Source organism: Brassica napus, chromosome A8, assembly GCF_020379485.1.
Source record: "Brassica napus cultivar Da-Ae chromosome A8, Da-Ae, whole genome shotgun sequence".
Taxonomy (NCBI): domain Eukaryota; kingdom Viridiplantae; phylum Streptophyta; class Magnoliopsida; order Brassicales; family Brassicaceae; genus Brassica; species Brassica napus.
The window spans coordinates 2,076,104-2,144,775 of NC_063441.1; the positions used below are offsets into that span (position 1 = coordinate 2,076,104).

Consider the following 68,672-nt stretch of genomic DNA (forward strand, 5'->3'; position numbering starts at 1 on the left):
GAACCTAATTGAGAGATACACGATGTTTCATATTTTACATTGGCCTGTTTTTTATCTACTGACAAAAGAGGAGCCACGTTGAGAGGTATGTTAAGTTTCATATTCTACATTGGCCTTTTTTTTCTTGTAAGAAACCATTGGCATGTGGTGTCATTTGAGTTTGTTTGCTGACTTGTAGCTTCCTGACTTCATTTTCTTCCTAAGAAGTACATTCTCACATTCAATGGCATTAGTTCTCTTGCTTTTGTCAAACCCCTTTAAATATACATTTTCTACAATTCTTTTTAAATCATTTTTTTTCAGACTGGAGGGAGAACTGATATATGTGACCTCATTTTTACAAGTCCTCTATATATTTATATCTTTCTATAGTCATAAAGAGAGAAAAAAAAATATGCATGACGTAAACTACACTTTGAGCTTTTAACTTAAATAAAAGGAAAGGAAGATGTTACTATAGCGTAAGTATTACCTCTTGAGAAGCATTGTTCATTGTATCCAATGATAAACCTGAAAACAATAGCTTATGTAATTTGAATATCTTCTTCTTGTGTGCAAAATAGTATTAGCATCCAATCATGGTGACAATCATATACCTTTGAATATTGTTGGTATAGTTGTTCCAAAATACACAGATCTTCTAACTAGTACAAATTGAATCACTTAAAACATTAATTGGGTTTAAGCTAGAATCATGATCGGCAAACACCTATATTTATTAAATACATTAGAAATTGCAATACATAACTAGATAAAATAATGAACATTGAGTTAAAGGGTAACCTCGTTTATTTGGAAATATGTCATGTTGAGTGGGAAGCTGCCTCTCATTGCTGTAATTACAACCAAATAAGTTGAACGCAATTGATTACCAAGATTGTCCCTCTTAAAATTTGTGAATGTGTATTTTTTATGTTGTTGCGTGAAAAATAAGTTGCATCATCACACTGTTTGCCATTGTCTTGCCTAATGCATTTGCCTAGAGTTGATTAGATGGATGTCTTTCATCATAGAGACATACTCTTCTTCCACGTCCTCTTCCACGACCATGATAGAGCTTTCTACCGCGTCCATGTCCTCCCCAATTATTGTAACTGGAAGATGACACATTCACTTCAGAAAATGGAACAGATCGAGTAGAACGAGCATGATGGTTTAACGTCACGAGTTGATTATTCTGCTCCTCTCCGCTACAAAGTGGACTTGAATCCACTACGGTAACGGGTATATCCATTCGCCCGGTATTGTTGCTGCATGACTACGTTTCCAGGATGGAATGTGGAGAGTGTTTTCTCAATCATATCATAATCACTTATTTTCTCTCCACATAACATCATCCTTAATGTAGTTCCAAACATTTTGAAATTATATTCACTAACGATTTTGTAGTCTTGGAACCGGAGATGAATCCACTCATGTTTTATTTTCGGTAATATCATATATTTCTCGTGATCGAACCTCTCTTTTAATGATTGCCAAAGATCCGTAGGATCCTATATCGTAATATATTCATCTTTTAAACCATCATGTATGTGGTGTCATAAAAATATCATGCCTTTTTTCTTTTTCTCATATGACACCATTTTTGAATTATCATGGTTTCTAAAAGCACATTTGCTCTCATGTGCATCTTTGCACCTATCCCATGTCATATAATTATTTCCTGTAATATCAAGGGCAGTAATTTTGAACTTTCTCAAATTCGACATGATAAATGTATTCATATACCTAAATACATAAATTAAATGCATACATTTAAAGACATAAAATCATAAATTAAATGTAGAAATTTAAAAAAATAATAATAAAATCGGAGGCATAGCCTACCTCGTGACCTGAGGAGACATAGTCTACCATATTGATCATTTTTTTATATTCATGGAGGAAAAGCTTTCAATACGGTTCGATAAGATATAATCTACTATTTTGACCATTTTTTAATTCATGGAAGCCAATGCTACCATGTAATCATCTGATCGTGAAGACATAGCCTACCATAACGACCAGTCGGTGAAGACAATGCCTATCATCCCGATAAAATAAATAGTGAAGGCAGAGCCTATCAATCCAGAACAATAATAAAACTAAAATAAATTAAAAATATTGAAAGACATAAATTAAACCTCACATTTCTGGTATAAAATCACTCGTGCTGATAACGTGTTGTGTTTTACTAGATGAAAAGTATATATATATATATATATATATATATATATATATGTATAATAATATTTATATATATATGTGTGTTATATTTATATTTTGTATTTTCTGTATATATGAAAAGATGATAACAATTAGTGAGGGAGAAAGTTAATCAACTTTTTCTTCTTCTTACTTTCATCTCATATAAATAAAGATATGCTCTTATTTATAGTAACATAGAGTCGGTCATCAAACCGACTTAGTACAAGAAGACAAAATATATAAACCATTATTTTCTTATATATAAGAATATTTCTAAAATATATCTTCATTCTATAGTCTTTTTTTTGTTTTAAAATTTTTTATTGTGTTTTTCCTGTTTTTTAGGATAATGTGTGTGGCATACAATCTCTCTCATTCTTCTTTACATTCGTTATTGTTTGGTTGTTGTTATCCCTCATCATCACATGTTTACCACCCAAAAAATGATGAAGGGATCTTCATCATACTTATATAATACTCGGTTAACATATTAAGGAAAAAAAACAATATCCAGAAGATATTTTGGAGCATCCTATATTATGCTATCGAACTTCAGATTTTTAGTCCTCATTTGAGTTGCCTTTCTTATTATATCGTCATTAAGACTTTGCATATTAGCGTGACAGCATCTTGTTGGTCCCTGAAATAAAGTTCAAATTGGCCATTATTCATTCCAACCTCAAGCATGAAGTTCAAATTTCATTCAGCTAGTGAACCCACTAAAAAGAACACCATTAAAAAGATGACAAACGTGAGACCTTTTACGTATGAGCGTACAAAAATATTTTATAGACCAAGTTTACTCACAAAAAAGAAGCAATTAAATACAAAAACCATCAAAACTATATCATAAATGTGAGAGATTCCAGAATGTCTCCTAAAGAGAAGATTCCATACAATAAAATAGTTGTTTTAATGCATCCTATTGCATAAAGATATCTGAAATTTTAGAATATCATGCATAAATCTTTTAGCATAATAAGATTTGTTTAGACTGATCTTTCTAAATAATTGGGATTTATTTTGTTTAGGATTTCTGCATATAATTTGAATCTTAATTTATTTCTTTGTTGCCCAAATTTTTTTTATTATCTCTTTGCTCTCACGAAGCTTCCACCATTGTGAAATCTATCAAAAGTGAAATCTATGGTGTCGCGTTGTGACTGATGATGACGATGATGGATTTAGCATTAATTATTCTATATGAAAGATAACAGTTTTGATATTAGCCTATAGAGTGAACGTAAAAGAGAGAAAAGAAGGAGGAGGCCCTGAAGGAGCAAGAGCAAAGAAACGGTGCTATAGATGGGCGGGTGATGCAAGTTGTGGATGGATGTTTCATAGTCATAGAAATCGTTGATGGACGGTTAGTGGACAATCGAGTCATGGATGGATGGTTTGTGGATAGATGGAGAAAAATGAACATATAGGATATGGGTAGAGAAACTGAAAATTGCTTTAATATTATTCATATGGTTAGAACTCATATAATAGATTATTATTAAATTTAATTGTGATTATATTTTATTTAATCAACAGTATCACAAACTCTAATTTATTATAATATATCTACAATACTACATCCACACTTAGACTACAAACATAGTTGCATCCATAAAATTATATTCATGATTCATATATCTACGTTTAAACAACAACATCTATATTATATAATCCATAATATATTTGTCCACACAATTTAAATTTTATAATTTTAAAATATCAAAACATATATAATATGGATCTCAAAATATAGAAGAAAAATAATTATTTTTTAGTTTACACATTATATTGATATTTTTAAATTATAATATGAAATAGTAACAAATAACATATGTTGGGAATAAATTTCAGTTTTTCAAAAGTCATCTTGGAGAGACAATTAAAAGTAAAATAAAATGTTATTATGTCTATTGTAGGATGTAAATTCACTTTAAAGATCTTATGGTATAGGATTGTGCTCAATTATTCCAAAAACCGTACCCAAATGACCAAATTTCAGGTAACCAGAAATATTTAGTTACTTGTAAGTAATCATAGAGAATCAAGTTGTAGGGCGTGAGGGCAAAACGGTCCAAAAAACATCAACTGACCAAAAAATGTATGTCTAACGCAAATGTCTCTACAAATAAAAAGTAAACATAAAAGTGTTTTATACGGTAAACAACTCATAAAGAAGCATAAACTTTTAGAGTCTTTTTGCGAATACTCACTCACACAGAGGCCGGAATCATGTCCACAACTTTCATCATGAACACAAACGTAAACGCCTCTTCCACCAGAAGCTTCTCAAATTAGACGAAGGCCATGCCTTGTTTATACATTATATTTGGGCCAAAAAAGGCTGTAAAATAATGTTGAGGCCTTCTAAGATTAAATTGGGCAATATATGCATCCTCGTTGACCGTTGTTAAATAAGTATATCGGTTTGGTTCGGTTATCATGGACACGGTTTACCTCAACCTTTTTTAGTCACCCTAAACCCTATTTCCGGCGTAACACGTTCATCCTCTTCTTCATCTTCTAACCGTTCTAAACCTCCAAAGTTCTGAGACTTGTCTTGATTCCGACACAGAGAGAATCACCAATGGCAGCAGCGAAAGGAAACAGCGACTGGAGAAGTGTAGGAGGAGCTTTGGATGACGAGAATCTTGTCTTCGAAACGACCAAAGGGATCAAACCCATAGCGAGTTTCGACGAGATGGGGATGAATGATAAAGTCCTTCGCGGAGTGTACGACTACGGTTTCAAGAAACCTTCTGAGATTCAGCAGAGAGCTGTGATGCCTATTCTCAAAGGACGTGACGTCATCGCTCAGGCTCAGTCCGGTACGGGCAAAACCTCCATGATTGCCATCTCCGTCTGCCAAATCGTCAACACTTCCTCCAGAAAGTACGTCTCTTTATCCTTTATTTTTCAAAATTTTCGAATTCTACATTGGTTCTTAAATGATTTTGCTTTGTAATTAAGACAAGAAAATAAGTCAAAAAAAAAAATATTAAGACAAGGAACACTTACTTAAGGTTGCAATGTCTGTTTCTGCAATTCACTAAGCCACTTGGTTATTACATGGTTACTGATTTTTCTTTGTGATTAAGACGAGGAACACTTACTTAAGGTTGCAATGTCTGTTTCTGCAATTCACTAATCCACTTGGTTATTACATGGTTAATGATTTTTCTTTTCTGTGATTAAGATGATTAAACTTGCTATAAGCTGCATGATCTGTTTACTAACCTACTTGGTATGTAAAAAATCTTGATTTGCAATTAAGACAAAGAATTCGTTTTGTTTACTAATCAAATATCCAATTGGTACTAGTACATGGTTAATGATTTTGTTTTGTAATTAAGGTGAGGAACACTTACTAAAAGGCTGCAATATATGTGTGTCACGCTTGTATTACATGTGTTGCGTGATCTCTGTTTTTCTTATTTACTAACCAACTTGGTATTTTTTTTTTGTTCTTAAGGATTCAGGTTTTGGTCTTGTCTCCATCAAGGGAACTGGCTTCACAAACAGAGAAGACGATACAGGCCATTGGAGTACACACCAGTATACAGGCACATGCCTGCATCGGTGGTAAGAGCATTGGAGAAGACATCAAGAAGCTGGAGCGTGGTGTGCACGCTGTGTCCGGGACGCCTGGTCGAGTCTACGATATGATAAAGAGAGGGAGCTTACAAACCAAATCCGTCAAGCTTTTGATCCTTGATGAATCAGATGAAATGCTGAGCAAAGGTTTGAAAGACCAGATCTACGACGTTTACAGATCTCTTCCACACGATATTCAGGTTTGCTTGATATCTGCTACTCTTCCTCAAGAGATTCTGGAGATGACAAACAAGTTTATGACGGACCCTGTGAGGATACTTGTGAAGCGTGACGAGTTAACTCTCGAAGTAAGTGTTTCTTATATACTTAACTCTTAGTTTCAACAACCATGACACTACAACATTTTTTTGCTAGGGGATTAAACAATATTATGTTGATGTTGGGGAAGAAGAGTGGAAGTTCGATACACTTTGTGATCTTTATGGGAGGCTTGTTATCAATCAAGCAATCATCTTCTGTAACACAAGACAAAAGGTAAAACAGTTACTCATGTTCTTAAACTCTCTGGTCTCTCTATGTCTTATGTCAGATAGTGTTAAAGCTTTGATCTGAATATATATATATAAGGTGGATTGGCTAACTGAGAAGATGAGGAGTAGTAACTTTATAGTCTCGTCAATGCATGGAGACAAACGTCAAAAGGAGAGAGACGAAATCATGAACCAGTTCCGGTCTTTTAAAAGCCGTGTCTTAATCGCCTCGGATGTATGGGCACGAGGGATTGATGTTCAGACAGTATGATCTCTCTCTCTCTCTCTCTACCTCTCTTATAACTATCAGAGTTTTAACTTTATGCTGAAAGTTGGAATCTTTATCATGCGTTAGGTTTCTCATGTCATAAACTATGATGTACCAAATAACCCGGAGCTTTACATACATCGCATTGGACGAGCTGGTCGGTTTGGGAGGGAAGGTGTTGCGATTAACTTTGTGAAAAACTCTGACATGAAGACTCTTCGTGACATTGAGAGGTACTACGGTACTAAAATCCGGGAGATGCCTGCTGATCTTGCCTAAGGATCTTGCTTCCTTGAAGCTGAGGAGGTTGAAGAATCTGTGTTAAGGCCAGTTAAGCACAGCTCTCTATAGACAGTGTGAATTTATATGTATACCGTCTTAAGGCTCAAAAGAAAGTTCCTATATTTAGCTAGCATTTTAGAAATTGTGATGCTAGAGTTCGGTTTAGTTCGCAGAATTGTTGGTTTGGTTTAAAGCCGGTTGAAATGATTCACGGCAACGGCTATTTCAAAGGCTTGTTTAGATACAGTCTTGAGCCGATTCAAATAATCACAGCCTAGACCTGGGAAAAAAAAAACTGAAACCAGAGATCCAAACTGAATACAAATTGTAAGACGGGAGAATCCATATCTGATTTGAGCTGGATCATGTAAAATGGCTATTTGAAAATCATACAAATTTCAAAAATCCAAAAAAAAAAAAAACCAATCTAAAGATTTGAGTTACTTTTCGAAATAAAAATGTAATTATCTTTTTTATCAAAAATAAATAGTTAGTTTCATCTTCGTTCAGATATGATGTTTAAAAATATCCAAACCAAAATATATCATCAAATGAATTTTAATTTAAATCAAAAATAGATCTAGATAAGATTGTAGAAAAAGATTAATCGAACTTCATCAAAATCCAAACGGGACTTATAATATTGAACCCAAAATCCAGAAAAAAAAATCCTCATTAAAACCGATCGCCAGTCCAACATCGTACCAAACTTCTTTTCCACAATCCGGTTTGCAATAATGTCCCAACCAAACGTATCTGTTTGGACTAGGGGTGGGCGTTCGGGTACCCGTTCGGGTTCGGATCGGGTATTTCGGATTTTCGGGTATTTCGGTATAGAGGTCTAGAACCCGTTCGGGTATTTCTGTACTTCGGGTCGGGTTCGGGTATTTTTAGTTCGGATTCGGTTATTTCGGATCGGGTTCGGATATTTAGATTTTGAAAAAAAATATTAAAATTTTCATTTCTCAAGTTTATTGTATTTAAAAATATAACTTTTAGTTAACTAATTTTTTATTTTTAATAGATTGAATGGTTAATAGATTTGGACATAACATTTTAAAACTAAAAAGACACTAATTTAGTTATTTTTTTTTTAATTTTGGATATAACTTTTTGTTAATTTTTGAAATAAAAAACTTGACATGCATTTTAAGTGAGTAGCAAATCATTTTTTCCGGAATTGTATGTATATCATATGAACTTAAATTATGTGTAGTATCAATATAAATATTTTATATAAAATGAGAGATATAAACTAGAAACATAAGGTTAATTATACATATGTTCGGGTATCTTCGGATATCCATTCGGGTTCGGGTATTATCCGTTCGGGTTCGGGTATCCAATCTCTCCTTATTCAATACCCGTTCGGGTATTTTGCTACTTCGGTTCGGATTTCGGTTCGGTTTTTCGGATCGGGTTCGGGTGCCACTTCGGATATCGGGTAAAGTGCCCACCCCTAGTTTGGACAAAAAAACATAAGCAGGAGGGAACCCTCTTGATAAAACAGAGACTTCTATTGTTATACTGTCGGAAAAAAACATTAACAAAAAAAAAAAAAAAAAAAAAAAAGATCCGTCGTCTTCGTCGTCGTTGTTGACCCCCCTTCCCCTTTCAGCCATTAAAATCCATTTCCCCTTGCATCCCAATCTCCCTTCACCAAACCCCATCCTCTTGTTTCCTTCCTACCCCTGAAAGATCCGGCCTCTCCTCAGACCTCAAAGCTTCCTCCTTTCGGGATCCGATGGACTCTCGAGACGACGTCACCAACCCAACCCCATCTCCATCGTGCAACCTCTGCGGAAGACTCATCCCTCAATCCTCCACCACCGTCCCCGACGATCTCGAAATCTTCAGCTTATGCGGAGACTGCAAGTTCCTCCTCCTCCAAGACTTCGGCACCACCCCTCCTCCTCCTCCCTTGACCCGTCGCCAAACCTCTCGGAGAAGAAGGATGAGGATGAGAAGGAGGCGAAGCAGCAGCAGCAGGCAAGGGAGCTCCTCCGAGTCCGTCGCCGATCAACCACAGCAGTTCACTCATCTGTTAAGCATCGCAAGACAGAGTGAAACCAGCTCTCACACGACTCCAAACGGTTCTGCGAGATGGAGGGTCTTGTCCGAATCCGAAAGCGAGGATCTTGATAACTTGTCCAACGCTAGCTTTAGCCTCTACAGGTTCTCTTCGCTTGGTGGTGAGTCTGATGCTGCTTCCACCGACATCGAGTTTGACACTGATATCGACCCTATGCACGCTGGTCTGAACCAATGGAACTCAGACGACGAAGACAGAGAATGGGAGGAGGAGGAAGGAGCAAGGCATAGTAGAACTCCTAGTGAGAGCAACAGCTCCGTGACTCGGTTTGATTCACTTGACTTAGAGAGAACCTTCCGTCAAAGAATCATAGAGAGGAGACAAGCGTTATCTCGCAACATCTTCACCGGTCTGGAAGATTTGGAGTTCTCTCGCTACCCTGGGAACGTCGCTGACTATCTCGACGAGAGAGGCTTTGAGGAGCTCCTAGAGCAGCTTGCTGACTCCGACAATTCCAGAAGAGGTGCGCCGCCTGCTTCTCTGTCCTGCGTCAGGAGTCTTCCGAGGGTTATCATCCGAGAGGAGGGGCTAGACTGTGCTGTCTGCAAGGAGGTTTTCTCACTCGGTAATGAGACCACGCAGCTTCCTTGTCTCCATCTGTACCATCCCCATTGTATTGTGCCTTGGCTTGGTGCTCGTAACTCATGCCCGCTGTGCCGGTACGAGCTTCCGACGGATGATAAAGACTACGAAGACCGGAAGCAGAACGTGGTTGATGTGGTGAGCGAGGATAGCTCTTCTGATGATGATGGCACAGAAGGTGGGGAAGAGGAGGATCATGACGTAGTGAGAGGTGAGGGTGAGGCTGGTGTGAGGAGTGTTAGCAGAGGAAGATGGCTGTTTCTGGCTGCTGCACCTGTTGTGAGTCTGGTTGGGGTTGTGTTGGCAATGTGGCTTAGCAACCCACAGAGGAGGAATATAGTGTTCTCTCATAGCCAACGAGGGAACAGGAGCAGAAGATGGTTGCCGTTTTTCTGACAGCAAGTTCCAGTTGTTGCTCCAGAATGTGTATCATTATTACAGACCCTAAGATGTTTTGAGTTTTTTTTTTGTTTTGTTTGTTTCTGGATATTGACTTGTGTTGTTGTTTCCACATGTTAGTTTAATGGAAAGCTTAACCAAAGTTGTGCTGTGTGTTGCAAGTATTCTTGATTGAATCAAAGTTATAGCAATGGTTAACTTGTATCGCCTCTTTTGATTATCAAGATTAACATTGTTTAATGTTCTTCAGGTGAGTTTATATGATCTTTACTAATTGTTTGTTCCTGTTACCTTTCTATGTATATGTATTTTTTTGGTTTATCTATTGCAGCTTAACACATTGCCTGGGCGGCCAGAGAATCTTGTCTCCACACCTGCTTGTTTTGCCTTACGTAGTTGTAGAGCCCAAGCTATCAGTGACTCACTTTAATTCTGGATATTGCTGAGGAGTGATGTATGTTTGTTTCCCTTGGTGTTTCGTAAGAGTGGCTTTATTGGATGATGTTTCATAGTTTTCAAATTCACTAGATAACCAAGTAACCGTTCATCAAACATCACAAGACGGTGCCAGTGCTTTCTCATGTCTGCTACACGAGGTAACGCATCTGTGTATAATAGAACTATTCCATTAAACAATGTTCCTCTGAGATTAGTCTTGAATGGTCGATTGAATTATATGTTAGTAGTGTTTAGCATGTTTGGTTTACGGTTTTAGCAGCTGTGATTCTGATTCATGATGATTTGTTGCAGTGCTCAGGATAAGCTGCTTCACATTCTTCCTTTCTTGAAGCTAGAATTGGTTCAGAACAACAAATATAAAACTCATCCAACATGATAGACATTGGTTTTGATCTGCTGCCACTTTGAACTAAAGTCTTACCATTGGTGTTTTAAGATTCTTACCCTGTCCTTGAAACCTTTTTAATGCACTGGGTCACAACCTATGATATACTTTCGATTTATTCAGAGAAAAGAAAAAACAAGAACTCAGCTCATGTTGCAGTACTAGGTGAGAGTCATAAACTCACATTTACACAAGTAGATAAAAAAAAAACTAATCTTAGGTTTGTTGAAGATGCCCCTGTATTTACAGCATAGTGTGAGATGAATGACTTTAGAAGAGAATGTTGATATACAGCACCATCCATCCAGCCATTGAGAAGATGGCGAAAATGTGAACCCAGAAGAGCACAGCAGCCGATTCTCTCCCACAGCCTCTAAGGTTTGCAACAGCACCTGAGAGCACAGAGGTAGGCATTGTGTGCTGTAATAGCAACACAAACTTGAACATCTTGTCACCAGCTGGAAGGAAACCTAGTCTGTCTGCTAATGTCACTATCCCTAGTCCTACTGGTGGCACCAACACCAACCGCCCGAATATAATCGCCGCTGTTGTCTTGAAACCAAGTCTTGAGCTTCCTGGTCCTGAAAAACATTTGCAAGCTCAAAACAAGGTTGTAATGAAATGAAAGAGATCAGATATGTTTTACCGTTGATGAGATTCCCACCAAGTGCCAGTAATATACAGGGGATCATGGCGTCCCTGATAGCCAAATGTTTCAACGGTTAATTAACTCAATTGTTTTTGGTAGAAGACACGTGAAAGAGTGTGTTTTGCTTTACCCAAGAATCATGCAGCTATCTGTGAAGAAGAAAAGTGGTGCACCGTTTGTGAAGAGCAACTTCTTGGTGAAAGGTATTGCACCAAGTATCATGGCAAGAATCTGCGAAGCAAACAAAAAACACTTCCAGTATTAGTTACTAACATGGCGAAGGCAATCGAATAGAACAGGCGAGAGATACTTACTGAAGCAATTATTGCAGGTTGGATGATTTGCTTCAGTTTCAACTTCTCATAGAGGTAAACAAAGAACTGTGTAATCTACATCATCACGGAAGCAAAGTATGCTAAACTTAGTAAGGACTATATAATTAGAAAAACCATAATTGCATTTTTGTCACCTTGCTTTTCCTTGAATCTACTACTCTTGCTCTAGGTTCTGCGGTCTGTACAGGGAGGTGAACCTGAATGGATGAAACGTCCTTAGTGTGATTTTGAGTAAGCAAGGGGACTTGCTCTGGAGCAGAGGAATCTAGTGGAAGGTTTTTCAAAGGAAGGTTGTCATGTTCGCCATCAAACCCTTCAGGAGGAGGAGCTAACATCTGGTACACATATGTGTAGAGGATGATGGCACCAACCTGACATTAAATGTTAACTCTTGGTTAAAGTTGATATTCCTATAGGTATGCTAACAGTGTCACACTGTAAAAGGAGTGAGAGAGCAAAGGGGATAAAGTTGAGAAACGTACCCATTGACCAAAAGAGATGTAAGCAGTGCCATCAATGCTACATTTTTCAGAGTCACCAAAGGGGTTGGAGGTGTCCCTACATAGAGCCGCGAGTAACACAAGAGGAACATTGCCGATATTACCTGAAAACAAACAAACAAACAAACTGAGACTACTATCCAAAGTGAGAGAGCAGACGAGACATGCAGTAAGTGTGTAATGGGGTACGAACCAACTCCGATTTGTATGATGGTGAACTTGAAATAAGGGTAAGGAGGACGAACAATGGTGGCAACAAGTAAGCCAATTAAAGACCCTGAGATTGTACCAAGAACAACGTTCACCGGAATGAACCACCTGACAGTACAGATCAAAAGAAGAAAACTTTTATGAACCCAAATAAAAAGAACCAAGAAGAGACTTATTATAGGGACAAGAAACAAAACCATTGAAGCATCTTCTGGAGAGTAACAGCTTGTCCGAGCTGGGAGAAGATCAAGCAGGGAAGCAAAAGCGAGAAGACCAACTGGGAACAGGACACAAACACACTTGTTGAGAGTCAGAGAGAGAGAGAAAATAAAGAAAGAAAGAAACTTTACCCCGTTCAAGAGTTTGCGGCCAGAGGGAGGCAAGATGTTGACGTACTTAGAAGCCATGAGAAGACCCAAGAAGCACATGGTGAACACTTTAGCTATAGGCATCACCGCGATTTTGATTGTACCTAGAACAGAGTCGCCGGCAGCAGCCACCGCCGGACTCTCCATGAAACCGGCGAGGATCCTCGCTATCATCGAAAAAAAACCCCTTGAATTCTCAGCAAAGGCAGAGACTTTTTGTTGACTGGTTGACTTTGGGCTATGAATCTGAGAGAGAGAGATCTGGAGACGGAAGACAAAAACAAAACAGAAGTGAGAATAGTTTCTGTTCTGATAAAGAGAGAGAGAGGAACCAAAAGAGTTTTCTCGATTTCGATCTCACCAGAGATTCTCGCTCTCTCTTTCTCTCTCTTCCTCTGACTGCCACGTGCCTTTACTTACTTACCCCTTTCCCTTTCTAAGCCCAAAAGGCCTGAGATTCAATTAATTGTTTATTCCCATCCTTTTTTGTTTCAAGAGTTCACTTTACTCAAGTTTCCAAGTTTTTTTTTTCTTGTAAACTGTCAAGTTTCCAAGTTAAAAGATGAAAAAAATATTTTATCTGCTAAGCTAATACGACTACAGCCAGCCTTACAAAATCAACAAGAAGACTGATCTGTCTATGATACGGGTAGGCCTGATCACTTAAACCGAAAACCAAATCCAACTGAAAAAAAAAATAGAATCAAAACGATATTAGCAAATATTCAAACAATTTCTGTTTTTCTGTATCAACAAAACTGAACCAGAAGCGAGAACTGAATTGATACACAAATTTTTAGTATACACTTTACAAACTTAAAATTTTTAGTTATAAACAATCTAAAAATTTATAATACATTAAATATCCAACAAAATCGAATATCTAAATATTTCCATCCAAAACATATAAAATTATCTGATATTTTGATTAAAATTTAAAATATAATATTTATTCGAAAACCCTTAATAATTAATTTTCTTACCCGGATTAATAAAATTTATCCGTAAAAATTCAAAAATTTCTTGGGTATTATAGTTAGTTCCTAATCTTGTTATCTAAACCTTACAGAAATAATTGAACCAAAAACAGAAACAATATATGGAATTGTTAGAGGTTCAGATTTATGAGAAATTTCTTAAAATATTCTCAGTTGGTTACCATTTTTTTTTAAATATACTCTAACATTTAGGTTTAGGGCTTGGTGATTATTGTTTAGGAGGTATGGTTAAGTTTATAAACTTTTATAAATATTTTATAAATTACTCTAAAACATTTATAATGATATAGGAGAGTTAATTTATTTTTATCACAATTTAATGTTTCTATAAAATGGTTATATTTTAAAAGTCTAACCACTAGTTTCTAACCTGCACTTTTATATTTTAAAAAAAACTAATTTAATAAAAAATAAAAAAATTGGTCTATAGATAATATTATATATTTTTATTGCTTCATATGTATATTAAATATAAAAATTATATAAAAATAATATTTTATTTTTAACCCGTACTATGAATTTTCGTAATGAACTGTTATAAATCTATGTATTTTATTTTCTTAGAGAATATGCTATATAAAAAAATAATTATATAATTTATTTAATGTCAAGTTATTGATTTTAACATCTTATTTATAAACAGTTTTAAATTTTATATGAAAATTTATTTTATTTAAATGAATGTTTTTCATAATAATTTGTTTCATATTAAGTGAAAATATTTTAGTATTTAAACCTGCAAAAATTTAGTTTGTTTAAATTATTTGAGTGTTTTAATCAATTTTTAATTTATCGACTAATTCATATTAAGATTAATAAGAAAATTATTAAAAATGTGAGATCTAATGTTTTGTATTTTTTGGACTTAAGTTTAATTATTATGTTGCTTGGAAAGAGGATTAGTAGTATAATGATATTTTACATAATTATATTTAGCAAATTTCTTGTTTTTATTGATCACCGATGATATTTATGTAATATTTAGACATGACTAAATGTTAGGTCTTATGTAATATTTTCTGTTTTAATAAGATAGATTTGAAAAGTGATATTAAAATTGGGGAAATTACCTCTAATAACTCACATTTTATGACTAATGACTAGATTAACACACAAAAAAAAGAAAGATAGAAAATGCATAAGTAAGACTGAAATGCCCCATCGGTTAAAAAATTAGTTCCCAGTAAAAATAAATTAAGGCAAAATTACTTTTAGTTGACCAAAAAAAAGTGAAACCTCTTTGAAAAAAAAAAATCCTCACGATACTTTTCTCTCCCATGACCCCAAGAACCCTAAATCCCCAAATTGTGAAATCCTCAATCTCTTGACTCTCTTTAGTTTTCATCATGATTTCTCATCGATTTCTTCATTTCCACACCCTAATCAACCACTAAAACCTTCGATTCACATAGGAAAAGTGAATCCAAAACCCAGGCGACGAAACCTAAACCCCCTTTCGAAAATTCTCAGCTGCGTCGAATCTCAAGGCTTTCATCACTTATTCTCGTTGATTTCGACACTCTTATAAGCTCCTCTCCACATCAATCAGTTTAATTCACCTATTTTGCCATCAAATGTTAGTCTCTGTCAAACTATTTTTTTAATATTGAGTATCAAATGAATTCGATTTTGTTTTGATACAGAGTAGATAGAAGTGTTTTTCGTTTGTACATTTGTTGATATCAGTTTGGGTATTTCTGGGTCGTTTGTGTTCTTCAGTCTTGGTCGTTTCTATGTTTTTGGAAAAAAATAAATTTTCTAATACTTACTACATTTTACAATTTTGCAGACGGATGACTACATCAAAAAGTGGAAAAAAATATCCAGCAAGACTTTATCCAGAGGGGAAATGTCCATTGCAAAGTGGAAGCATGAATCATAACTGTCATTTGGCTAATTTACAGATGGTGGAAGAAGTAGTTGGTTTAGATGCGTGGGAATCCATTAAAACATCATCTGTTGGAGTTATTCTGAGGCTGAAAGAGCTGAATTATACCTGGTCAGCCAAGGCGGTTCACCATTTACTTACAAACCAATTGGTGGTTAATAATATCCATGAGATATGGTCTGCTATAGAAGGTCAGCCAATTAGGTTTTCGCTATATGAGTTTGGTGATATTACGAGTTTAAATTGCGAGCCTTTCAACATAAATGACGAGGTGGAGATTGATCATAAGCCATTTTGGGAAGAGCTTGGTGTCTCTCCTTCACATAGTCCTATGCTTTCTGAGTTGCAGTCGTTGTTCACTAAAATTAGGAATTGGTCGTTTGAGAAGAGAAGAATGATTGGTTTACTATGTGTCTTGTCTATTGGAGTACTTGGCATCTCTCCAGGCAGTAGAATTCCTTTGGATCAAGCAAAGAGAGTCCTAGACATAGAAGCATTTGACAGATACCCTTGGGGGCGTGTGGGATTTTCTAGCCTGGTAAATTCAGTGAAAATTGTTTCATATGAAGGAAGGAACAAGTATACACTTCGCGGATGCGTACATGCTCTCCTCATCTGGCTGTATGAGTCGATACCTGGTATTGGGCATGAATATGGGAATCATATTGAGGGTAACCAAGTTCCTCTTCTCTCCTGGTATGGATCTCGTGGTCGTATAAACTGGGATGAGTTTTATAAAAAGGAGAAAAGTCTCCATCTGAAGGTTACGTTTCTTTTCTTCATTTTTGTTTTTTTTTAAAGTGATCACTTGAGATAGAGTGTAAGGCGATTGGCTGTGGTTTTGAAGGACTTTCTGATCAGTGCATTCCAGCAATGCGTATTAAGTTAGCTGCTGAGATCTATGATGAGGTTTTGGATCTGTAGTATTTTAAGTTTCTGATATGATATTCTATGTTTTGAACGTTATGGATATGTAGTATTTTCATTTTTCGGATGTGTAACATTTTTATGGTTTGGTTTGGTTTTGACATTAAACCTTGTAACAAATGTATCTCAAGTCAAAAGACTCAATCAGGAGAGAATTAAATAATAAGAGATTAAGAGTATATAGAGCTGAACAGCTCGTGTCTCAATCTTCAAATAACTCAATCGGACTCCGCAGCTTCCGTGAACAGGGAACGCATCAGCCATAAGAATAATATTATTATTGATGCATGTCAATACATAAGTTGTGTCGTTGTCTGGTGGTATTTGGGTGGTTTTTCGCCCCTCACTTCACGGGTTCAAACCCAGCAGAGAGAGTTTTTATTTTTTTGCATTTGCTAATTCATTAATGGCATAATGGTAAATAAGTTCATCTTCTTCAGATCAATTCTAGGGTCACGAAGATTGCAGATTTTTGTGATTTTTAGTTCAAAATCGTGAAAGCAAGGTGATAAACCAAGTCGTTTCACTTGACTTGATCTCAATTTGTCAATTTTCTATCGATTTGAGGCTGGGTGATCGAATTAGTGGTTTTCTGGGAAAAAAAATTGGACTTTCATGTAAAACATAGTAAAACAGAGAACAAATTGTCTAACCAGAATCCAATAAAATAGAAGTTAAATTGTCCAACAAAAAAACAATAGCAAATTGTCTACCAAAAAACAAATGACGTATTGTCTAACCAACAGGACATGTTTTGCAATTGTGACCAACTTGATTACAAATCGAACATTTGTGCTCTTTTCTTGGTCGTTTCTTATTTTCACCTTTCTCAAACCAAGACTTCATTCTTGAATTTTTGGGTCTCCCTGGTGGTTGGCGAACCTCGGGAGGCAAACAAATTTTTCCTGCGACATTAGCAGGGACTGGTGTATCAGCATCTCTCGGCATTACTGCCACAGAGTAAGCGTTGTACAGATAGTTTGTAAGATAGTATGGATGACACAATGAAATGGTTGATAACTTTGTCGCTTCAGCTGCTGCAATTGCGTGAACACAAGGTAGTTTTTCTAAGTCAAATCTGCGACATGAACAACTTCTCTCAGTCAAATTCACTATGTCGGTAGATGAGACACTTGACACCTGATATTGATGAATATCTATCTGTTGCACGCACAGCGTTTTAGCATAAGGTACACGGCCCTACAAAAGTATGTCTCAAATATTAGTATTGTGTTCACCAAATATTCATGTGTAATAGAAAATCAGGTTTACCTCTAAAAGCTTCTCTACTCCACGAGTTAGAGTTGTTTTCATTGAATTTGCATCAATCTTACGTGACGAAAACCAGCGCGTCATCATTTGCCTTATTGCTTCTATAAGTCTTACAACCGGCAAACTCCTTGCATCTGAAAGCACTTTGTTGATAGATTCAGCTATGTTGGTCGTAGTCAAGTTGTACCTATCACAAGGGAAATGAGCTCTCGCCCACTTGCGTACATCTGCTTTCTGTAAATAACCATGTAATGCCGGGTGCAGTGCTTTGATCTCATCGAATATGGTCTCAAAATCTGAAGGCCTGTATGAATTAGCTGCCTTTTTAACCAAGCCAAACAACTCGCGGCCTCTAAACTTTAACAAGACATTCTTATACAAGTGATAAGTGCAAACGCCCCGGCTGGCAGTTGGATATACATGGGCTATTGCTTTTCCAATTGATTTGTGCCTATCAGAAATAATAGCAAGCCTTTCGTCATCTGGAATCACACAGCTGAGTTGTCTGAAAAACCACTTCCATGATTCATCATTTTCAGTATCGACTATCGCAAATGCTACTGGAAATATTTGGAAGTTGCCATCCTGTGCTGATGCAATTAGTAGAGTCCCTTTGTACTTTCCTTGCAAGAATGTGCCATCGACCACAACAACCTTCCTCATGAATGGAAATCCCTTGATGCTAGCACCAAATGCGATGAAAAGATACTTAAATCTGTCACTAGAATCTACTACAAGGCGAGTGAATGTCCCTGGATTTGCTTCTCTAATCATATGCAAATAGACCGGTAATTCCTGGTAGCCACTCTCAGCGGATCCCCTAACCAATTCTCTTGCACATATCAGTGTCCGATGAGCTTTCCAGTAGTCCATATATCATTTAAAATAGTAAGAAACAGTTAGAAATAAATCAAATTTTGAGTAAACAAGTAAATGAAATAAACCTTTATTCCAAAGCACATGTTAAGGGACTGCTTCACATGACTTGGCAAAATGGTTGACTCCACTCCACCAATGAAATCAGTGTATAAAGATCCGAGAATATCTGGTGTTGCTTGTCTGCAACGAGCTGATCTCTCTGTAACTGAACAAGTATGATCTGAAACATAGACACGTACAGTAAAGCGAGGAGTATCACTTGTCGGTGATGCTCGTATCCTCCAACTACAGCCTTCAACCCAACATTTTACGACTAACGGATTCGGTGTTGAGTACTCGACATCGTAATCAAACTGTTGCACTATCGTCATCATCTTAAGTCGTGTTTGTAAAGCAGACTTGGACTCAAAACTTTGGCCAACAGAAATATTTAGTGAATTCAGTTGTTGCTGCCTAACATGTGGAGCCACTGCCTTAGCCTTTTTCGATTTGCTTGCTACCCCCATCTTTGGCGTACACACTTTCCTCATATCTGTATCTACTTCTGGAATTAATTCGTAGGCTATAAAGTCTTCATCATCTGATGTCGCACCATCTGAATCATCGCAATAGTCAAACCGTTCTCCGTCAGTGTCTGAGTCTTCATCATGATTACAATCATACTGGTTAATCTGTTTCATCGTCTTCATGTTGTCTTTAAAAGTGACCTCTATGCATAGACGAACTTTGTCAGATTGTAGGAGACGGAAGAAACCTTGCAACTGTCGAAAATTCCCAATTTTAACTGGGGGTGTGTCACGAGTTAGCTTCATCAAGCTTTTCCTGCCAAGCATGTAACTCAATTCGATATTAACATGTCTCTTATCTAATCCGTAGTCCTCATAAACCATGTTAATCATATCTTCAAAGCTTGTCTTGTCACTGACTGGAATTACTTTGCTTCCTCTTCTGTTATCAACGTGAAACATCCACTTATCCTTCTCGAATAACCACTGCCCACAAACGGCTATAACCCCCTCCATCAGTTTCTCTTGAGATTAACGTGAAATAGCCACTTGTCCAAAAAATGATCGTGACTTGGTGAAGAAGAAGTTTTACGGCTAAATCTAGGTTTTAATAACTGGTTGAAGGTATGGTCGAAATTTTGGTTTAATTAGAGCAAACCGGAATTTTTTTTCTTCTAATTAGTTAACCAATTAAGTTGTTAACCGATTCTGGATGAAAAAATCTGCCATCCCTTGAAAGTCTGCGGTAACTAGAATAAAGCATGCCATAAGTATGCCGTAACTAGAAGCATACTTATTCTGAAAGTTTGTTGTTTGTAAACGTAGAAAGTATAAGTCTGCTATAACATGAAAAGAAAATCTGCTAAATTATAAAAAAGTCTACGAGATAAATCTGCATGCCAGTACAAAACTTTCGACATATTACAAAACCTGTCGTCATAGGAAAAAAATCTACCACTAAAAGTCTGCCAACGTAAAATAAATCTGCGAGTATAATCAAATCTACCATCATGTGAGGTAGACTTGTTTTTGAAAGTATGTGATGGTATAAGTCTACGATACTAAGTTTTCGGTAAACAATAAATCTGCAACAGTTTATTAAAATTGCCATCAAGTATTGCAGATTTTTTATAGCAGACTTATGTTACTGTTTCGTTAAAAAAAAAAAAAATTGATGACGTCCAATAATTTTTTTTCTGTAATTTGTTTTTTTGTTAACAAAGAAAATAAGGGCATTGTAGGCATAAAAAATATTTTAGTAATTAAAAAAAGTTATAAGTTACTCTAGTAATAATAACATAATTTGAAGTTATTTTAGTAATCTTCCCAAATTGGGGCTAGATTTATCTTCTCAATCGAAATCAAGAGTAAACAAAAAGCCATACTTTTTAGTGTGTAAGCAATAAACTAATTCGTCAAGCTATTTGATGGTGGCCAGGTGTGGGTTTGTGCTTTGGACCCATCCCGACTAATACTCAAATCATGGTACCTAGAAACTAATTTAAGAAACTATTTGAAAATGGCCAGGTGTGGGTTTGTGCTTTGGACGCATCCTCCCTAATAGTCAAATCATGGTACCAAGAAATTGAAGGTGGCCGGGTGTGGGTTTGTTCTCTGGACCCATATCATATACTAATAATAATGATAGGAGAAACTATTTTAAAATTGTTGAACTAACTTATGGTAGTTGACTAGTTGTTATCCAAAAGATCACCAAGATTCACTTGAGGTGTCAGATGTTTTCTTTGATATGCACTTAGATGGTAAAAAGAAAATTCCAACCAACAACAAAAAATTTGCAAGTTTTTCATTTTGTAGAGTAGTAACACAGTTTTGTGATTAAGTTTAACAATCTAAGGCATGATTGTATGTTTGAGACTTAGTTTCCAGCACAACAGAGAACATTTGTCTCGTTATGTTATGTGTGATGCAACATGTAGTCAACATAACAAACAGATCTCCCTGGGAGTTAGTGTGTTTCTAGGTCGTTAATCTTCGCATTTGTAAGGAACGGTTGATCCCTCGAATCATAATTTTTTTTCTTGGGTAATCTCGAATGATAAAAGTAGAGTAATCTCTTTTGACTTCAGAGACGAATGAATACTTGCCAAGGATACTGCATTAACGACGTAAGTACGCTTCTTCCAGTGTTCTCCTAGATTTTGGTAAATGGGAAGACTAAAACAAATTCTCACAGTTGTATAATTTCCTCTCTCTCATTAGTAAATCTGCCATTAAGGATGACTCTGAAACTGTAACAATGATCAAGAACTCTTGGAGGGGACATCGAGTGTAGTGATTAAAATGTAAGTTTATATAGCAATAGTCAAGATGGCTACCTTCTTCTCTTTTATAACTTCGATAAAAGCTATACGTTTTGACCGTCGAAACTTGGATAGTTAAGCTTATAACGCAAGGAGCTTGTAGCGGTTTTCAAGTTCATTTGTTACCTTGAAATCAGGGATTGAGAATATATCCCAAATGTTAATAAAGATGCATTTTATATCCAAGGTAAGCTGATAAAGATATTCCTCATATATCATTTCTGTTATGTCTTCTGTTCTTCAGCTGTTAACCCGCGGACAAGCGATCTTGTTCTAGTCTCCTGTCATGTTTTCTAGTCATTAAGATTTACTCTTTTGTCCAAAGCACATGTTAAATGCCATGCAAGAACTCAAAAAAATTATTGTTGATAAGGTAAAGATTTGTTGCCAAGCTTGAGAATAAGTATTTGTTGATTTAAAATTTTTTTTTGCGTGTTTACTGTCTGTAATAGCATCCGTAAGGATGTCAAATGGACGGACTGTTCATGGGCAACCCATGTCCAAATCAATTTGGACTAATATGTACACGCCCAAATCTGTCCAGAAAATATTTTATTCAAATGGGTGACGCCCAAATATACTCATGGCCCAAATGGACAAAACCAAATGGACATGGCCGGCCAAAATATTAAAAATATCTAGGACTTTATTTATTGGGGAAAAATCATCTTTATTTTCTTGCCGTCAGATTCACGAGAGAGCTCGATTTTGAGCTTCTTGGCTTCATCTTATTCACAGTTGCTCTCACGCTCTTAAGTCAAGCTTCTCGGAATATTCTTCTTCCTTCTTCAAGGTATTATGTATCTCGGAATCTTCCTCTTCCTCTTCACTTTTTTTGAGATATGGGTTCAGACAAAGTCTCCATCTTTCTATGATTTGTAGTTTCAATTTTTTCTGCGATTTGTAGACTCACTTAGACTTTGTTTCATCTTGTTTGTGCAGGCACTCAACCAGTCCAGTGTACATCTCCAAGCTCTCTTATCCGGCGCTTTCGATTTTTCCAAATAGACCAAATAAGCCAGGGTCCATTTCTTCTAATGTGTTCTGGAAAGAGCCTATTGTTCCTTGTCTTTAAAACATAGAGGATGTTGAAATAGACAGAGGAAGAATCAAACCCATTAAGAGGATGAGGGAAGTTGTTATTTGCCCAAAGTTTGCCTTGCAATGGTGCAAGTGAAGAGGACATGATTTAAAGATTCTTCCTCCAGTCCGCATATCTGACAGCATGTATCAATCTTCATACCTCGTTCTACAAGGTTGCCTGCAACTGGCAAAGCTCCACTGATAACTTTCCATAAGAAGATTTTGATTTTTGGAGCCGTAAGATACCTCCTGCTACAAAAGCGCGTCTTTATTGGCTACCTTTTCAGCAAGCCAATATCGAGATCTTACTGTATAATCTCCTGAGCGAGAATGATTCCATATAAAATCTGGTGATGAGATAACATGGATGATCTTGAGAATAATCTCTATATCATGAGGGTAAAAGAGATCTTCTAGCAATGAGATGTTCCAATGGTGAGAATTAGGCAGTAAAATATCGCTTGCTCGAAGATTTAGTAGATCAACAAGAATATTTTTCATAAGTAAGATACGCAGTCTATCACCATCCACTAACCAAGAAGAGGACCAAACCGAGAGAAATTATATAATTTGATTTGAAAAATATACGGTTTTAATACTTATTAAGATATGAGTAAATTTTGTAAAACTAAAAACTTGATGCTTAGGCTTAAAATAACATATTACTCCTTCCGTTTTTCAATATAAATCGTTTTAGAGAAATTTTTTTGTTTCAAATTATATGTCGTTTTCGGTTTTTTATGTAACATTTATTAATAATTAATGTTCTCTGACCAATGATAATTTATCTTCTATTTTTCTATTGGTTGAATTGTGGTTAGGTAAATAATTAATGATGTTTTTATTTCGAAAATATAAGAAATTAATGATTTTCTTAATCTATGTGCATAGCTTTAAAACGACTTATATTAAAAAACGGATGGAGTATTGAATAAATATGTTCAAATTTTTTGTTTCTTGCCATTTGGAAATTTTAAGAAAAATAGCACACAACATAATATTTTACTAAATTTGAGTTATTTTGAATAACAATATTCATATACTATTTAAATAGACTTCTCTTTTTTTTTTCTCAATTCAAATAGTCTCTAAAAAGCATGATTCGAGTAAACAACCACTAGTCGTTGACCCCAAAAAAAAAAAAAAACAGCAGCTAGTCACTATGTATATTAATGGAGATATCGTAAAAAGCAAAGAAAATGATGCTATAATAAATGAATTATCATCCAATGAGACACTTGGATAGTGGCAGAATCGTAAATAAGTGGAAAAGAAGAGGAAGCAGCGGTTTCATCACGAAGAACAACAACACAGCTTTTATTTGAAAATGGCTCCACTTCACGAGGTCTCTCTCCTTCTTTCTCTCTCGCCGTAGGCTTTACTCGAGAACCAGACCCAGAGATTGGTACTTTCGTATTCATTATATTATATATACACTACGCACATTGTAGAGAAAAACACAATTTAAAATTACGAAACAAATATAAGTTCTTTGATGTTGCGTTTGAATTCTCCAAGGTTGTCTCTTTCCTTCTCTGCTTTCGAGTGATTCTCTCTCCCTCTCTCTTTCGCAACGGTAACAAAGGATTTTACTTTTCAAAATCCGACAGAGAAAGAGACAGACAAAGAAAAGACCAGAACAGGAGCTTTCATCTAGTCTACTCTTAAACTGATGTCTTTCTTCTTCTGACACTATTTACCAGAAAAAAAAGACAGAGACAAAGACAGACACTTTCGCTGTCTTTTTTAAAGTTGGCGGTGAAAAAATGGAGAGAAGAAACGAACAGACGATGATAAAGAGATCGAAGTGGCAATACCCACAAGTGGGCCTTCCTACGCCGAGGATCCTTCAGCTGCCACGTAGGCAAAGTGTGCGACGGAGTGCAGCAAAGGGGAAGACAACAACACCTTCTTCTTCTTCTTCTTCTTCTTATTCTTCCTCGACTCAGAAGGATCAGAGAGTGAAACTGGAGGTTCTGTTTCACCAAGAGAGATCCTTTGATCGAGGAGGGGGACCTGTTGTGATGGATGAGGGAAGGAGAAGAGAGAAAGTTGCAGAAGGGAGAGAGATCGGTGGGGCGTCTTCTAATGAAGTAGATGAAGCCAAGTGGAGGTTTCAGACGGAGATGTTGAGATCAGAGTGTAACTTGTTAAGGATTGAAAAAGAGATTGCGTTGAAGAAGATGGAGAGGAGGAAGAAGCGAATGGAGAAAACTCTTAGATCCGCTGTTAATACTCTCCTCTCTGTAAGTCTTATCTGATTGGTTTATTATGTATTATGAGTGTGAGTGTAGTAAGTGTTTTGAGTTTGAAGCTGTTTTTGATTTAGGGGAAACAAAGAATCTCAGAAGGGAAGAAAGAGAGCAATGTTTTGGAAGATGAGATAAGCTATTTGATTGAGAAACTAAATGAGTTAAAGTCTCCAAAGGTCAACAAGGACATGGAAGAAGCTAGAAACTTCAGACATAACTTTGACAAGAAAGCTTCTGTTTTAAAAAGAGAGCTGGAGAAGTTGGATGAAGGAGAGGTTTGTGTTCAAGGGATTCAGAAAATGGCTGAGGCTAGCTTCTTGGTCAACAGCAATAACGGCAATGTGAGTGACAACTAAAATTTACTTTAGTCTTTTTTTTTCTTTTTGCATGATCTTGACTTGTTGTTTTCTTCTGCAGATAGATACATTGAGTAGTAAAATGGAGGCGTTGTCGATTCTCTCCAAAACCATTGATCTTCAAGATGTATCTGTACAAGACAAGTATACTAAGAAAGACTGTTCTAGACATTGCAAAGCAGTTATGAGAAAGATCGCGGATCAAGTGAGAGCAGAAGCTGATCAATGGTCACAAATGCAAGAGATGTTGGTTCAAGTGAGGAATGAAATGGAGGAACTCCAATCTTGTCGTGATTTCTGGCAAAACCGCGCTCTCGAATCAGATTCTCAGATACAGAATCTACATTCCTCTGTAAGATTGAATTCATGTTGATGTAACATAACTTCATACAAGTTTTGATTAGGAGCTTCGGCCCCGAACCTCCTGGTAAAAAAAAAGTAAAAGATAAAAGAAATATATTGAAGATCCTTTCTTTTTATGGATCTGTTTTAGGTTGAAGGTTGGAGAAAAAAGGCTTTATCATCAGAAGCAAAGCTTAAGAACATACAAGCAGAGGTTTGCGGGCTACAGGAAGAGATCAAAAGATTGAGGAAGGAAGGTAATAAGTTAGAACCAGAGAAGAACAAGTTGCCAACAGAGTCAGAGAAGAGAGTATTGATTTGTAGGTTGAAAGAAAACAGACATAGCAACAATGGAGATTGGTCTAAGTACAGTGAAGGAAGAACAGCAAAACCGTCGTGCTCAAGACAGCCTTTGAGAGAGATTAAAAACGGTTCAGTGGCAGTAACAAGGCAGAGAAACACTACAATGTCATGAAAATGTAACCTTGTTTTTTTTTTCTGACAAAAAAAAACAGATTCTTTTCTGGTTATCTATGGTTAATAAATTCAAATTGAGTTCATGAAAACTTGGGTGAACCAATGTCAACTTCAAATTCACCATAAAATATGGGTTATTTTGTCAAAACCCCTTAATCCAGTGGTTTGATTGACGAAGATTTGAGTTTTAAACCTTTTTATTTTTTGTTCAAAGAGTTTTAAACCTTATAAAATGCGATTAATAGTCGTTTATGCTACACTAATAGAAAAAGGTCTACATGATATCCATGTTCTAAAATACGGGCGCGTAGCCGCTTTTACGTCTGCGTTTACGTGACACGGTGTGGGCCTTGGCGAATAAGGCCAACTCGTCTCCATTACACGGCTGTCCGATTTAAGTCCGAGTTGAGCGTGGAAGTGTATTACGCGGCCGTTTAATATGTAAAACGTTGGGTCCAAAAACTTTTTCTTACGCGGATTATCACATTTGTGGCTCAAAATTGTTTTGGCCCATTCCACTAAAAAGCTTAATTGTCCCAATAACATATCTTTGGATTATGTCGAAATCAAAACTGAAACCTTAACTTTATTGTCTCTACTGAACTGAAGCTTACGGCTGGTGGGGCATTATACTTGTTATCGTCTTTTTTTGTGGATTGGCAAGGCTCTACAATGGCTAAAGTTTACTGTCTTGCCTATAAAAGAAGAAACAAGAATTATGATATACGATCTAGTTTGGTATTTGATGAATCTTTTACATATTTTAAATTTATAATTTACTAAAAACTACTCTCCGAATTTATCCTGATTTTAAAGTAACTTTTTAGGTCCAGGGTTGCCGCACAGATAGGGCCTAGCGCGATTCCGAACAGGACATGATATCTTCATCATAATGCAGGTAGCCATGCTACGTGCCATGTGGATCTTAGTAGCCACGTGGATCTTCATAAAATGGAAACACAACTCATTGTGGTGATATTGTTGGTAGAATTGTTATACCTAAATTATCATAAAACTTACTCTTTCCGTTTAAATATACTTGATGTTTTAGAGAAGTTTTGTTGTTTCATAATATATGATGTTTGCACATATCAAAGTAACTTTAACTTTATCAAAAACTGTGTAACCAATTAAGTTTTTATTATTTCTATTTATAATTAATAAACTAGTTTCAAATTGTAATTTAATAATACTTTTGATTAAAAATAGTTTTTCTTAATCTACGTGCATCGGAATAAAAACATCAAATAATATGGAATGGAGGGAGTATTAGATTTGTTGGTGGTAGAATCGTATTCTAAAGAATTTTATCCACTCTTTGAAAACATAAACTTGTTTTGATTGAATATTTATTAAAAGTTTTTTTTAACATCATTTATTAAAAGTTAAGAATTTTTTTAATTGATTAATAAATTACTACAATTAAACATGTTTTTTTGTTTTGGTTTTTAACTAAATGAGTTTATAATGAGTAAACGTAGGAACGTGATTAAGAGGAGTCACACACTTGGCAGGGAGCAATCCCGTGGAAAACTCTAACGAACCCTCCCAAAAATGGCGCGCTTGGAAACCGAACAAAAATGCAGAAAAGCTAAAAAAAAAATCAGTTTTGAACATTTCAAACACATAGAAAAAAGAGAGAAGACCTGTAAGAAGAATGAGCAGCGAAGAAGAGAAGACGGTGTGTGTGACAGGAGCTTCAGGTTACATTGCTTCATGGATCGTCAAGCTTCTCCTTCTCCGCGGCTACACCGTTAAAGCCTCTGTTCGTGATCCAAGTCTGTCTCTTTTCTCTATTCAATCTCATTCCAAAACAACGTATATTCATTTTTAATGAAATTTGAAGGCATATGAAATGATTAGAGATGCAGATAATTTAAGATTTTATAGATTGGTTATATATGTATGTGTGTATATGGTTTAATGTAACAGATGATCCGAGAAAAACAGAGCATTTGCTTGCGTTAGAAGGTGCAGAGGAAAGGCTTCAATTATTCAAAGCAAACTTGTTAGAAGAAGGCTCTTTCGATTCAGCAATCGATGGTTGCCAAGGAGTTTTCCACACCGCCTCACCGTTCTATCACGATGTCAAAGATCCTCAGGCTGAGTTACTTGATCCAGCGGTGAAAGGAACAATCAATGTTCTAAGCACTTGCTTGAAGACTCCCTCTGTTAAGAGAGTCGTCTTAACCTCATCTATAGCAGCTGTTGCTTTCAATGGCATGCCTCGAACACCCGATACCATAGTTGATGAAACTTGGTTCGCCGATCCTGATTATTGCAGAGCTGCCAAGGTGAATTAAAAAAAAAAGAACAACTTAGGGTTGCGTGGTGTACACGCTATCACTATGTTTTTGCTGAAACACTGTTTTTTTCTTTTTTTTTTTATTAAAGCTATGGTATGTACTCTCCAAGACATTAGCTGAAAACGCAGCGTGGAAGTTCGCGAAAGAGAACGATATGCAGTTAGTGTCGATAAACGCAGCAATGGTGATTGGTCCTCTGTTACAGCCAACGCTCAACACTAGTGCTGCTGCAGTACTAAGCTTGATCAAAGGTGAAGAAAAGATAGAACAATTGTTTGATTTAGACGTGTACTAAGTTTGAAACATTGGTTTACATTTTCAGGAGCACAGACGTTTCCTAATGCGACATTCGGGTGGGTTAATGTTAAAGATGTAGCCAACGCTCATATCCAAGCGTTTGAGAATCCAGAAGCTAATGGAAGATACTGTTTAGTGGAGAGAGTTGCTCATTACTCTGAGGTTGTTAACATTTTGCATGATCTTTATCCTGATTTTCAACTCCCTGAGAAGTAAGTCTCTCTTTTATAAATTGTTAACTAAAGACAAGATCTTTGATTAGAATCTACTGAAATTGTTGTTCCAGGTGTGCAGACGAAAAGATATTTATTCCAACCTACAAAGTGTCTAAAGAGAAAGCAGAGTCTCTTGGGGTTGAGTTTGTGCCATTGGAGGTTAGCATAAAGGAGACTGTTGAGAGTTTGCAAGACAAAGGGTTCATCAGATTCTGAGTTTCATCCCCAATATTAACTCAAACCAGAACCAGACTTGAATAGGTTTGTGTTTTACTCTCATGTGTCTTATTTATTTGTGGTTATTTTTCCTTTATTCAAATCTGAGTGCATGTGTTGCCTATGATATTGTGAACACTTTTTTAATCCTTTGGGACTATTTTTTCTTGATCCGCGCAACCGCGTGGTTATTGGTTCTTACATTTTTATACATTGATATTTGTTTTTTTCATAATTAGTGTTATATATTTTAAATGGATTATAATATAACTAACTGTATTCAAAAGATCTGGACCGAATCGGGTAATATGATTATTTTTGTACAAATATCCGAATCCGTTTCAGATACAATTGTTACTTAGATATTTTTAGGTTCTTACACATCAGAACCGAATTCATCCGAGGCCTTTTTTTTGAAAAAAATGATACTCAAAAGATCAATATGTATCTAAATGGATAGCTAATGTTCATGTCTAACTGATTATATAACATAATAAAAAGGAATATTTCTATGTGTTTGACTAAATTAAGCGAAATAGAAAAAAAAATTTATTTAGTAAAATAATTATATGGAGTGAAAAATTAAGTGACAATAAATATAATACATTTTTATTATTTTGATTTAAATTATTATTTTATTCAGAAAAATGTGTCTTTGAATTATATGTTTGGCTACGTATTTTTTTATCGATTGAAACTAAATTAAAAAAAAGTTTTAATAAAACAAACTTAACCGAACGTTTAACTTTATGCAAAACTCAGTTATTTTATATTTTTGATTTTATAATTGACACAAAGTTAATGTTGATTAACTAATAAATAAAAGAGAAAAAGACTAGGATAGCACCAAACCAAGTTTTTGTTCTCAAAATAGCACTCAAGGCTCAAAATCACAAAAATAGATTTCATTAAAGAGGTAAATATACACTTATACCCCTTGGTTTAATTAATCCAAACCTTAGGGTTTAGAGTTAAGGGGTGGGGTTTTGGAATTAGGGTTTAAAATTTTATAAAAAATAAATATTAAAATAAAAATTAAAAATTTTAAAAACAGTTTCAAAAAGTATTTTTAAATTATAAAAAGAAAATTTGAAAAAAAAAATAAAAAAAAATTTCGAAAAAAATTTCAAAAAAAAATATAAAAATTTCGAATCTGAAAACATATAATCTGAAACTATAAAAAAATTTCTTTTTTTCATTTTTTTTATTTTTATTTTTTTTATTTTTATTTATTTTTGTTTGTTTATTTAATTTTAAACCAAGGGTATTAGGGATATTTTACCCTTTAATGAATGTTATTTTTGTGACTTTCTCCTTCTAGTGTCATTTTTGAAACATAAATTTCAAAAGGTGTTATTATTGACAATTGCCCTAAATAAAATTCTGCATTATTATTATGTTAATATATTTAATGATCTGATGTATTGTTAATTTAATATAATTAATAAAATTGTTAAACTTAGTAACATATGAAAAGAAAATTAATGTTACTATATTAATGAAATTACTAGAAAAGATACTATATTTTTGCTTATATATCTATATTTCTAAACAATTCTTATTTATAGTGGTATTCATGTTTCCAAACAGTACCAAAATGTACTTCAGTTTTAATAGACTAGACTAGACTTTGACCCGCGCGTCCGCGCGGGTATATTTTTCAAAATTATGTTTCTATTTGTTTTTCATGTCAATAATATAAGGGCTATGCAAAATATCCGAATCTGAAGAACCGAACCGATCTCGATCCGAAAAAGTAGTACCAAACCCAAACCGAAATTGAGTAAATATCTGACTTATTCAAAATTTTGGTTTTTAGAGAACCAAAACCGAATCCGATCCGAACCGAAGTATTTCGGGTATCCGAATGTATACGAAATAGATTTATATACTTATATATATATTAATTATTTTTAGATTTTATATATATATAAAACATCTAGAATATATATGATACTTTTAAGTTGGTTTAAATACTTGAAAACATATACAAATAATCAATAGTAAATATATAAAATAGTAAAAGTATACTTAAAACACCAAAAATACTTAAAATAATTATTGATTCTCTATCCAAATATTTGAACTAAAGTAATTTATATGTTACCTTTAGGTATTCTGACATATGTTATTCAAATTTATATTTAATATATTATTTTGTTTATACTTTTTGATAAATTTAAAGTATATAAATATATAATGAGTTTTAAAATTTTAAAAGTAATTTAAAATTATATCTGAAGTCGAACCGAACCCGCAAAAATCCTAAATGAACCCAAACAGAAATTTAGAAATATTAGAATGAGGCTGAAATCTTTGACCCCGGAAACCCGAAACTCAAACAGACCTGAACCGAACCCGATTATGTACCATATAGATAATTTCTCACAATATAATGGACTTCCAAATTTTCTTAAAAGTATAAGCCCATTACTTTTTTTCTTCTTAATATAGTGCTATCCATGTTTCCAAACAAACCTATTTTTTAAAACTACAATCTATGTTTCCAATCAAACCTTATTTTTAAAACTGCAATACATGTTTCCAAACAAACTTTTTTTTAAACTACAATCTATCTTTCCAAACAAACTTTTTTAAAAAATTGCTATACATGTTTCCAAACAAACCTAATTTGTACTTGAGTTTTAATAAGATAGATGAGTCTATATGTCAACAAGTGATATTTGCCTCATTATCACCTTTGCTCTCTCTACACAAATGGTTCTCATTATGAGGAATAAGTACCAAAAATTTTCAAAAAAGCTGACTTTCGCGATTTAAGTTTTATTCAAGCAATAACAGGATCTTGTGTGTGTTTGCAATGTTTTATGAAAAAAATCTAAAAGGAGGATAATCATTTAGATGATCCAGTTGCTGTCATTTTTCATCTCTGATTCCTCTGACCATGTTTGCTGCACATTTTCCCACACAAGTCCTTCATTTTCCTTCAGATTGCAATACATTTTCAGTACTCAAGAAACTGAATCCACTCTTCTATATTTATATACTAGTGATAAGTGCAAACACCTCTTGATCTTCTCTTACCTTTGAGATGAATCTAACAGTTGTTGTGCAGCATTTCCTTTCATTCCCTGCAATATATATCCGCAATCTGAATATCAACAATTAAGGAAGAGAATAGTCCATTTATATGGGTTTTGTGTAGCATGTTAAGGCCTTTCATTACCAGTTTGTTCCCACTTATCAAGCTTTACCATCCAAGTCCCATGAGTAGTCTCTGTTGCCAGAACCTGATCTGTCCAAACCCGAAACTTCTTGTCCTTTTTGTCTCCATGATACTTTCCAAGCTCATCAATGGTGTCTATCAGAGATTTTTCAGCACCAGATGGATGAACAAAGACAGCAGCAGGATGCTGAATGTGGTTTTTGACAAAAGGATAATATCATCATTAATTAGTAAGATTTGGGGATAAAGAGAGAAACAAGGGTTATAACTATATATACTCACACATGAAGCTTTGAGACTTGCTATGTATGCATCACAGTTCTCAACTTCACCTCTTCTCCATCTCTCATAGAACAAGAAAAACATGACAACCTCATGACCCGGGTTCACATTATCCTCCTTGCACTCGAATAAGTCAGAAACATCTCTAGGAGAAAGATTTGGACCAAGCTCAAAATGACCAATGGCTTCTAAAATCCCACCCACACACCTCTCACTCGCGTGGATTATCTTTGCATTGTCTTTCGCATTCTCTGCATACCACTCTAATAACTCCTCTTGAGAGTTTCTCACCTGTGATAACAATAAAAGATATTTCAAAACATGAAAAGAACAAAACAGAGATTCAAGATGGTGAAACTAACCATGACACCATAAACATTAGGAATGGTAAAGAGCTCGGTGTCGTTTCCAGAGTCACCACAGACAAGAGTATTAACGGGAAGCCTCCCTTCAGCCTTGAGCTTGTTAAGAAGATAAGCAAGAGCTTGTCCTTTTCCTCCACCTTTTGGTAAAACATCTAAAGCTTTTCCTCCACTGAAAATGATTTTGATCTCCAACTAAAAAAAAAAAAATACACCATCATATACCATGTTGTGAGAGTAAACGGACAAGATTAAACAATGGTACTTACTCCACGTTTCTCCAACCGTTGGTATAGCTCCTTGGTCACTTGTTGAGCCTTACTCTTGTCAATGAAGAAGCTAACCTTGTTTGGTCTCTGGTCACAATCTCTCTGCATTAAATGAAACACAATGTTCTTTCATCACAAAACCATGATACTATAGAGACTTTGTTTATGTTAATCAGACAGTAACCTGAAGAGTTAACTCAGGGAACTTGCTGGTTTCTTCTTCGACGATTCCTCGGTCCCATTTATGGTTCATGATTTCAACCCAACTATCATCAGTAACCATGGACTTGCCATAAGCTATCTCAGTTCCTACAGAGGTAATGATAACATCAGGAGTTAACATTGGTCTCTCTTTCCTCAGTTTCTTGTACATGGGCAGTGTTCTTCCTGTTGAGAAAACAAGAAGAGAGTCTTGGCGAAAAGCTTCTTCCCACAGTGAACTGAACCTCAGTAAAGAGAGATTCTCAGGATCATTATGATGATCAACCTTCAAGAAGACAAAAAAAAAGACATCAAGAATCAAGATTCAGAGCAAAAGATAATGATCAAACTTCAAGAACACAGAAAATACAGATCAAGAATCAACTTTTAGAGCCAAAAGAAAAGTTTGTTAACTGGTGTTTTGTACCATTGTATCATCAAGATCCGAGACTATCATGAGACGAGGAGGAGATGTTAGCCGCTCCATGGTTAGAAAATCAGCTTCTTGGAGAATAAATCAAGAAATATAATAAGATCACTGAAATCAAGAAATGAGATCATCGAGAGCCATTAAAAACTAGGGTTCTTTGGTGAGATGAGAAAGCTAAAGCTTGTAAGGGGAGATTCTAGATCGGAGACAAACCTGAGGGTTAGAAAGCACGTTTTGGTGTAAGAGAAGAAGAAGAAGAAGAAGAAGAAGAAGAAGAAGCTTTGGTTTTGAAAAATTGAGAGTGAGGGTAGAGCGGGGAAGAACAAGTAAACATTTCCCTAAACTTTATTTAAATTGTTTTTTTTTTTTGTATTTTCTTCCACTGATTATTATTTTCTTTCTCCTTTCTTCCATGGAATATTCCCTTTTCCACGTTATATACCTACTTATTTACTTTAATAAAATATAATCTAAAATGTTGTATTTCTCCATTTTCAGGGGGAAAATTGACAAAATAACCCTTAACTTTTGAGAATAAGCCAAAAATATCTTTAACTCATAAACACGTCATTTGAACTTTCAACTTCTAATCAAACACTAATAAATCTTATACTTTCGTTGACCAAGCCATTTTAATTTTGTCAAACGTCAACCGTTCAGTGCTGTTAGTTATATTTAACGGTTGGTTTTTAATGAGATCAAAATAGCTTGGTCAACAAAAGTATGAGATTTTTTGTTGTTTCAATTTGAAATTTGAGGATTAAAATTGCTTACTTAAAATTTTATTAATAAAGAATTGTTGTTTATTATTACAATAAAATTATAGTTTTTCATATCGATTGTAATCACGAACTTAATAAAATATGTTCAAATAAGCTTATTTATTATATTTTTAAAAAATGAATTAAAAACTAAAATTTGTTATAATTAGAAGATGAAGCAAGTGAGAAAGGCAGAAGGCAAATTCGTGAAACGGATCTTCGGTTGACTACAACAACAATTTTTAATTAAGATATTTTTAAATGAGCAATTTTAATCCTCAACTTTTAAATTAGAACAAGAAAAATCTTATATTTGTGTTGATCAAGCCATTTTGATCTCATTAAAAGTCAACCGTTAAATATAACTAACAGCACTAAACAGTTGATTTTTGATGAGATTGAAATGGTTTGGTCAACGAAAATATGAGATTTATTCATGTTTGACTAGAAGTTGAAGGTTAAAATGGCGTGTTTGTGAGTTGAAGATTTTTTTGGCTTATTTGCGAAAGTTTGAGAATATTTCAGGCAGAAGATGTTAAAGAATTGATTGATGTGCTACAAAGTAATTATTTCTAAATCATAATGTTTTCCTATCATGCTTTTTTGGGAATTATTTTCTTATACCAAAAAACAGGTACATTGTCCCATTAAACTAATTCCAAAGTGTAATTATTTTATTAGGCTAATACTTTTTAATTGTCTATTATACCTCTAAATCAACTTAATTAAAATTTAAAACAAATTAATTTAGTTTATTATATATGTTAAGAAAATAAAGAAATTAAATAGAATATTTTAAAAAATGGTAACAATATATTTCCAAATATTTTCATAAATACACTTCTCAAATTTTCAGAATTGTTAATAATTATTATAAAATCTGCATTTTACTATGCCTAAAATCCATTTAACCCAGTTGAGATCTGTTTCTACAGGTTTTAGATTTTGAGTAATGTGTATATTGTTGGCTCTACATATTTTAGAGAGATAGGCAAAATGCAGATTGTGTATTCTAAATATTTTTAGATTACTATTATTTCCGTTGATCATTTATTCTAATCTTATTAGATTTAATGAAAAATGTAGATGACTTATTCAAATCATAGTAGATCAAATGAAAAACGTGGATTTCATTTTTTACTTTGTAAAATGTGCATTCTACAGTCCATATAACGAAATTTTAAATTTTTATTTAAACATTTTTTAGAACAAAATAAATACCTCTACATTGGTATATATATGTATTTACAATCCAGTTTTTATTTTTTTTCCTTTTTTTTGGTTTGTAAAACAATTTTTTTTTTATAAATAGAAAAGGGCATTATAGGTAAAACTAATACAAACTTGAGATTAGCTTGATGGGACAATATACTTATCTTTGTCTTAAAAAATCAATTTTTTTGCCTTTTCGACTCCTATTATGCTTTATTAATTTTATATATTAAAACAGAAGTCACAACCTTGCTTCATGTGTGATTTTTTAAAAAATGGAATTAATGGATTTATTCCTAGAAAGTCATGTTACATTTATTCTCTAATTTTATCATTTAAATTTTGGGCCAACCAGAAATTTTTATTGGGCTATCAAAAATTGGATTTAAACAATATATGATCCATTGGATTTATAGATAGTATAAATTAAATAGATATTATTTAATGTTATAATAGTATACTTCCATATGTTATTATTTAAATATCTATCGATGTTAACTTTTAAAATTATAAAGATTTTTAAATAACAAAAATCATATTATCTAACAGTGATTAATATTTACTACCTTAAACCAATGAAAAGAAAATTTAAACTATATATTTTATTTTAAAAATTAAACAAAAACTAAATATTTAATTATTTACTCGATAACATAAATCTACGAAGCGAAATTTAATTTTTTTTTAAAATTCTAAATTTATGAAATGTTACAATATTTTTGAATATGACAATATAACAATATTTTACTAATCTTTATATAATAGCTACGATTTTAATAATGAAATAATAATCCGAAAAGTATATATTGAAGAAGATACAAATACATGTGAAAGTTTGAAACAATCTATTCAATGAAAAAAATATACCCTAAACTTATTATGGCTGCAACTGGAATAACATTTTTTGGAATAAAATCATTTGGAATTAGAGCTTGGAATTTTAATAAATGTCCGCGGACCCCGCCCCGTTTGACCCGCTGCAGGGGGGGGTGAGGGTCGAACAATTGAAAATTTTCAATCGCTGGTGCGGGTGCGGGTCGAGATTATTTTAAGCTGGTCGGGTGCGGGTTAGCCGAATTTGGGTCGCCGGTACTCGCTAACCCCCAAATTTTAAAAAATATATTTTTTGAAAAAAAAATGTTTTTTTTTCTAAAAATATATAAAATATTTATATAATTTTAATTATAAATATATTATTTTAATATGTTTTTTAAAATATTTTTTTAACCATATAATTATTATTTTTGATTAAAATATTTTTAATATAATTAATATTATCTGCGGGTTTGGCGGGTTTGGCGGGCTACCCGCGAGTTTTTGCGGGACGGGTGCGGATAGAAATTTTTTTGTTTGCGGGTTATGCGGGATGATTTTTTGAATAAAAAAAAGATTCAACCCGCAGTGGGGCGGGCGGATTGACCCGTAAACCCATCACTATTTGGAATGGATCATTCCATGGGATTTCATAAATTAGTTACCAGTTATTATGAAAGCTTTCCAAACACAATTCCACTTATTCCATTTTTGGAATGAAACAAAAAAATAAATCATTTGTAAAAGTTATTCTTTTTATTCATGATTTTAAACTCTCGTGAATGAATAAAACGTGTGGAATCTCTACTTCATTCGTAATTTCAATTCTTATTCCATTTATAACATCAGTCGAACTTTTTCTATTCCATAAAAAATCTTTCCTTTTATTCCTATTAGGAAAAACCAGTTACACCTTATGTTTAAAAAAATGATAGACACATCTATATATATAAGACTTGTGAATGCACAAGTATGGCGCTTAAAACAGTTTGGCGATTGACTCTGCTCCTGATGTTTGATGTGGTTTCTTGTTCTGAACCGGTGTTGGAATTGAGAACCCGGTTTATTTTAAAATTAAAGTATAATTAAGAGACTTACGGAATCAGACACTTTTTTCTCTTTTTTTACTTCATTAGACACATCTCACTTGAGGGACACTTCTTCCTCTCCCTTCCTATGTGTTTTGACTCATATACATTTTTGCTTTGGTTAGTGATGAGTTAGTTTTATTATATAAAATTACTGCTAGCTTTGTGGGGACCGAAAGAGGAGCATTTCCTTAAAAGAGAGAGTGTATATATTTTGACTCTTTTTATATGTAGCAAAAGAGTATTTTATACTAAAAGTAACTTTTTAAATTTCCCAACATATTATATGTGTCATTATTTTATATCATACTGTATAAATAAATATATAAAAACATAAAATAAATTATTAAAAATTTTCTTTATATTTTGATATCCATATGTATATATATGTATTTTAATATTTATCAAAATTAAATTTAAATTACATACTGTCTATTTTGATACTTGTGGATACACTTTTGTGGATACATTGTTGATGGACACATTTAAAATAGTCATGGACATGTATTTTTGGATAGCTTTTTGGTATTTTGTAGATACATTTTTGATGGATAAATTCAAAATATCCACTGAATGGCAGAGACATTTAGTGTACAAAATTTTATGGACAAGATTTTATGGACAAAAATCTCAATCTTACAAATTTTGTGTATAAAATTTTGTGGACAAGATTTTTGTGGACAAAGTTTGTAGACAAATCATACAAAGTTCAAAGAACCAGTCCCTGAGAAGCTTGTAAGACTTAATGACTGCTTCAAGCTGAGCCTGAAGATGTTCCAGCATGTAAAGTCCAAACATATTTAAAGCATATCCTAAATCCAATTAACCAAACAAAGATAGCATGTTCAATAAACAGATGAAGCCAATTTTATTAATCATGAGGAAGGGTTTATAATCAACAAGCAAGAGCTTACATCATCCGTAAAATCTCTAATAGACACATCAGAAAACATAATCACAAAACATAATAGGCACGAGAGCTTGTCATCGTCTTTTCCACAACGGAGGTGGGACATGCTCGTCGTCGCGTCCTTTCCATACCGGATCTCGAATCTGTTGGCCGTCCTGTCGTCCTCTCCACAACGGAAGTCGGACCTGGTTGCCGTCGCGTTGTCTTGTCCATACCGGAGCTCTCGGATCTGCTCGTCAGCTCTCATGTCCACAAAATCTCAGAGATTCGATTCAATTGAAAAAGTACAACACAAACAATTAAAAAAAGAAAAAATATAAAAAAGGTTAGGGGTTTCAAGGAGAAAGGTATTGAAATCGGGCGACGGAGAATGAAGGAGAAAGGTGATGAGATATGAAGAGATAGATACGAGATTATACAGTCACAACCGCTGTTTTACAGAGAAATTGAAGACGAAGAAGAAAAGATTTAGCAGAATTATGGTTAGTAAACGAAGGGGCTGGGAAATTGGGAAAAATAGATCTGAATTTCAAAAAGTAAAGCCAAAAAGAGAATAAATGATGGTTTCCGAAAACTCAAAAATAAAGAAACTGATTTGTTGAACTATTTTTATGGAAAGTGATAGCTTAGTTAGTGAGAAAAGAGTTTAGTTAGTTTGAGGGCATGTAGGACATTACACAATAAAGAAGTGTGCCTCCAGCAACAAGTGTCATTTTGTGTAAATTAAAAGACAAAAAGTGTTTTAGAGAGTAAAAAATCTTATATATTAAAACATAAGTCACAACCTTGATTCATGTGTGATTTTTTCAAAAATGAACCTAATGGACCTATTCATAGAAATTCATACTATATTTTAATTCAGACTAATAATAAATATAATTTTTAAAATATTTTAATCATAGTATCTTTTGATATCTTTTCATTTTAAATATAAATATATTTATTTTAAAATTCTAACAAATCTGTTTAAAAATATTTTGACAAGATATTCATTTTTGAAATTATATTTAAATATTTTCACTAATTTCGAAATTAGTTTAAAATATTATTATACATTAATATATTCAGTTATATAAAATAAAAAATAAAAAAATCTATAATATTTTAGTTATTATATAATCATAATCAATCATATTAAATTGAAATTATTATATTGAGCTAAATATAATAAAATTGTATTAAATTTATATATTTATATATTTTATTTTCGTAATTATAAAATATTTATGTTCAAAAATAAAATCTAATATGTTGGTAAGATGGGTTAACATTATCAAACTATATAATACATGTATAAAAATTAACATGTATTTCGTTAAAGTTAATAATATAAAATCTTTGTAACTACTTAATCATAATATATTTTCATTTTAAATATAGTATATATTTATATATTATATTTTAAAAATTCTAATAAATCTGTGTAATATTTAAACAATAACTTAATGTATTTTAAGTTATCATTTAGAAATGAAAATAAATAAATTATATCATATTTTATCTACTTTTATAGTCATGATCATGTTAAAATATAATTATTATACTAAAATAAATATGATAAAATTATATTCAATTGATAAATTTATAAATTTTATTTTCATAAATATAAACTATTTATTTAAAATATAATATGATGATAGAACGACTTAAAATTAACAAAATATATAATATATGTCTAAAAATTAACATATCTTACACTTTTATATATACAATAATAAATTATCTAAAATGAATAATCATAAAAATATTGGTAAAAAGAAATCCAGTTTTGAAATACGGGTCAGAATTTAGCATAAATTAAATACAAAATATTTTTTAAATATATTTTCTCATGAATCCCCTATATTCATTTGCTTAATAACTAAATGCAAATATAATAAGATAAATATATAATAAGAAGTGGCAAATACATAAGGTTTAAACAATTAATTAATTATAACATGTAAATTATAAAATTATTATATTTGAAATAGTTATATAAATATTTAAGCATGTGATTAACATTAAAAATATATACCACTTATGTACTAAAACAATAATTTATGTATAGAAAAGTGAAAACAAACACCCGTGCGGTTGCACGGGTCTCTAGTTCTAATTAAATTGAGAGATAGAACACCAATTCGGACCCAGTAGGTGAAGTGGCTACAACGACGTCGTTTCGTCGTTTCAGAAAACGACACCGTTTCAGAAACTGGATCAGACGAGAAGTGACGTCTGATGGAGAAATCCAAACAGAAGCGAAAACAATGACGAGAGCTATTCTCACGAAGAAGAAGCTCGTCCTCTCGAATGCTCATCGATTCATCTCCATCACCAACCTCTCTCGATGCGTATGCCCCCTTTCTCCTCAACCCTTTTCTTTTTTTTTTGAACATCGATTTGCAGCTATAATCAAATCACACCTTATCCTTCTTTCAAAGAGGAATCGAAAGTTGTAAACTTTATCAGCCTGTGTAGTGATTATTTCAATTTGATTATAAAAAAAGGGCTTAACTTTATTTGGTTTTTTGTTGTTAATTTTAGATTAGCACTCTGATTCTAGCGGAACATGAGAGTGGTTCCATCAAAGCTCAGACAGTGAGCACAGTGGTTGCAGCAAACCATTTGGGTGAGAGCTCTTCCGTTTCTTTGCTATTAGCTGGTTCTGGCTCTTCTCTTCAAGAAGCTGCTTCTCAAGCTGCCTCTTGTCATCCTTCTGTTTCCGAGGTAACTAACACCATTCTTCATTTGTCCTTTTTCTTGTGGGTCTTAAATGTTTGTGCTTTTCTTTATAGGTACTTGTTGCTGATTCAGATAGATTTGAGTACCCTTTAGCTGAACCTTGGGCTAAACTGGTTGACTTTGTTCGCCAACAAAGAGATTACTCTCACATCCTTGCTTCCTCTAGCTCATTTGGCAAGAACATACTACCTCGCGTTGCTGCTCTTTTAGATGTCTCTCCTGTTACTGATGTTGTCAAAATCTTAGGATCCAATGAGTTTATCAGGTATACTCCTATCATGTATTGCTTGAGATTTTGGAGTGTTAGTAAAGATTTCAATAAAAAGAATTTTTGAAGCTAATGTTTGGAAATATGTAAAAATCTTTTGGCAGGCCTATATATGCGGGAAACGCCTTGTGTAGAGTTCGTTATACTGGTGCTGGTCCTTGTGTGTTGACTATTAGAACTACTTCTTTTCCTGTTACCCCAATAACTGAGTCAAAGAAAGCTACTATCTCTCAGATTGATCTCTCCAAATTCAAAGAAGGTTTGTTTAGTATTATTCTCTTGTGCATAGCCTTGTTGCTCCTTTTTTTTTTTTATAAAAAAAAAGTTGAGTATGCTTATTGTCCATTGCAGACGCTGTGAGTAGATCTAGATACGTGGGGCAATCAACTCAGGATACAGAACGGCCTGATCTTGGAAGTGCGCGTGTTGTGATTACTGGTGGAAGAGCGTTAAAGAGTGTTGAGAATTTTAAAATGATTGAAAAGCTTGCAGAGAAACTTGGTGGAGCAGGTTAGTACATACATCATATATGCTTGTCCTAATCTGTTTCAAAAGTTTACATGGTTTTCTGTTTCATTTGTGCAGTTGGTGCTACTCGTGCTGCTGTCGATGCTGGATATGTTCCTAATGACCTTCAGGTAATGTTTTTGGATCTTCTTCCATTTTATTTAAACTCCAATAAGAGTTTTATGTATGTGTGTGTGTGTGTGTTCAGGTGGGACAAACAGGGAAAATAGTAGCACCAGAGCTATACATGGCGTTTGGTGTTTCAGGGGCTATTCAACACTTAGCTGGGATTAAGGATTCTAAGGTGATTGTGGCAGTTAATAAAGACGCAGATGCACCTATTTTCCAGGTAACAAAGACACTAATGATACCCTTCTTCTCAATGTCAATCTTAGTATGAGATAAAACGATTGGCAATGAAATTGGTAGGTAGCTGATTATGGACTTGTTGGAGATCTTTTTGAGGTGATACCAGAGTTGCTGGAGAAGCTTCCGGAAAAGAAATGAGAAACTCTTAAGCTCTCAGGTTGCAGACCATAGTAAAGTAGCGTATATAGCAAAACTGTAATAAAAAAACGGTCTGAATAATCAGTGTCATAATCTTTATTTCACTTTTGATTCTCTGCTACGAATATGATACAGAAAAAAAGAAACCATTTGAAAAGTGTGTTTTTTTTTGGGGTCAAATCCATTTGAAAAGTGTTTAACTTTCAGTATGAATTCCATTTTGAGAAAAAACCTAAGATAGCACCAAACCAAGTTTTTGTTCCTAAACTAATACTCAAGGTTCAAAGTCACAAAAATAGGTTTCATTAAAGAGGTAAATATATACTTATGCCCATTGGATTAATTAATCCAAACTTTAGGGTTTAGAGTTAAGGGATGAGGTTTTGAAATTAAGGTTTAAAATTTTATAAAAAATAAATACTAAAATAAAAAATAAAAATTTTAAAAACAGTTTAAAAAAGTATTTTTAAATTATAAAAAAAAAATTTCAAAAAAAAAATTTAAAAAAAATTTCAAAAAAAAATTATAAAAATTTCGAATCTGAAAACATATAATCTGAAATTATAAAAGAAATTTCTTTTTTTCATTTTTTTTTATTTTTATTTTATTTATTTTGTTTGTTTATTTAATTTAAAATCAAAAGTATTAGGGATATTTTACCCTTTAATGAATGTCATTTTTGTGACTTTCTCCTTCTAGTGTCATTTTTGAGACATAAACTTCAAAAGATGCTATTATTGACAATTGCCCTAATAAAATTATATATAATATCTAATTTTTAATATTACTGAAAAATTTCTAGCACTATAAAGATAGTTTTATCTTTTAATATGACTTTTTAAAAAGAATTATATATATTTTTTAAATAATGTAATTTTAGAAAATATAATATAATATAACTAAACATATGTTTTATTGAATCATTTAATTTCTAGTTAATATAATATATATATATATATTGTGTCCCATATTAAATTAGTTTCTAGATCGGCCTCTGGTTGCACTGAGTTCTTTCAAAGCGATGAAATATAAATGCTTGGTGTCTGGATCCTCTACCGCTCCTGACATATTCGCGTGTATAACAGCTTGATTCATGTGTTATGTATGTTTGGAAAATCTAAAGATGCTTTGGTCGTATGGAATTAAATGGAAGTAGCTGGCAATGAACCTGATAATTCGATGTATCATATACTGATCCAAGGATCTTGTAAATCTTATCAGATGGATCAAGGATGATGCAGTGAGGATTTAACGGGGTTTTCCTTGATACTATTGTGTATAATTCTCTTTTAGATGGAACCCTCAGGCCTCAGGGAGGGGCCAGCTGCCCCTACTAAAATCTTTAAGTTGCCCCACTCGTTAATTGGTGGAGCAAATGGAAACTAGAGCTTTCTCTATGAACTTGGTTACTATTAGTTCTCTCTTGATCGGATTCCACAAACGAGGGAGGTGGGATTGGAAGGATGAAACACATGCGTGAAGGAAAATTGGTGCCTAATGTTTTGATGGAATGCTGGAGTGGTAGCTTCCCTAAAAAAAACGCAGAGCAAAGATAAAGATTACACCCTAATATTTTTTACAAGTAAAGGAAGCTTCCTAGATATCATGAGCATGGTGGATTCAAAAGAAGAAGAAGCTAGGGCTTATGAAGAAGATATACTGGTGAGGATGATTGTGTTCCATTTATTACTCAATATTATGTAATTGTAATTGATGTAGTTTAGGAAGTGAGATACTCTTTACAATGTAATCACTATTGTTAGTAAGATCATCAGAAAATACACAATCGAAACGTATACCACATTTTCAGGACCTCTAACTTCTCATATATTTTTTTCTTAACCATCTGCACTAACCATAAAGGAAGAAAAGCCCATCATCACATGTTTTTCAATCTTCTCCCCGGTCAAGCTAGGACCGCAGGAATATTCACGCTCTTGTTATGCATTTTAAAGCCCTAAAACTCATCCGTTCATCTAAAAACCAAAGTCATCACCATCCAACATTATCGAACTATGATTCATACTTAAAACTTAGACCTCGTAGCCGGACTTTCGATGATCCATGGAACCAAACTCATCATGAGGTTCACCTTCTCTCAACATCTCAATCATTTCCACAGCCTCTCTCATCTCCATCCTTCTCTCTTCTTCTTCTTCACAACATCTCAACCCTATTTTCAACAAACTAATCATTTCCGCTTTACAATTCTTCTTCCCTTTCATTTCCTTGTCAAACACGTCACCTGTTTTTTTCTCTTTAACCATGTCATTAACCCATGTCACAAGACTCATGCCCGGGTCATAACCTTGCGTTAAATAATTCTCAGGGAATCTCCCTGTCAAAAGCTCCAATATCAACACACCGAGACACCAAACATCTGTCTTTTTTGTTATGGCTTGTCCTTTCTCTGGTCTATACTCTGGTGATTTGTAGGCAGTCATGAAGTTATGTGCATGGTCTGAACTCATCACCGGTCTTAGAGCGTAATCTGTTAACAATGGCTCGAGTGATTCGTCTAAAACCACATTCGATGACTTTATATGACCATGAGGGATAGTTAATGTTGGTAGCTCCTTGAACAAGTAAGATAAACCATTTGCCAATCCTTTTATGATCTTTAAACGTGTTAACCAATCCAATCCAGGTTGATCCGGGGAATGATTTGCTGAAAACATAGAACATAAAACTCAAATTTTTAGTAATCCCCGGTAAAAGACCAAACTGCCAGTTGGTTTTAAGATGAAATCCGTTAAATGTATAATATAATGTTAAAATATACCATGAAGATGGCTTGCCAAGCTACTATTAGCCATTAACTGAGTGACTAAGAGCTTTTCTTCTCGCCGGTAATAGTAAGCGACTAGAGGCAATAGATTCGGATGGTTTAATCTCCCTAACCTTCTCATATGCTCATGAAACTCATCTCTTCCAACATTGTTCATATGTTTATACCTCTTCACAACCAATGTTTGTCCGCTGGATATCGCTGCTTTGTATGAAGCACCAAATGTTCCACAACCAAGAACTTCAGCTGAAGCTCTAAGAAGATCTTGAAGACCAAATCTTTTAACGTCGTCCCTCACAAATAGAAGCCTGCCTGCTGGATCAGGCATGGATCCTCTCCTTGCGTGGTTGACAACGGATTCTGCTGGTTTATTGATCTTATCAATCTCGGGCTCATGATAAGTGTAGCTTTCTACCCTCTCTTTACCAGCTGAAGGATAATCTGACAGGCAGTTTCGTCTTCTTGATTGGATGAAACAGATCACAAGCGCGATGATCACTAGTATTATTCCAATAGATATCAAAACGATTGCTATAGTGTTAAAAGATTCGCTCTTCTTCCCCTGGGGAGGACTAGGATGAGATCTTGGATCAATAGAACATGGATTTAAGGGAGGACCACACAAGTCTTTGTTACCTACAATTTACAAAACATAAGACATTCAATTCATTTTATAAATTGAAAAATATATTTTATCCTATCATGTTAATCTATACATACCAATGAAAATGTACCTGCAAAAGAGCCAGGATCCATGTTTTGAAGGCTTTCAGGGATGGGTCCATCTAGATCATTGTTTTCAAAGCTAGCTAACTTAAGATCCTCTTGTTTAAAATATGGTATATGCCCTTGAAACTGATTACCATTTAGCCTCACCTCTATAAGCCTTGGCAAAGAAGTTATAGAAGCAGGGATTGTCCCACGAAACGCGTTATTCGCCAAGAAAATCTTCTTCAAATGGGGCATATCTTGAAATGCATCTGCTGGTATCTCCCCCGAAAACCGGTTATTAGACAAATACAAAGATCTCATAGAAGTAAGCCTGTTAACCTGAGGCATTGGGCCAATGAAATCATTGTTCATGAAGCTTATGGTTCGTAGATTCTTCATAGGAACCAATGGTTCTACGTCTAACTTCCCGGTTAAGCTCATTCCCTCAAGTTGTAACCCGTATACGAAATTGGTACATAGAACACCGAACCAATTCGCGTCATTTCCTCGACATGGTGATGTAAATGGATCCCAGCTATTAAACCCCGAACCATTTGCTAATGTATCTTTGAATCTCAGGAGACAATCTGCGTCTGAATCTGGCACAACCATCTGAGACATTACTACCGGGCATAACACGGCGATAAAGATGATAAGGAGAGTGCAAGAAGGTAGAGTTTTCTTGAAGGCCGTGTTACACGCAAGTGTAACCGGGTTCTCCCAAGTTCGCATTGCGGTTACACGCACAATGGAACCAATATGATCTCAGTGAAATCTTTATTTCTTGTTCTTGTCGTGGCTTCCGTGAAAGCCAAGAAATTGCATGAATGGAACGAGGGAAGAACAAAACCTACCACGAATAAGCAGAAGTGTGTACGTAAATTGTCAAAGATGTGTTTTCCCCCTATTTTCTTCTTTCTGTTTCCTTTTTTTTTATTTGTGTCATCTTAAAATTATTATTAGGTGAGAGATATCCTTGGTTAACCATTCAATTATCTTGTTTTTAAGTTATACTAGGTGACGGGCATAACAAAATTCAAAATATAAAATAAATAGTGTATAGTTTTAAAAGTAACAGATTTTACATCATAATACCAATGTCTTTGGGAGAAAGCATCAGCCATGAAAAAAAGCTGGTACTCAATATTTGACATGGACAAGAGGGAACAAATTAACTTCAGTATCAAGAGGCAGTTATTGTGTGTATGTATAATTGCAATGTCCCAAAATAATTTGTGTGTTTAAGAAGATACTTTCATTCAAAATATGGAATAAATAGTGTATAGTTTTAGAAGTTACAGATTTTATATTATTATTAATTAGAATTGTATTGTATATGTGTTGTAATTCTTTATTTTAGGTGAATAATATTATTTTTCCATAAATAATATCGAAAAATTTATGAGACATATTAAAATAAAATATAATAAAATTCAAAATATTATCCATAAATAACATAAATTATGAAGTACAATTCTCGATAAGGAAAACAAAATCCATTAGAAACCTCCAAAAAATTAAATAAATTTTGTAATCAATTGGACAGGTTAACATTATTTGATAGATTTATTAATTTCTAAATTTTATTGAACAGGAACTAATATTAAATTGACATAGCGTTATCGAAATAGTCAGTAAACTGGATGGTAATCAAATACAATCGGTCTCCTAACTCATCACTACCCATCTGGCAAATACAAAAAATAAATAATTATAACAGTTTATATATTTTAAATTTTTTATTTGAAAAATTTGTAGGCAGTCATGAAGTTATTTATTTTTTTGATTAGATAAATGATTAATATTAATAACAATTAGAATGATCCAAAATCTAAATATATATATTAAAATAAAAGATAATTATAATGTATGTATTAATAAGTAATTATGAAATGTATATATCCGCATGTGCGGGCGAAATACATAGTATATATATTTTTTTTAATTTTAATAGTAAAATCAGTGATTGTTGTATTTTTATTCTATTAGTTTTTTTTTGTATTTGATTATATTGTATATATATTTAATCTATTTTTATTTAACAAATTTACTATAATTGTTTTCCTTAAAAATGTTTTGCTTTTGTTAAGTAATTTAGAATCATTTAAATATTATATATGATGTTTTTTATCAAAATATTATATATCATGTTTGAAATATATTATATGGTATAATTTCGGATCAATCCACATTTGTTCATCAGATAGTTTTTTAAATATAGTCACATTTTTTGAAAATTCAATGCCCACAAAACATACGAAAAGAAAGCCTTTCACAAACAAAGTCTGAGAGTTACTGTATCGTACCTACATAATAAATCAACAAAAGTGATAAGATACAACATTTGTTCAGCCAAACATTGCTTCCATAGAAAAAGTTTCATCTCATGTGTGAACTGTTCTAGAGGACCTTTCTTCAGTTCAGCCAGATCAATCAATTGTACCAAAACAAAGTTGATCAGTATTTGGGGTATTTGGGGCTCCCTCTGATATTTGGGGCTCCCTCTGATGACTAAGGCTATGGCTAAACAGGATTACCTACCTCTGCTTGAGAAGATCAGAACTCGCATATGCTCGTGGACAAGCCGGTTCCTCTCCTATGCAGGGAGATTACAACTTTTAAAATCTGTGATTATGAGTATTGTGAATTTTTGGAATGCAGTCTTCAGGCTTCCGAGTCAATGTATGAAAGATATAGCTCATCTCTGCTCAGCTTTTCTCTGGACGGGACCAGAGCTAAAGACAACTGGAGCTAAGGTTGCATGGAGAGATATTTGTAAACCGCTAAAGGAGGGAGGATTGGGGATCAGGGATTTAAAAGAAGTGAACTTGGTTTATGGCTTGAAGCTTATCTGGAGAATGTTAGTAGGAGGTTCTCTTTGGGGGAAATGGATTAAATCAAACCTGCTCAAGAAGAGGAACTTCTGGGAAGTTAATGAGAAATCTCAAGGTGGATCTTGGATGTGGAAAAAGATGCTAAAACTGAGGACGGTGGCTAGAAATTTTCATAGAAAGGCAGTGGGGAACGGAAGTAACACTTCGTTTTGGTTCGACAATTGGTCAGAGTGGGGAGTTCTGGCTGATCTTTTGGGGGACAGAGGGATTATTGATTTGGGAATTAGAAGAGAAGCAACAGTGGAGGAAGCTCTCAATAACACGAGAAGGAAACGTAGGCATCGAAGGACCATTCTAAATGATATCGAGAAGGGTTTAGAGAGTTTGCGGAATAGGCAAGGCACGGCAGTGATGGATGTTGATCTGTGGAGAAGGGAGTCTGGGTTCAAACCAAAGTTTTCTACAATGGAAACTTGGAAGCTTACCAGAGTGATCGTAGCTCAGTGTAGTTGGGCTCGGTGCGTTTGGTTTGCTCAAGCCACTCCGAAATTCTCGTTTATGACTTGGCTGGCAATCCAGAACAGACTCTCTACATTGGACCGCATCTCCAGTTGGGATCAGAGTGTCGACACAACCTGCATTTTATGCAGGAATGGACAGGAGACACGAAACCACCTATTCTTCGAGTGCTCCTTCTCATCCTCAATATGGAAGCAGCTCACTAAAGGGATTCTGAGGAATGGGTTCACTGATGATTGGGAGGCTCTAGTACGATTGTTTTCAACATCAACTATGGGCAAGCAACAACTCTTCTGTCTCAAGTATGCGTTTCAAGCTGTCCTTTATGCGGTGTGGAGAGAGCGAAACAACCGTAGGCATGGTGAGCAAGCCATTCCCCTGCAAATTCTGATCAAACTTACTGATAAAGCTATCAGGAACAAGCTGAGTATACTGCAGTCCAAAGGTGTGGAGGGCTATCAAGGCATTTTGCAATTCTGGTTTGCTTCGAGATTGTAAATAGTCTTTGGTTAGTAGAGAGGAGTAGAAATTTTGGAGTAGGAATTATGGAGTAGCATTTTTTGGGATAGCTTGAGGTAGAAGTAGGCTATATTAATTTCCAAATAAGACACACTTGTTGTACAAAGGTTTTTTGATGAATATAATTTAGCATTCATTCAAAAAAAAAAAAAAGAGGAGTAATGAAGATAAACACAGTCAAGCTTGTTTGTCTATGAAGCTGGCAATAGTTTTAATTACAAACCATTTTTACTGCAGTGCTTCCAGTTTTTAAAAATTCTGAACCTTCATAAGCGTTAAATAGTCATAAGCGTTAATAAACTGCATTTTTAACCAAAAGAAGCATTTTACAACAGTTACAACAAAGATACAGGAAAGCCAGTAGAGAGATGGATACAGTGTAAGTCCATTGTTGCCTTCACCAAAGCAAGATTGAAAAAATAGGGCTTCGGGAGAGAGATGATACCTTTTTAACCTTTTCCTTGGCATACCTGCAACAAAAAGTCCAGCATAACCGAGAAGCAGCTGAAAAAACATTCCAAAACATATGAAAACACACATAATACAACAGTTTAGACCAACAAATATAATACAACTTTATGAAACATAGTACATAATAAAAATGAATTTAGTCATTTGCTTCTAATAATAGTATGTGTTAAGATCGGTAATATTCGAGCCTAGAGACACTAATTTGATGGATTGATCTGTATATTTCCTTCCAGCAATTGGCTGCCCTGGTCTTGTCTAAATTTTTTATAAACAATATAATAGTCTTTTACATACAATTATTTTGTAACATGTTGTATTAATGGTTTTCTTTTATTATTTATTTTAAAATATTTTGATACAATAATTTGGATTCATAATTTAGCTGTTAATATAAATTTCAAAGAAATTCATAAACAAAATCATATTTATGTGACACTTTATGAAGGAAATAGTTTCCAAATATATGAATATATCGATTTTATTTCAAAATATTTTGATACAATAATTTGGACTCAAAATTTAGCTGTTAATATAAATATCAAAGAAATTCATAGATAAAATCATATTTATGTGACACTTTATTAAGGAAATAGTTTCCAAATATATGAATATATTGATTTTATTTCAATTCCTGCATTATCGATTTTGAATTTTTGTAAAGTAAGTTAAAATTAAATATATATACTTGTATAATATATTAACTTCTTGCAGAATAATACTTTCAAACATTTTAGATAAAAGTACCTTGAAACCTTTTTGTAAGCGATACCTTTGGCTACAGTAAAAAGAATCTACATCTTCCCAACAAATTAAATTTTCTTCTTATTTATTTTTTGGCAAGGATCTAACGTAATAGGTAAGCTTTTCTGTAAACCCTGAAGTTTCATTACTATAATACTGATTTCCACCACTTGTGAAGAACACTCATCTTCACCCCAATTTGAGAACATTCCCCTCAATAGTTTAGCATTCATCAAAATTATCACCAAAATATATCAACTTATATACATATGTTCCTGCCTGGTCATAGCTACACACATCCGATCAACTAATAAAGATCTATAGTACTATCAACAACCAAGACAGCTTTGTTTCGCTTACAACCCAACAAAAACCCATAAGATTGGACTTTAACTGCAATCGCATGTTTCATTTTAACCACCACCGAACCAGTTATTGTGCCCCTCTTTATCAGATAGTAGTCTGAAATATAAAAAATTGACCTGCCATGGTTTCAGTTACCACACTCCATCCAATGCTAGCCTCACTCGGATCATAGACACGCTCGCATCTCTGTCTTGAACAAACTACAGTTCACATCTCTTGTTGTTCAGTCATCACTGCGCATTAAAGAGTTATTATCATTCTTGTAACTATTGTTCTGGAAATATAAAGGCTTGGAAAAAATGTGAACTGTAGTTCAAAAGACTCACAATTACTCACACACACATAAACTATTATACAACATCTGAACTAAAACCATAGAGAACAGAACATAAAAAGTTTGAATTTTTAAGAAAACAGAGTAATGATGCCATTACCTCTTGCATTTCCTTGAGGATGACATCACGCTCTCGGTTAATCCTCTACTCCTCGAATTTAGAATTCTGCAAGATATTATAAACTATTCTCATCTTTTTGAATTCCCAAACTATACTCATCTTTTTGCCACATATGTATATGTTCTTATCATCTTCCGACCTCGCTACAACTAAATCTGCATTAAAAAAAACTGAACTGCAACACATCAAAGAAAAAGAAGAAAGAAACTGAATTTTCTAAATATGATCATTTCATTTGAAAGCTACTGACTAATCACATTCCCAAATAAGATCCTTAAAGGCGCACACCAGTTTAAACAATAAACTCAATTCAAACAACAGATCACATAATATCTTGATACATTCTAAAAAATCAAAGCTCAATAATTGCATAACCTGAGATCAAAAGTGAGAATAGCAAATCACTACGTGAAAGGCATTACTTCTTTAGTCTCACACCTATCACGAAACCCAGAAAAAAATGTGACTAATCGGACAGTTCTTACTCGTATGATTCCATTTTATGGAGTTGACAACAGAACCGAGTGTGGGAGTATGGTAGATCCGGGAACCACCGGATACAGCCTCCATTAGAGCTTTCAGTAGACATGAACCCTAGAAACTAAAGGTCACAAAAGCTCATAAACAAAGCAAATGAAAAGAACGAATTGTGAAGATGATATTCAAGGGATGAAGCTTACCTTTTTATATAAGAGAGATAAATAACACTGAATGTGAAATCATGACTGATGTGAATTGATGGAGTTAAGAAGTTATGAATCAAGACATCGTTTCGGAGGATATGAGCCAAATACGAATCGACGGAATCGGAGCTTAACTCATAGACTATTCATGACGGTACATCTCCTGAATCTCAATAATGGTTTTACAAAACAGAAACCTAATAAATGAATACGACAAAGCCCTTAAAATGTAAGAACAAATGAAACAAAACACAGAGTTTAAAAGAGGGATGCATGTTGAATGAATTGATGACGTGGAATCACCAAGAGAGAGACAAAGTCTACTTTATATAATAAGATGGCCTGTGAAGTGCGTAAAATTGTTAGGATCTGAATGAACTGTTCGAGGGTGAAACACTTTATACGTTCTATTTTTGAAGCACCGATGTTCAGATTTATATATATTTACTTTGTGAAAATTAAGGAGTAGGTAAATTAGTATCTTAAGTTATCGTCTAAAAACTGAATAAAAAATGAGAAATTAGGGACCATGTACATAGCAGAAAAAATATTGAGTCTATACCCATAACAAGTTGATGGCTATAGTATTCTCTATATATTATGTATTAATGACAAAACTATCCTGCGCGTGTGTTTTATTAGATAAATGATTTTTTTAACTCGTTTTTGTAAGAATTACAAATGAAACTGAACCGTATGCACATCATATATACTCATCTTAAGAATGAAATAATGAGGAAACATCGCTAAGAAGAAGTAGAAATGACGACGGCTCCAAGAATGGTGGTAAACGGAGCTCGAGCTCGGCGGTGGTTTTGTTCGTGTAACTAGAATGCAGCAATGATCGATACAGAAGGTTGATTATCAAACTGTTCGTCTACTTTAATTGCCAGAGAAATGAAATTTTTTGAAGAAGATAAACAGTTACCATTACAATATACTATTCTATTTTAGTAGGAATCATAGAATACAACATAATTTTTTTTTCAAAGTGTTTTTGTTAGGTTTTTTATATTAGAGAAACATTCAAGTGATTAATGATCTGGTGATTCAATTCTTATGTATTCTTACATCCATCACATTTGAAAAATTATCAGTTCAAATTAGAATGCAATATTTTGTTATGTTCTATTCTATAATAGAATAGAAAGGTAGTTTTACAACTACTTTCCCAGTTCCTCCCTCCCTCCCTCCTTCTCTCTCCCTCCCTTCCTCCCTCTCCCTCCCTCCCTCCTTCTTTTTACACGCTACTTGATTATACTATTATACTATGTCGTAATTATGTATAGTATCGTCACATAATATATGAAACTATCATGTGCGTGTGTTGGCCTTATTGTGTTTCATAGATTGCGTGTTTTTGTTTTGCTTGACTTGACTAGTGCAGCAAATGATAGGAAATTACACTATTGTTTAGTATAGGTTGTTTATTTATCTTGCATGTCCACCACTTTTGTTTTTTTCCATACATTACTTTGCTTATAGTACTATACTATATCATAATCATGTATAGTACAACTACGAAATAGATCAAACTCAACCTCGCAACGATTTAACTTTTCTGTGTGACGATACTATATGGTATGTAGTATAGTATGACAAATTTGGTTTTGGAGTGTCAACATCACGCGCACGCGCTTAAAAGGAGATTTTAGTCATATTTGTGTGCAAATTTTCTCATCTCCCAAGAAAAACAGAAAAACTGTAGCATGGCTATATTCTTAATTTCCCTCTGTTATGAATATAGAGCAAATTGTCCCTAAAAAAATTGTATCCGACATTTCTCAGTAATTCAAAAGAAGTCTGGAAAAAAAACTTGTTCTGGCAATATATATATGAGAAAACTTCATAAAAGACACATACAACCATCATCAAAGAATCTAAATTTTATAGTTTGTCAACTTCAACTATTTTGATTCATGATCTGTACATAAACATTCTTTCTCTTCTCTTGATGATCAATGAATTATTAAATGGGCCTTAACAACCCGGGAGCATCGGCTTTCCCTGAGGAAGACAACATCTTCTGTTGGAAAGGGGCAATAAAAGGAAGCAAAGAGACTGTGTCTGAAGGAACTGAGTACAGACTCTCACTCTCTTTCTCCAGTGACTATCCTTTCAAGCCTCCAAAGATCAAGTTCCAGACTACTTGCTTCCATCCCAATGTTGATGTCTATGGCAATATCTGCTTGGACATTCTTCAGGTTAGATATATATAAATATAACTTCCACTTGTGTCTTTTGTGCTAGAAAAAAAATCAGTTTTCACATTTTGTTGTCTTTGTGGGAAAGGATAAATGGTCATCTGCTTATGATGTGAGGACAATACTACTATCAATCCAGAGTCTTCTGGGAGGTAGTTTACCTTTGATTTCTTTGCTTGTAAGCTCTTTGGTTAGTTAATCTAATACCTAAGTGTATGTGTGTGTGTGATGCTCAGAACCGAACATCAGCTCACCATTGAACACTCAAGCAGCTCAGCTCTGGAGCAACCAAGAAGGTAATGTAAAAAAAAAAAAGAAAATGCAGGTTTCACATTCCATCTTCTAAGTTTCTCCTCCATTATGTATTTCTTAAGGTCTCTTTTGTTTCCCTGTACAGAGTATAGGAAGATGCCTCCCACCAGTGCATGATTCAATCAACAGAAGAAGCACATTGATTTGTTTTTTACTATTTGTTTTTCTGTAACAATTATCGTTCAGTTTTATTTTTGAGCCAAATAGTGACATAAAATAATGTGAACGAGTGAGTTTTGATTTGAGTATTTGTTCCCAGCCCACCAAATGATGAAGCTTTTTCTGATTCCAGTTTCCTTCACTTGAAATAAGATCACATTACTTTTAATGTGGATGAGTAGGTTCTTCCTAAACATTTACACGGAAGCTTATACATATGCGTCTATTTAACAATGATAAAATAACAACAAACAAATATTGAATAAATGTGTATATACACAGACTCACCAACATAAACCAATTATATAATAAAAACATTAATCATGACTGTAAAGAGGAGGCAACGAGAAGAGCAGAGCCAATGCTAGAACCATCTTCCATGGCTTTAACGACGACGTATTGACTCACTTCTTCTCCTAGAATCTCAACCAAAGCTTCCTCCATGTATTCTCTAAACATGGTGTACTTCATGTACAAACCTCCTTCCACTCCAACAACTGTTCTTCTCTGCATCTGCATTTCGCCTCTGCTCCTCCCGCTCGTGATTCCTCCTCCACCATCTCGACCTATCTTCTTCAAGATCCCCGCTATTCCCGCTGCTGCTAGCCTCCCTGCTCTTCGTGTCACCACGTCGCATATTTTCACCATCAGCTTTCTCACCTTCAATGGTACATCTGATACCTATGGAAGGTTAAGCTTCTTTAAGTTCCATATAACATTTGTTTTTAACATAATAGATGAGCTTTTTTAACTTACCCCTAAGTCTTTCAAGATTCTTGCTACTTCTTGTAACTCAGGTGTGTCGTCTTCATGCATAGCTGAGACTGAGTTTGTTCTGAGAGATTGAAGTATACAATGTTAGTTGTTCCGATAACGTGAGAATCAAGCATCTAATTAGAGCATTAAGAACCAGCAGATATGTAATGTACCTCAGAACGTAAGGCTGAGAAAACACAGACGAGGAAGGTCCAAAGATATCAGATTCTTGTGACATGCGAAGAATCACTCTACGAACAATGTCACCTAGATACAGTCCTGCTATCATCTTCTCAAATCCCTACATATATATAAAAGAATCACTGCTTGTTCTTCACCTGAAGATAAATAATTTATGGATAAAGCAAAGATGACTCTACCATATCGTTTGGATTAGAACTCTCTGCATCCAAGTCAATGTCATATGCAGTTCTAGGCAGATGTGAGGACCAAAAATTTCCCCACTCCATATTGACCACCTGAAACATATAAGAAAACATTTCTTCATCTGAGGAATCTTAAGCGTGATAGCTTTTTTTTTTTTTTTTCTAATAGACTATTAGTACCATGCTTCCAGAAGTTGTAAGCAGACCCTGACACTTGATTATGGCGTCGGTTCGCTCCAAGTAACACGCGTTACTACCTGTTCCGAATACAACCGCAACAACCGTGTCTGGATCATGATAGTATCCAAGTGACAGTGCTCCAACAGTATCATTTACCTAGCTCAAAAAAAAAAGGAAAACTGAATTTAGAACAACAAATCATCATTTTTCTAATAGTTAGCTAAGGCATCACAATTTTTCTAAAAGGGGAACTTACAAGAGCTGCAACGTGGATATCAAGGCCTCTTCTGTTTAGAGCTCCTTGTAGACATTCAGCTATGTCTTTCCCAACCTAAAATAAATTAAAATTTGCATGTTAACATGACAAAATAACTTTTAATGAGCATATAACAAGAGATGGATTACATTGTCACAAAATCATAAGATAGCTAACGTTTACTACTAATCCAATCAAAAGACTCGCTGCTTCATCTGAAAACCAAGCCACAGTAGAAGAGAATCTAAAAAGTAATGTTAAGTATACCATCTTAATTACTAACCATTTCACTAATCTCAAAACCTTTGGTCCATTTGATTAGAACTCCGGAAGATATACAAGTGTGCTTGACAGGGAACGAAAACGTAAATGCGAGTTCCCTTTTAACACCTTGCGAATTAGATTCGTTTCCTTCTTTTTGGATAAACCTTTCCAATGAAAAGGCTAGAAAGTTGAAAAGAACCTGCAATCATTTGAACAAGGAATATAACGGATACTAACATTAAGCAACTTACATTAATATAATAGCAAACAAGGGACTGGTGAGAAATAAAAAGAGAGTGTGAAGAGTCACCACCTCGCTGGTGCTATTCATCAAATGGGAAGGTATAGGGTGTCGTTCAACATCTTGAACATCTAGGTATGACCTCTCACCACCCAGATGAACCCTTAAGATCCTAAAGTAAGTGCCTCCAAGGTGTAGTGCATAATAAGTTCCTTTCTCCGTCCTGGAAGTATAAAAAGTCAGTCAGTGCAACACTTAAAAAGAGAATCCAATGGCTAGAAAATATATGAGGAAACAAGTGCATTGTCCTTGAACAGTCGCAATCGAGTGGATAGGAACAAGATACCAAAGTAAAGGTCAGCGAGATAAGAGAGCGATAAAAAAAAAGAAGAACACCTACAAGCTTTTACACTATATATGTAAACGTCACATAAAGTTTAAAAAAAAAAAAAGAAGGAACAGAATCTGTGCCTGTGAGAAATGGTACCCACTGACACTTCTTTAGCTCCAACTAAAGCTCAAAGACTAGGACTCGTTTACTCCCATTTTAGAGCAAGACATTGTAACTCTATGAATCACGCAGCAACAAAGTATTCCACTATACAAAAATAAAAATAAAAATAAAAATAGCAAAATCAAGGGACATGGACAAGATAACAACCAAAAGAATGATCTCTTTTTTTTAATACCAAAAGTTTCAAATCCGAAACCACAACATATAATATTAGTTTTGTCTCAGTGGTCGTCATTCATTCGGACTGCTAAAGATTATCTTCACACATTACTCTATCAATCTATGGGTAAGCATTTTTTTTTTGCATGTCAGGAGGTTCGAGGCTGAATCCCGTAATTCCCCGACCCGAAACCACCACATTTAATATTAGTTTCGGTCCTATTGGTCATTTATTCGAACTAGGGAGTTGAGGTAAAGATTATCTTCACACATTACTCTTATCAATAAAAGAAGGAAAGCTAACCCATTAGGCAAATCATGAACATAAGTGAGAAGCATTTTAAGCTTGGAGCCACCTTCAGAAGCCAAACCAGCGTGCATCTCCACCGCCATAGCGTCCACCACATGCCTCAACCTCCCCACAGGAGCATCACAGCCTTCCTCAAACTCCTTCACAATCTCAACCACAGTCCTCCATTTCCTTCTGCTCTTCACTCTCCTCCTCACCATCACCGCCGCCACTGAACAAGCCGCCACAACCGCAGCCGAGGCGAACGCAACCGCCACCTTCCCCATAGAACAAGAACCTAACCAAATACACAGTTCCTACTCCGAGAAAGAGTTGAGTCGATTAGATAACCAAGAACGAATCCATTTCACCATCATCAACCTTCTCTTTCCACTTGTATTTCTTAGCTCTGTTTCTTATCTACTCCTTTAAACTAACTGGTGGTCGCAGTCCAAACAATTCAAACTCGAGTTTCTTGCCGGCGGGTGATACTGACGACAAAGAGAGAGAGAGAGAGAGAGAGACTGAGACAAAAGTGGAAGGAGAGAGAGAAGGGGTTGGAAGCGAAGTGGTGAATATATATTTATTTATTTATATATTCGTGTAATTACATTATACCCTCTCGTCTTTTTGGATGTCGACGGTTTCGTTTTCTAAATATGTTTTTTTCTCAATTTGATAAAAAAAAAAAAACAATTTCTCAATTAATTTTTCATTTTTGTCGCCAAAAAATCCATTTAAATTACATACTCAGTTAGAAACATTTGTCAAAAAACATATTATATAAAATTGAGGACGGTGTTCAAAAAAAAATTAAAAAAAATTGAGGACAAGAAATCTGTCATTTGCTATAATAAATAAGAAAAAAATTATATTGACGAGAAAATATATCTTATAAATCATTATTTAGTTTTTTATAAAATGACAATAAAAACCATTATTAGCACGAAAAAAATGAGGTGAACTAAAGTAAAAGAAATTAGATTTTAAGCTTTTTCCTAAACTTTATATAGTTAGTTATGTCTGTAATTTAGTTAACTTACACTTCAACCTAGTTATCGTTCAATGACAAAAAGGTAATTTCACGTTTTATTATTTTTTTTTGACAGCAAAAAAAAATAAAAATAAAAATAAAAAAAATAAAACGTGAAATTACCTTTTTGTCATTGAACGATAACTAGGTTGAAGTGTAAGTTAACTAAATTACAGACATAACTAACTATTATTTTTAAAAATATATAAGGGCTTTCTTGATTATTTTCGTTGTGGTAAGTGAATAAACGTACGACCGTTAAGAAGGAAAAAAACATGTTTAATAGTAATAATAACACAAAACATCTTTATTACCCTTGTACCCACATTTCTACGATATAATTACCGTCGTGCCCAGTTTCCTCTCTTTCGTTCTTTCTTTAATCGCACTTTAAGATACCAAACGTAACTACTTGCATTTAAATTCCCTATCATTTGAATCATTTTTAAACAAAATAAAGTGAAAAGAGTAATGCCCGTTTGACCTTTGACCGGTCGATTTAATATGACTCTCATTTGAATATTATTTCAACGGCGTGCTCTTTTCTTGCTGCCGTTGGGAATCTCTCATGATCAATTATTATTATAATTCGAAAAAACTCTAACCATCAAATAAATTACTCCCTCCGTTCCTAAAATATGTATGTTCTGGAAAAAAAATTTGTTTTAAAAAGATACTCCCTCCGTTTCATATTGTAAGTAGTTTTAGGTAAACTTTTTTGTTTCAAAATGTAAGTAGTTTTCATATTTCTAGGTAACTTTTACATTTATTGAGTATAGTGTGACCAATCAAATTAAATAAACTTATTTTTGATTGGTTAAGTTATATCTAACCTACTTAATATACAATACTTTTTAAAACATAATAATTTTCTTAATCTTTGTGCTTTTAGCCAAAACTACTTACATTATAAAACGGAGGGAGTACATTTTTTACTTTTTCAATATATGATTTTATGAAAAATTGTAAGTTTCAAAAAAATTAATAGTGTTTATGGAATTTCTATTGGTTTAAAGTTATGGAAAATTGTTATTCACAAAAAACAATGTATATTTAATGAGTTTTCTTAATATATGTGAAAAGTCTAGAATATGCATCTTTTAAAAACAGAGGGAGTAATTAGCAAAATAATCATCCGTACTTTGGCAGATTACTGATAACGACTCGTGTGGCCACGAGTCTAGTCCAGTAACCAGTAATGTAAAGGGTCTGAATTGTAATTTTGGCATTCTCTTCTTCTTTTTCTAGCATGCTCTACGCTAGCCAACTTGGCAAATATTATGTGTTTTTCGCATTGGCATTATTATTTTCTGCCAGCCATTATTATTTATTTAAATTAATTAATTCACATAACGGTTGACAATAGTTTGTTAGCTAAGCGGCAGAGGCATGATAACGTTCATAAAATGTTTTATAAAATGATGACCAAACCCAACTCAAATTAAAATTAAATTTAATGTACAAGATAACGCACATAGTGACGATTGAAATGTACTTGTAAATTGAAATTCTAAAAACGTTAGTTAGTATTTTAAGAATTACTTAAAACTACATTTAAATTTTACAAAATAATACCTAAGTTTTCTTATCAAGTTATTAGGCTCCGAATGGTGACTGCGGTTTGAGCGGTGCGGAACAAGCGGTTCAACTGCGGTGCGGTTTTAACAGTTATAAAAATGTATAGATATATAGCATATGTAGAGATTTTTGTTACTGTTAACTGCAGGGCGGAGCGGGACGATGGTCACCATTCAAAACCTTAGTGTTTTAGTGATCGTGGAATTTTTTTTTTTTGACAACAACATTCAAATACTAAATTGAATCGACATAAAGCAAAGTTGAAGGAGAACTCTTCGCACCACGTGCAAGCTTATCCGCCAAGGTATTTTGTGCTCTAAGAATATGTCTGATCCGAAAATAGGGGAAGAACATCTTACTTCGGTTGAATTATTCCATGTGTGTAGAAAAAGCAGGTCATTCTTCAGGTGTCGACACCATCTTCACCAGTTGAGAACAATCCGTTGCAAAAACTACATCAGAATATTGGAGGGTCTTCATGCATTCCATTGCCCAAATTAGTGCTTCACATTCAGCATGGAGAGGTGATAAACTTCTACGAAGATTCATCGCCCCCATCATGACCTCTGTTGATCCACTCTTTCTACAAAACCACCCTTGTCCTGTGAACTTATCACCCTCTTTCCAAGCGCCATCAATATAACAAACTCTAGAATCTTCCAGGGCTAGAGACTCCGAATGATGTGCATTCCCAGTATAGGAATTCTCTGTAGGAGCCTTAACGGTTAGCTGTGCCTCTGTCCACATCCTACTTTCCACCTCTGCCAACCTTAAAATCTCCTGTGGATTGGCATCCTTATTTGAATATATCTTGTCATTTCTTGCCTTCCAAATATACCATAGTAACCATGGAAAATAGTGCAAATCTTCCACTTTTGGTAATTTCCAAAATAAATAATCCATATTGGTTAAAACAGACGCCGATGGAAAAATCTCTGGAGAAGAGGGAATCCTAGAAAGTGCCCAAGTTTGTAGTGCAGGTGGACATTCGAAAAGAACATGGTTAGTAGTCTCCTCATCTGCCCCACACGTGCTACATCGTGTATCACAAACAATCCCTCGAGTTGTCAGATTTTTGAACACTGGTAGTGTACCAGAAAGAAATTGCCACACAAAATGTCTCAATTTTGGTGGACATTTCAGTTTCCAAGAAAAGGAAAATAACGGTTTAATATTAGGTCCATAGAAAATAGTCCTCTGGACTCTATCTGGGTATAAAGATTCCGTTCGAAAACCTGATTTAACCGAATATTTACCAGATTCCGTAAAGCTCCACTCCACTGTATCTGCTTTTTGAGATCTACTAATTGCTAAACCTCGAATCAATTTGACATCATCGGGATGTATATGGGCATTCAGCAAGTCTACATTCCATGAGCAATCAATTGGATTAATGAAATGTTCCACCTTTAATGAAGGGTTTAAAAATTGAATATTTGGTTTTGGTATTGCTGACCTTGAGCGAGGAGCGGGAATCCATGGATCTGTCCATACGGAGATGGAGTGTCCTGTTCCCACTTTTTTGATTAGCCTTTTTTTAACCAGAGATCTAGCTGAGCAGATGCTTCTCCATCCATAAGAGGATGAATATGATCTGTGATCGTCCAAAGGATCTGTATTTCGAAAATAACGGCCTTTAAAGACTTTTGAGAACAAACAATCTGGTTTATCTAGTAACCGCCAGAATTGTTTAGCCAACAGGACTGTATTAAAATCTTGAAGATCTCTAAAATTCAGCCCTCCCTCCTCCTTAGGAGTACACACTTTATCCCAGGAAAGCCAGTGTATTCCTTTTTTATTTCCACTTCCTCCCCACCAGAAATGAGAAAGGGTACTTGTTATTTTCTTTGTAACTCCTTTTGGAAGTCTGAAACATGACATTACATGCGTTGGCATCGGTGCAGCCACTGATTTGATCAGAACTTCCTTTCCCCCTTTAGTAAGAAATCTAACTGTCCAGCCATTTACTTTATTATTAACTCGGTCATTCAGGTAACCAAAAATTTGTATTTTAGATCCCCCAAGACTTTTCGGTATTCCTAAATAATTGCTCATCTCTCCTACACTAGGAATCCCCAGAATATTATGAATATCTGCTCTAATATTATCTGGGACCTTATGACCAAATTGAACCGATGATTTCTGAAAGTTAATTTGTTGGCCAGAGGCTGCCTCATACTCTTTGAGTAATTTTAAAATTATACCACATTCCTCTTTTGTAGCCTTACAGAAAAATAAGCTATCATCCGCAAATAAGAGATGAGAAATATTTGGACTGCCTCGTGCAATTTTCAGTCCCGTTAATCGTTTCTCACGTTCTTCCTTCTTAATATTTGCTATGAGGGCTTCAGTACACAAGATAAATAAATATGGAGACAATGGATCGCCTTGCCTTAACCCTCTCTGTGGGACAATATGCCCTTTCGGCTGTCCATTCAATAAAACCTGATAATTAACTGAAGAGATGCATTGCATCATTAGGGTCACCCAATCACTCGAAAAACCCATCTTTAATAATAATCGCTTGATAAAAGGCCACTCTACACGGTCATAAGCCTTACTCATATCCGTCTTAATTGCTAAGAACTTATCTTTGCATGCCTTGTTTGTGCGGAGACCATGAAACATTTCCTGAGCAATAAGAATATTATCCGAAATTAATCTTCCAGATACAAACGCAGACTGAGTTTCCGATATCAGCTTTGGTAGCAAACCTTTTAGTCGCTGACATAATACCTTGGAAATAATCTTATACCCAACGTTATATAAACTAATTGGTCTCAATTCAGTCATCCTAATGGGTCTCACCGTTTTGGGAATAAGACAAATATTCGTCATATTTAATTTATCATCAAAAACTCCTGAAGTAAGGAAATTATTAACCATATTTACCACGTCCTCTTTGATGATTGACCAGGATTGTTGATAGAAAAGTGCAGTCATTCCGTCTGGTCCAAGGGCTTTTTCTGGATGCATCATAAATAGTGCTGCTTTAACCTCCTCTTCCGTAGCCTCAGCCATAAGTTTCTGATTTTGACCATCCGTTATCGAAGAAGGGACTTCCTCTAGGAAGCTATCAAAATCTTCTGGGGATGACGTGTGGAACAAATCCATAAAATATTTTTCTGCAACTTCTTCCACCTTGGACTCAGAATTAACCTAAACTCCTTCTTCATTATACAGGCCAGTGATCCTGTTCTGAATCCTTCTCTGTTTAGTAAGAGCATGATAAAATTTCGTATTCCGATCACCACAGGTATGCCATTTCGTTCTACTCTTTTGCTCCCAATATTGTTCCTCATCTCGATATGCTTCCTGTAATTTTCGAGATACTTCCAGGACCTCATCATTTTTTTTGGAAAAATCATTTTGTATTTCCTCAAGAGCCTTTTGTAAGTTATTTATTTTGTCTTTCCCATACCGTGGATTAGCTTTTCTCCAAACCGAAATCTCATGTCTACAATTGTGAATTTTCCCAACAATTCCTACATCCCCACGTCTATTACTCGAATGCCAGCCCCGATTGATGGATTCCATTAGACCTTCTTCACCAATCCATCTTTTATCAAACCTGAACTGTCGACAAAATTTAAGTATTTTATTCTCAATAGACGCCACAATAGGTCTATGATCCGAACCTACCATTCTCAAATATTCTACATGAGAGTAAGGAAACAGATTATGCCACTCATTATTTCCTAAAGCCCGATCCAACCGACATTTAACCACTTGCTTATTCCTCCGCCCACTCCAAGATAAAGTATTACCTAAACTCGGGAAATCTAACAAACCACAATTCGCAATCATATTATTAAAAGGTATGAAAGTATCAGTGTGCCGCAGGACTCCTCCTTCCTTTTCATGATTCCCTGTAATCTCATTTAGATCTTCAATTATAAACCATGGTTCATCACGAACTATACCAATTCGAGTTAATTTTTCCCAAACATGATTTCTTAGATTCTGATTTGGTTCTCCATAAACAAAGGATATAAAAATTCGTTTCCCTTAATATTCCGTCTCCGCATCAATAATTCTATTATTTGATGACAGAATGGTTACCTTCAGGGGCGAAGCTACATCATAGAGTATGACTGCACGTGCACCCACTGTTATTTAGGTTTTGAAATTTTTACATTAGAGATATAAGGGAAAATAGCTTAATCGGTCAATGTGCACCCGTAACTTTTGAAGAACCTGAGTTCGAACACCTATTTTAACTTATATATATCATTATTTTTAGTTATTTAATTTATGTGCACCCAGTAATAAATATGTCTGCCTTCGCCCCTGGTTACCTTAAAAGATGAATCATAGAAAAGAGCAAGACCTCCACTTCTACCTAGAGGATCAACTGTATGAAGATGACTGTAACCAAAATGGAACTGAACCGATTGTACAAAATCAAATTGTTGCTTTGTCTCTGATAGAAAAAGAAAAGCTGGTTTATGTTTTCCCCAAATTTCCCGTAGATAACTGAAAGTCCAATGACTACCCAAATCCTTGACAATTCCAACTTATAATTTTCATAATTCCACAAATTAACTTTGGAACCCTGAACTTCTTGAGATATTTAGCCGTATGAAAAACCGTTTGGCACCAATGAAGAAACTAAAATAAATATCCTCTAAAAACAAGCCAATACGCCCATAAAAAATCCGTCTCATCAAATCCAACTCCATATTATAACTCACAAAGACCCAAGTACCGTGCCCGTCTCTAACACCCATGAAACACCAAATTATATATTGCCTCCAAAACAAACCATCTCGCCCACAATCCATAGAAGTCCCCTGTATCATCAACCCAACAGACCACAATCTCCAAGATTCCTGTTCCAAATATCTCCACAACCAAGAAACCAAAACACGGTAATAAGACCACAGAACCAGACCACAGTTTATCACAGACCTTACGTGCATATATACTCTCCAAATTATCATGCAACGCAGCTTAAGATACTTCGTAATCCAACTCAATGCAAACCACACCAATATCAAATGGTACCTTATTCTCGCTTGGACAAATCTTCCGAATAAAATAACATAACATATGGCCAAATTCAAGGAAATCAAAACCATATCACAACCATGTTGATACCAAAGAGAAAACCTTGTATTAAAAATCGTAAACCACACGCATGCCATTAAGAACTCATCAATTTGACACAACCATGTCATACCAAAGAGATAATCATGCCAAAGACTATAGAGACTGAAAGACATAAAAATAAAACCACTAGAACAAAACTCGATTCTAAGGGATTTCATAATATAATCCAACATTATTCAAATAAAATAAAGAAACTGCAGGCCCCTTACTCAGATGAGGTCTAAGGCTTCGGGGGTCCCTTCTTAGCCTTGTCGCCCTGCTTCGCACCCGCCTTAATCAGATGTGGAATAAGATTAGTTTTTTATATTTTGATTTAATTATTTTTTAATACAAAGTACTCTTTTATAAAAAAAATTTGAGAATGAACTTATGATTGTAAAATCCAACAATTTTATAATGTTAAAATATGTCGAAAATTTCACTTAAATTCATTTTATAATTGGTTTCGGTAACTTTTAGTTTGAAATAAGATAGAAAGTATATAAAACAATACATTGATTTTCTCTCCAAAAAGAACAATACATTTATTTTGCAAGGGATCAATAACTTCAATAGTATTGAATGTCCTTTGCTGTATGAGTGTGGCGAACAGCAGCATGAAAGCTGGCACATTTTAGTTTTACATTATCGGCTTTTCCATCAACTTTGTTTTAGAGGCAAAAAAATGTTTTTGTTGTTGGGAAATTAAAAGTATCTTACAATAGTGAGGGACAAACAGCGTCAGAGCCCATGAAAACGCACGTTGCCATTTAACCCCCAACAAAAAAAGGAAAGAGCTCGTCCCCAGTTTGACAGCTCACTGCCACTCAACAATAGGACCCACAGCTTCCTTGATATTTACAGTTTTGACCTTTCTTTGGGTCTACGTCGTCTCTTTTGGAGGTTCTCCGCGTTTTGGTCTCGTATTTCGAACGTGATTGTGGTCACGTGACTTGACACGTCACCTCTTTACCCTTCGCTGACGCAACGCTGTCTCTCATCTTACCCGGTCGTTTTGATTACTGTTTTTACTTTCAGTATTTTTTTTATCAGCTGTTTTTACCTTCAGTTGTCTGATAATTTCATAGCATTTAATGTTATGCGATACGCCGATAACACTGATTTTTACTATAATTTATTTTTACACTTGCTGAATATTTTGATTTTCGCTTATTCTTCGTATACAAAAAATGATTCTTTTTTTTTTGTCTGATAGGTGTCTTAATAAGGATTAAAACAAGGAAAATTGGGTTCAATGAACATAAAAAAACAGTAATTCACATTCTAGCTATTTAACCTAATATTTCTGTACACACTATTATAATTATATATTAATAAGCTAATACCCTTGAAACATTACCGGCCCAACCTGCTGCTATAATTAAATAAATATTTTAATTATTAACCTTACGAACGTAACTCGTGTCTCACTGTCGTTCACATCTTTCTCTTTTAACTTTCATCGTCGTTCACTGAATTCCTCCAACGCCTCGACTATGCATGAAATCGACAGAGTTTCCATCTCCTTCGTCCTTCTTTGTCATCTCTTTCGTCCTCCATTGTCACTCGTTTTCGGCGTTAGGGATCTCCGTTAGGGTTTAAGCGGCGGTTAGTAGCACACCTTTTCTACCGAACTTCTCCAACTCGATTCTTTTCAGATCTCTGAAACTCTCGTAAGTTCTCCTTGTTTTCCATTGATTATCTTCACCGTCTTCTCGTCCCTGCTTATTTTCTTTCAACTTGGAGCTCCTCTCAGAATTAGGGTACATAATTTATCGAGAAGAATTTGGAGCTCCTCTCAGAATTAGGATATATAAATGGAATAGCACAGATGTATGTCCGCATAGTATAGTAATTGTGAGATTGTTGATGAAATTTTCTATGTTGATGGCGAAGAATTATGGCGAATAATAGAGTTTCAAACTCTTATGGTGAGAGACAAGACTTGTGCAGTGGCGATCACCTCTATCTCTACAATCGAAACCAATGTATGTATTTATGCATATAGAATAGAAATGTAAAACAATATGTATTTTCATATTTTGTAATATGATATATATATTTTGTTACTATACTATTTTATCATGGTCCATTCTATTTGACGGTTACTAAAAAGTGATATATTTTGTTTATAAATATAGTTTGTAATTTTCTTAAGTTCTCACTATGGCTAAATGTTTTTGAATCTGTAAAAAACATACTATGATCTATATTGTATAATTTAGTATTACATATATAATATTATGTATTTATTAGATTTTGATATGTGGATTTAAGGTTTATATTTGGGTTAGAGTTTAGTGATTAGAGTTTAGGATTTAGTATTTAAAAGGCGAGGTGGTATGGTTAGGTCATCATTAACTTCTTTCCATGCAATTATATACATTTTATAATTTTGACCAGTATGTATTGTATTATTTATTTTGTTCCATTCTATTTGAGTTTAGAGATTATATCAGGGTTTAGGGTTTAGAGTTTATGATTTAGGATTTAGGGTTTAATC

General features: G+C 34.4%; 11 protein-coding genes across 15 annotated transcripts; 6 read left to right on the forward strand and 5 right to left on the reverse strand.

Moving 5' to 3' along the window:
• Positions 1-4,636: 4,636 nt before the first annotated feature.
• Positions 4,637-7,066, forward strand: LOC106427448 (DEAD-box ATP-dependent RNA helicase 34). Its single transcript, XM_013868183.3, has 5 exons — positions 4,637-5,079; positions 5,660-6,089; positions 6,157-6,276; positions 6,370-6,537; positions 6,628-7,066. The coding sequence occupies exons 1-5, from the start codon at positions 4,775-4,777 to the stop codon at positions 6,817-6,819; spliced, it is 1,215 nt and encodes a 404-aa protein (XP_013723637.2). The 5' UTR covers positions 4,637-4,774; the 3' UTR covers positions 6,820-7,066.
• Positions 7,067-8,361: 1,295 nt separating this feature from the next.
• Positions 8,362-10,139, forward strand: LOC106427497 (E3 ubiquitin-protein ligase SIRP1-like). The gene has a single exon (XM_022689751.2). It carries the CDS (start codon positions 8,567-8,569, stop codon positions 9,890-9,892), a length of 1,326 nt encoding a protein of 441 aa, XP_022545472.1. The 5' UTR covers positions 8,362-8,566; the 3' UTR covers positions 9,893-10,139.
• Positions 10,140-10,837: 698 nt separating this feature from the next.
• Positions 10,838-13,169, reverse strand: LOC106427498 (protein PIN-LIKES 6). The gene is made up of 9 exons (XM_013868229.3): positions 12,784-13,169; positions 12,631-12,710; positions 12,417-12,541; positions 12,206-12,327; positions 11,858-12,094; positions 11,703-11,777; positions 11,519-11,619; positions 11,386-11,438; positions 10,838-11,320 (listed from the first exon to the last, which is right to left on the reverse strand). The coding sequence occupies exons 1-9, from the start codon at positions 12,973-12,975 to the stop codon at positions 11,010-11,012; spliced, it is 1,296 nt and encodes a 431-aa protein (XP_013723683.1). The 5' UTR covers positions 12,976-13,169; the 3' UTR covers positions 10,838-11,009.
• Positions 13,170-17,349: 4,180 nt separating this feature from the next.
• LOC106442099 lies at positions 17,350-18,759 on the reverse strand. Its single transcript, XM_022717301.1, has 2 exons — positions 17,887-18,759; positions 17,350-17,814 (listed from the first exon to the last, which is right to left on the reverse strand). The coding sequence occupies exons 1-2, from the start codon at positions 18,757-18,759 to the stop codon at positions 17,350-17,352; spliced, it is 1,338 nt and encodes a 445-aa protein (XP_022573022.1).
• A 4,836-nt stretch (positions 18,760-23,595) lies between these two features.
• LOC106439020 (nucleoprotein TPR-like) lies at positions 23,596-26,362 on the forward strand. Its single transcript, XM_013880357.3, has 4 exons — positions 23,596-24,924; positions 25,008-25,271; positions 25,348-25,638; positions 25,780-26,362. The coding sequence occupies exons 1-4, from the start codon at positions 24,445-24,447 to the stop codon at positions 26,101-26,103; spliced, it is 1,359 nt and encodes a 452-aa protein (XP_013735811.2). The 5' UTR covers positions 23,596-24,444; the 3' UTR covers positions 26,104-26,362.
• Positions 26,363-27,692: 1,330 nt separating this feature from the next.
• On the forward strand, positions 27,693-29,417 carry LOC106443889 (phenylacetaldehyde reductase-like). The gene is made up of 5 exons (XM_013885440.3): positions 27,693-27,883; positions 28,038-28,399; positions 28,500-28,662; positions 28,734-28,920; positions 28,995-29,417. The coding sequence occupies exons 1-5, from the start codon at positions 27,763-27,765 to the stop codon at positions 29,137-29,139; spliced, it is 978 nt and encodes a 325-aa protein (XP_013740894.2). The 5' UTR covers positions 27,693-27,762; the 3' UTR covers positions 29,140-29,417.
• Positions 29,418-31,911: 2,494 nt separating this feature from the next.
• LOC106439027 (probable sucrose-phosphatase 1) lies at positions 31,912-34,188 on the reverse strand. 4 transcript variants are annotated; one of them, XM_013880364.3, is made up of 9 exons: positions 34,084-34,170; positions 33,868-33,978; positions 33,424-33,726; positions 33,240-33,341; positions 32,971-33,165; positions 32,609-32,899; positions 32,327-32,513; positions 32,185-32,231; positions 31,912-32,084 (listed from the first exon to the last, which is right to left on the reverse strand). In XM_013880364.3, the coding sequence occupies exons 2-9, from the start codon at positions 33,925-33,927 to the stop codon at positions 31,998-32,000; spliced, it is 1,272 nt and encodes a 423-aa protein (XP_013735818.1). In that variant the 5' UTR covers positions 33,928-33,978; positions 34,084-34,170; the 3' UTR covers positions 31,912-31,997. The 4 variants fall into 4 exon arrangements, with proteins under 4 accessions (XP_013735818.1, XP_013735819.1, XP_048594451.1 ...); XM_013880365.3 differs by having other exon boundaries at positions 33,868-33,944; positions 34,084-34,102; XM_048738494.1 differs by having other exon boundaries at positions 32,185-32,251; positions 33,868-34,188.
• A 6,633-nt stretch (positions 34,189-40,821) lies between these two features.
• On the forward strand, positions 40,822-42,866 carry LOC106439028 (electron transfer flavoprotein subunit alpha, mitochondrial). 2 transcript variants are annotated; one of them, XM_013880367.3, is made up of 8 exons: positions 40,822-40,987; positions 41,181-41,363; positions 41,432-41,643; positions 41,751-41,905; positions 41,998-42,156; positions 42,232-42,284; positions 42,362-42,502; positions 42,583-42,866. In XM_013880367.3, exons 1-8 carry the CDS (start codon positions 40,904-40,906, stop codon positions 42,658-42,660), a joined length of 1,065 nt encoding a protein of 354 aa, XP_013735821.1. In that variant the 5' UTR covers positions 40,822-40,903; the 3' UTR covers positions 42,661-42,866. The 2 variants fall into 2 exon arrangements, with proteins under 2 accessions (XP_013735821.1, XP_022572195.1); XM_022716474.2 differs by having other exon boundaries at positions 40,855-40,987; positions 41,186-41,363.
• A 937-nt stretch (positions 42,867-43,803) lies between these two features.
• On the reverse strand, positions 43,804-47,053 carry LOC106380329 (pollen receptor-like kinase 5). Its single transcript, XM_013820097.3, has 3 exons — positions 46,183-47,053; positions 45,443-46,084; positions 43,804-45,328 (listed from the first exon to the last, which is right to left on the reverse strand). Exons 1-3 carry the CDS (start codon positions 46,889-46,891, stop codon positions 44,694-44,696), a joined length of 1,986 nt encoding a protein of 661 aa, XP_013675551.1. The 5' UTR covers positions 46,892-47,053; the 3' UTR covers positions 43,804-44,693.
• A 7,655-nt stretch (positions 47,054-54,708) lies between these two features.
• LOC106443892 (ubiquitin-conjugating enzyme E2 20) lies at positions 54,709-55,380 on the forward strand. The gene is given in 4 exon segments (XM_013885441.2): positions 54,709-54,951; positions 55,040-55,103; positions 55,188-55,247; positions 55,349-55,380. Coding segments are annotated over 4 exon segments (399 nt in total).
• Positions 55,381-55,560: 180 nt separating this feature from the next.
• On the reverse strand, positions 55,561-59,013 carry LOC106439029 (hexokinase-3). Its single transcript, XM_013880368.3, has 9 exons — positions 58,483-59,013; positions 57,578-57,728; positions 57,284-57,463; positions 57,001-57,075; positions 56,745-56,900; positions 56,559-56,657; positions 56,352-56,479; positions 56,179-56,257; positions 55,561-56,103 (listed from the first exon to the last, which is right to left on the reverse strand). Exons 1-9 carry the CDS (start codon positions 58,752-58,754, stop codon positions 55,744-55,746), a joined length of 1,500 nt encoding a protein of 499 aa, XP_013735822.1. The 5' UTR covers positions 58,755-59,013; the 3' UTR covers positions 55,561-55,743.
• Positions 59,014-68,672: the final 9,659 nt, after the last annotated feature.

What these genes read in the sequence shown, in the direction of transcription:
- LOC106427448 (XM_013868183.3), top strand. Translation starts at nt 4,775, where the DNA reads ATGGCAGCAGCGAAAGGAAACAGCGACTGGAGAAGTGTAGGAGGAGCT. An exon ending in GTGACGAGTTAACTCTCGAA is followed by an intron (nt 6,090 to 6,156) that starts GTAAGTGTTTCT and finishes TTTTTTTGCTAG; the next exon opens with GGGATTAAACAATATTATGT. An exon ending in GAGGGATTGATGTTCAGACA is followed by an intron (nt 6,538 to 6,627) that starts GTATGATCTCTC and finishes ATCATGCGTTAG; the next exon opens with GTTTCTCATGTCATAAACTA.
- LOC106427497 (XM_022689751.2), top strand. Translation starts at nt 8,567, where the DNA reads ATGGACTCTCGAGACGACGTCACCAACCCAACCCCATCTCCATCGTGC.
- LOC106427498 (XM_013868229.3), bottom strand. Translation starts at nt 12,975, where the DNA reads ATGATAGCGAGGATCCTCGCCGGTTTCATGGAGAGTCCGGCGGTGGCT. An exon ending in ACATCTCTTTTGGTCAATGG is followed by an intron (nt 12,095 to 12,205) that starts GTACGTTTCTCA and finishes ATTTAATGTCAG; the next exon opens with GTTGGTGCCATCATCCTCTA. An exon ending in TGGTGGGAATCTCATCAACG is followed by an intron (nt 11,321 to 11,385) that starts GTAAAACATATC and finishes AATGTTTTTCAG; the next exon opens with GACCAGGAAGCTCAAGACTT.
- LOC106442099 (XM_022717301.1), bottom strand. Translation starts at nt 18,759, where the DNA reads ATGGACTACTGGAAAGCTCATCGGACACTGATATGTGCAAGAGAATTG. An exon ending in GAGTAGAGAAGCTTTTAGAG is followed by an intron (nt 17,815 to 17,886) that starts GTAAACCTGATT and finishes ATACTTTTGTAG; the next exon opens with GGCCGTGTACCTTATGCTAA.
- LOC106439020 (XM_013880357.3), top strand. Translation starts at nt 24,445, where the DNA reads ATGGAGAGAAGAAACGAACAGACGATGATAAAGAGATCGAAGTGGCAA. An exon ending in TCAACAGCAATAACGGCAAT is followed by an intron (nt 25,272 to 25,347) that starts GTGAGTGACAAC and finishes TTTCTTCTGCAG; the next exon opens with ATAGATACATTGAGTAGTAA. An exon ending in TACAGAATCTACATTCCTCT is followed by an intron (nt 25,639 to 25,779) that starts GTAAGATTGAAT and finishes GATCTGTTTTAG; the next exon opens with GTTGAAGGTTGGAGAAAAAA.
- LOC106443889 (XM_013885440.3), top strand. Translation starts at nt 27,763, where the DNA reads ATGAGCAGCGAAGAAGAGAAGACGGTGTGTGTGACAGGAGCTTCAGGT. An exon ending in AGCCTCTGTTCGTGATCCAA is followed by an intron (nt 27,884 to 28,037) that starts GTCTGTCTCTTT and finishes TTAATGTAACAG; the next exon opens with ATGATCCGAGAAAAACAGAG. An exon ending in GATTTTCAACTCCCTGAGAA is followed by an intron (nt 28,921 to 28,994) that starts GTAAGTCTCTCT and finishes TTGTTGTTCCAG; the next exon opens with GTGTGCAGACGAAAAGATAT.
- LOC106439027 (XM_022716473.2), bottom strand. Translation starts at nt 33,927, where the DNA reads ATGGAGCGGCTAACATCTCCTCCTCGTCTCATGATAGTCTCGGATCTT. An exon ending in AACGGTTGGAGAAACGTGGA is followed by an intron (nt 33,166 to 33,239) that starts GTAAGTACCATT and finishes TTTTTTTTTTAG; the next exon opens with TTGGAGATCAAAATCATTTT. An exon ending in CTGTTAGATTCATCTCAAAG is followed by an intron (nt 32,085 to 32,184) that starts GTAAGAGAAGAT and finishes TGCAATCTGAAG; the next exon opens with GAAAATGAAGGACTTGTGTG.
- LOC106439028 (XM_013880367.3), top strand. Translation starts at nt 40,904, where the DNA reads ATGACGAGAGCTATTCTCACGAAGAAGAAGCTCGTCCTCTCGAATGCT. An exon ending in TCTCTCCAAATTCAAAGAAG is followed by an intron (nt 41,906 to 41,997) that starts GTTTGTTTAGTA and finishes TGTCCATTGCAG; the next exon opens with ACGCTGTGAGTAGATCTAGA. An exon ending in ATGTTCCTAATGACCTTCAG is followed by an intron (nt 42,285 to 42,361) that starts GTAATGTTTTTG and finishes GTGTGTGTTCAG; the next exon opens with GTGGGACAAACAGGGAAAAT.
- LOC106380329 (XM_013820097.3), bottom strand. Translation starts at nt 46,891, where the DNA reads ATGCGAACTTGGGAGAACCCGGTTACACTTGCGTGTAACACGGCCTTC. An exon ending in GGATCCTGGCTCTTTTGCAG is followed by an intron (nt 46,085 to 46,182) that starts GTACATTTTCAT and finishes TGTAAATTGTAG; the next exon opens with GTAACAAAGACTTGTGTGGT. An exon ending in CTTGGCAAGCCATCTTCATG is followed by an intron (nt 45,329 to 45,442) that starts GTATATTTTAAC and finishes CTATGTTTTCAG; the next exon opens with CAAATCATTCCCCGGATCAA.
- LOC106439029 (XM_013880368.3), bottom strand. Translation starts at nt 58,754, where the DNA reads ATGGGGAAGGTGGCGGTTGCGTTCGCCTCGGCTGCGGTTGTGGCGGCT. An exon ending in GTTTTGAGATTAGTGAAATG is followed by an intron (nt 57,076 to 57,283) that starts GTTAGTAATTAA and finishes AATTTATTTTAG; the next exon opens with GTTGGGAAAGACATAGCTGA. An exon ending in TCTCAGCCTTACGTTCTGAG is followed by an intron (nt 56,258 to 56,351) that starts GTACATTACATA and finishes TCAATCTCTCAG; the next exon opens with AACAAACTCAGTCTCAGCTA.